Source organism: Leptodactylus fuscus, chromosome 5 (genome assembly GCF_031893055.1).
Source record: "Leptodactylus fuscus isolate aLepFus1 chromosome 5, aLepFus1.hap2, whole genome shotgun sequence".
NCBI lineage: Eukaryota > Metazoa > Chordata > Amphibia > Anura > Leptodactylidae > Leptodactylus > Leptodactylus fuscus.
The window spans coordinates 44091248-44163336 of record NC_134269.1 but is presented as its reverse complement, the minus strand read 5'-3'; the positions used below and the strand labels follow the sequence as shown (position 1 = coordinate 44163336).

At 43.4% G+C, this 72089-nt stretch overlaps 1 pseudogene; it reads right to left on the bottom strand.

Annotated features, from left to right (window-relative positions):
* Positions 1-48065: 48065 nt before the first annotated feature.
* Positions 48066-48164, bottom strand: LOC142205373 (U6 spliceosomal RNA; annotated as a pseudogene).
* Positions 48165-72089: the final 23925 nt, after the last annotated feature.

Sequence of the window (72089 nt, the reverse complement as noted above, 5' to 3'; positions counted from 1 at the left end):
CAAGCTCAGAATGACGCGAACCTGGGCGGCGCTGTTCTTTTAAATTAGAGGTCACATGTTTTCGGCAGCCAATGGGTTTTGCCTACTTTTCTCAACGTCACCGGTGTCGTAGTTCCTGTCCCACCTACCCTGCGCTGTTATTGGAGCAAAAAAGGCGCCAGGGAAGGTGGGAGGGGAATCGAGTAATGGCGCACTTTACCACGCGGTGTTCGATTCGATTCGAACATGCCGAACAGCCTAATATCCGATCGAACATGAGTTCGATAGAACACTGTTCGCTCATCTCTAATCATATGGATATAACAGTATAACTAGTAACACCAACAAATAATGTACAGCAGTCTAAGTCAGTGTAGAAAATATTGAGAAATATAATTCTGTACTAATTGTACTTTGGATGGGTAGGTTAATTTGTCGCTGACTATCGGCAGTCATTTGTAGACTATGTGTCTGTATTCACGTTGCTGTTATTAAAAAGACATTTACTTAGTTAGAACAGATAAGAGCCGGATATTTTATCTCACCATGACGTTGATGTATGGAAATCATTAATTTTAAGTTTAGGAATATGTACTGCTTAAAAAGAAGGAAGAAATAGTTACTTTGTACATCACTACAGAGTTGACAATCACCGTTCACCTTCCACTTCGTAACCACATAGGCCACTGTCCATTTTGGGTAATTCAGTTCACTTGCTATGTCTATTAAGGATCGACCATTTTTGTGGTACCCCACTATTACCCCTCGAAATCAGAAAACTCTGCGCTTCGTGGCATCTTGCATGTGACTAATGCCAATGCTGTTTCCTATTTAATGGCGGAGGGTGTGACGTCCATCACGACCGCAATATCTACATTTGCATGGGTGTCCAAATACTTATTGGTAGACAGTGTTTTGGGTTCTAGTGACATACTCCCTTTAAGATGAAACTGGGCTCACTCACAAATGTAGCATCAGAGTTTCAAGTTATGACTGTATATTAATAGTTTTTCATCAGATAGATCGGACACAATTCTTACTATAACAGGATATTCAGAGTAAATATACATGAGTTCTCCCTTCACAAATCCCCATCCTATCTCCCATCACCCCAGAGGTGCAGGATATGGATAGAGTATCAGGTTTGTAACTCCAATTTTCATAGATTTTGGCCCATTTACACATTTACTTATTAGGTATTGTACGTAGGTTTTTCTGTTACCTGTGGAGAAATGTTTCCGAGGCTTCTTAATCTATTCCATCTGTGAAACGTTCCCATCCATGATGCCCCCTATCAAGACTTATGACCCTGAGGACAAAAAAAACATCTGTTGTAAACTAAGCAGCTACGGTCTAGAATACTAAATTTAATAATATTCCGATCAAGAAAGAATAAATGTGCGTTTCATTAAAATAACATCTCTGCTAGGGCCATGTAATGGGGCAATTATTCCAAATATTTCCCCGTCAGCATACCTTCTAGCGTATATTATATGCAGCACGTAAAGCAGTTAGTTACGGTGAGAGGCGCTTACACCCATCTATCAATATTCAGTCATGCATGTCTGTCCTTGTATAGATCAATAGTGGTGATGGACGAGCCTCATAAGAATGGTTTCAGACCACAAATTTTTGGATTATACTCTGGGATCTCTTCAGACCCCAGAGTATAATAATCCGAGGCCTAGGAGAGATGCGGAAAAATAATTACTCACCTTCCCTCACCTCTACTAAGTTCCATCACTGAATCTGATGATCATTACTGCAAGTATTCTTCCTCCTGGGACATCAGTAGCCTCTGGGGGACTTCTCTGGCTCAATGAGATATTTTGGGGTGTATCATTTATACAAGAGTCATGATTATTGATGAGCCCCATGTGACTGAAGCCCCATCATAGGCATCAGCAATCATGCGGGGCTTCTGATGTCACCCAGAAAACTGGAAGAGGCCAGAAAACGTGCAGAAGATGCTTCGAGGTAGCATATGTCTGGTGTCTTCTGGCCTTCTTTGTTGTGTCTTCTTTTATTAAGCCACCATGGGCACCAATGGCGCCCATGTGACCACTGAGACCCAATCACTTGTCTGACCAGGGTTATTGACATTACAGAAGAGGCCGAAAGATTTTGGGAAACCATGGAAGGAAGACCTAAAACCAAGACAGAGCCCGAGAAAGATGAGGAAGAAATTTTTCCCCCACCTTCCCTGGTCTCTGATTATTATACTCTGGTATCTGAAGATATCCCAAAGTATAAAAGTCATTCATGGGTGGCAAACCCCCAATATATTAGGTTTGGCTATGGGATGCTTCCTTTCAATTCAACCTTTGACAGAACCAAAAAACAGAATGTGAATAGAGTCTAAGAACTCTGCTTTGTGAATTTTCTATGTGGACACATTGACAACGAAACGTTATTGTTTACATAGGGCTCACAATGTACATGTTTCCCTATCAGTATGTCTTTGGAATATGGGAGGAAATTCACACAAACACAGGGAGAACATACAAACTCCTTGCAGATGTTGCTCCTAGCAGGATTTGAACCCAGGACTCAAGCGATGCGAGGCGACAGTGCTAACCACTGAGCCACCATAACCAAACTTTATTGTGACACCCAGTTGTCATACATTCCCGGAAGGAATAGCAGAGGAAGGGCGCAATGGAGAATTCTAAGAAAAGATTATTCATGACTGTTTTACCATAGAAGGCAGAAGCATTTACTAAGGCAGACATGTTAGGAGATATGATAGATCCTCTTAAAGCCTTTCGAGCATTCACCTAATGAAGCGTTGCAGACAATACGCGTCTTTCAACAGTCGGCAATTACTAGTAGCTTACCACAAAAGATCGCCATGAAGTGAACTGAGCTTTACTCCAAGGCTTGTATTTAACCCCCATCATCTTGATTATACTTACTTAAGTCCAACCATTAAGTAAACCACGGCTGTCGCCATATGTATCAATAATAGATCAATATGTGCAATGAAATTACAAGCAATCTCTCCTAGATGATGATAAGTGCAGTAAGGCGGACGAGATGTAAGGGGGCTCAGCTTTTAAGGAAGGCATCTTTCCTTACATAAACACATATGTAAGACAAATATAGTTTATCACATCCATCATAAATCAGTTTCTATCTCCTATTGTTTACTTCCTTTTTCCTGTAATGAGAGGCGGGGGAGGGGGGATACGGACAGCGAATCTACTCTTTATTTTCAGTCGCCTCTTCCTTTTCAATAGATACATTATTCATACGATAGACTACTCAGCAGTTTTTAGTTTTGTCTTGTACATTTGTTTATATGTGACTGTCTATACTCTATACAGTCATTGGAGAAAATATATGCAAATGGTCCGCAATGCTTTGGTCCGGTAAAATTTAACTTTTATTTAAATTTAAAAGTCCATATCCATGTCCATAGTGCAAAAGACAAAACAAACAAAACAAAATACATAAAAAACGCCAACGCGTTTCGAGGTGCCCTCACCCCTTAGTCATGCCATGACTAAGGGGTGAGGGCACCTCGAAACGCGTTGGCGTTTTTTATGTATTTTGTTTTGTTTGTTTTGTCTTTTGCACTATGGACATGGATATGGACTTTTAAATTTAAATAAAAGTTAAATTTTACCGGACCAAAGCATTGCGGACCATTTGCATATATTTTCTCCAGTGGAACCTTTCTCCCTTGAAGTCCGGGGAATCATCAGGTCGTGCACCCTTTGGTAACCGGGTCATGGTGAGTGGCAACGAGCATATGTTTGTAATTTTTGTTGTCTATACAGTCATGGCGGTAAGTTTTGACATCCCAGAAATTTATGGCAGTAACACGTTTTGTTATATATAGGTTTATTTCATTTCTTTGTACTGGAACAACACTACAAAATTTGGTTCAAATTCATAATGTGTACAACTGTCGTGGGGTAGAGATAAGGAGAATTTTGGCACCAATTGGGAAGAGTGAAGGCAATCGATGTGACGTGCTTGTCATGCTAAGTTCACACACAGTTTTTTTAGACCAAGGAATCCGCCTCAGAATCTGGTTCCAAAAAGCGCCTCCCATTGACTTCAGTGTGAGCCGTTCACTTTTTCCCGCTAGTGTTTCTTTCCTGCTCACGGAAAAAAGAAGCCAGCTGCTCTATCTTGCCGTGGATTCAGTGGCTGATTCAGCCGCGGCGTCTGCGGCACGAGCCTCCTTCACGACTAGGTCCATTCATTTGAGTCTAATCTGGAGCGGAATGCTCTGACTGGATGCCGGTGCACTGCAATGGCATCCAGTTGCGGCTAGCCACGGGAGGCGCTTTTTGGAGCCGGATTCTGAAGCGGATCCCACATCAAAATCTGGTCCTCGTTCACATTAGCATTTGGATTCCGTCCGGGGGAGTCCACATGAGGACCCCCTGAACGGAATACCAAATGCAAGTGCAAGCGCTGGTGCATTAAAAGCACACAGACCCCATAGACTATGATGTAGTCTGTGTGCTTTTCGCCAGCTCTCTTCAGGGATCTTGCGCACAGTAAAGTACTTCACCATCTACTTTCCTGTCTGCATGATTCATGCGGGCAGCGTGTGGCAAGTACACGGACCCCATTATAGTCTGTGGGGTCCTTGTGCTTTTACAGCACAGCACTTGCAATTGCGTTTGTATTCCGTTTGAGGGGTTCCCATGCGGTGAATGAGGGCTTAGAGCAGCAGTTGGCCTAAGAAGCAGTAAGCCTAAAGCCTGTTTCACCTGGGTGGATTGTGGCGAGATGGAAGTCCAAGTGCATTCTTGGACATTGTTAGTGGTGGTGGACTGGAGGATGGAATGGCTTGCTCACTGAAGATATTAATGGGATGAAGGCTAGGAGGAGTGACATGGGGTCTGAGGACAGCTGTGCAGAGGGCCATATGGAGATCCAAAGCAAACCTCTAAGGGGGCATTCACACAGAGTATTTTGGCATGGATTCCGACGTGGAATGGCGTCAGAATCTGCAAAGAAAAAAAAAGCCTCCCATTGACTTCAATAGTTTCCATTTTCCGCACGGAACCCATTGAAATCAATGGGAGACTTTTTTCCCCATTAATTTCATTGGGTTCCACGTGGAAAACGGAACCTATTGAAGTCAATGGGAGGCTTTATTCCCACGTGGATGCTGACATGAATTCCATATCAGAATCTGCACCAAAATACTCTGTGTGAATGCCCCCTAAAGGAAAGCTGCTTTGTGAGCGAGGCCTGCTTATCATCGGAGTAGAAGGAGGACTGCTCAGGAAATCTCATCCCACGTACTTATTACACAAGCTTTGTGCCACATATTATACATTAATCTAAATGTATTCAGAAATATACAAGGAGCATAATGCATAGCTAATGTCATCAATCTGTAATCATATCCGTAATCCTGAGAATTAACACTAATCCACATACAGGTGTATCAAGCATATGGATTTATAGAATCTTACCACATAGAAAATGACCAGAATTAGAAACAAGCTGAGAATGAATTTACTGAATTAACTATATGTCTGTCTTGATTGTAAATCTCCTAGGAAATATTCTACAGGACAAAGGCCAATGATTGTGTGATATCTGATCTACTGTATTAGACTATGCATCATCAGTAGAGATGAGCGAACAGTGAAATATTCGAGATTCGATATTTGTTTCGAGTAGAGCCTCAATATTCGACTACTTGATCGAATATCAAATCCCATTTTAGTCTATGGGAAAAAATGCTCGTTTCAAGGGATACCACTATTCAACTAAAGGAGAGTCACTAAGTTCACGAATAGCAGGAGGAGAGTCTTTAGGAGGAGCGCTGTGCAGTTAAAGCGCATGGACCCCATTATAGTTTATAGGGTCCATGCACTTTAACTGCACAACAGTTGCGCTGATAAAAAAGTAAGCTCCCTTGTAACTGCAAGCTGCCAGCTCTCCCGACTAGCAACGATGAGCCTGCGGCAAATCAACGCTGGTTCTGCAGCAGACTCATTCTTGCTAGTCAGGAGAGCTGGCAGCTTGCTGTTACGAGGGAGCTTACTTTTTCTCATAGGAATGAATTGACCAGCGTTGATTGGCCAGTGTACAGCATTCGCTCATCTGTGAAGACGTGGAGTCTTAGTTCGGACCATAATGGAGACTGCTGCGGTCTGATCTGAGACTCCGCCTCCTCACAGACGAGCCTCCGGCAGAACCAGCGTTGATTGGCCGAATGCTGTACACTGGCCAATCAACGCTGGTCAATTCATTCCTATGAGAAAAAGTCAGCTCCCTCGTAACAGCAAGCTGCCAGCTCTCCTGACTAGCAAGGACGAGCCTGCTGCAAAACCAGTGTTGATTTGTCGAACGCTATACAGTGTATAGCATTTGGCCAATCAACACTGGTTCTGAATCGAATATTTACTGCAAATAGCTAGTAGTACTCGATCGAGTGCGAATATTTTGAATACCGTAGTATTCGATCGAATACCTATTGGATCAAATACTCATCTCTAATCATCAGACATTCAACAAACCCAAAATCATAGAACTAGAATTATTTGTACAAGGCGAAGCCACCAACTGTATTATAGCTGCCACGCTACAAGATATTATTACTGTACCTTTCAGTTTTCCACTTAGCTTCTGTTCAGACCAACCAACATTTATAAAATAAAACTACTCACCCTTCCTGTATATAAATTGGTAAGAAAATGTACCCAAAAGTAGCCTCTAAGTGTGTTTTTTTAGGGCAGTGGAGGGGAAGCAGTTTTACAAACTTTTGTAACAAGGCCTAGTATCTTATCCAACTACACCTATAAGCATTTACATATCTCCCAGAGACATAAATGAGACCTGAGTATTAAAGGAATCTAACGTTTCTATCTGTATTATTTTTTTTGGACATGAGTATTGTCTGGTAGCCAATTATTAGGCGCTGACCACACCATAATATTCTATGGTAACTGTAAATTGCTAAGCAGTAATGATATTTTTTATAATCAAGTCACTTGCTGGAAGAGCCTTGAAGAAGATATTGGGTACCGTCAGAAGCCCAGGAGAGGTGAGTATACGTATTTGTTATTTTTAATCACCTCCCCTTGGGCAGGCTACCATTAACAATATGTATAGCAGTTGCGTTACCAGGCTTTCCCCAATCGCTATCATGGAGCTGCAGTGCTCCAGCCATCTCCAGCTGACCACATGCACCATACCACACTGGGCCTGGTCGCAGTCACGTCTTTGATTGCTACACCTCTTTTGAGCACATTATCTATGTACTGAGACATCAGTGAGAACATACTGTAATTCCTATTATATGACATCACTGTGTGTATTATCCCTGTACTGTGACATCACTGTCTGCATTATCCCTGTACTGTGACATCACTGTGCGCATTATCCCTGTACTGTGACATCACTGTGTGTATTATCCCTGTACTGTGACATCACTGTGTATTATCCCTGTACTGTGACATCACTGTGTGTATTATCCCTGTACTGTGACATCACTGTGTATTATCCCTGTACTGTGACATCACTGTGTGTATTATCCCTGTACTGTGACATCACTGTGCGCATTATCCCTGTACTGTGACATCACTGTGTGTATTATCCCTGTACTGTGACATCACTGTGTATTATCCCTGTACTGTGACATCACTGTGTGTATTATCCCTGTACTGTGACATCACTGTGCGCATTATCCCTGTACTGTGACATCACTGTGTGTATTATCCCTGTACTGTGACATCACTGTGTGTATTATCCCTGTACTGTGACATCACTGTGTGTATTATCCCTGTACTGTGACATCACTGTGCGCATTATCCCTGTACTGTGACATCACTGTGTGTATTATCCCTGTACTGTGACATCACTGTGTGTATTATACCTGTACTGTGACATCACTGTCTACATTATCCCTGTACTGTGACATCACTGTGCGCATTATCCCTGTACTGTGACATCACTGTGTGTATTATCTCTGTACTGTGACATCACTGTGTGTATTATCCCTGTACTGTGACATCACTGTCTGCATTATCCCTGTTCTGTGACATCACTGTGCGCATTATCCCTGTACTGTGACATCACTGTGTGTATTATCCCTGTACTGTGACATCACTGTGTGTATTATCCCTGTACTATGACATCACTGTGTGTATTATCCCTGTACTGTGACATCACTGTGTGTATTATCCCTGTACTGTGACATCACTGTGTGTATTATCCCTGTACTATGACATCACTGTGTGTATTATCCCTGTACTATGACATCACTGTGTGTATTATCCCTGTACTGTGACATCACTGTGTGTATTATTCCTGTACTGTGACATCACTGTGTGTATTATCCCTGTACTGTGACATCACTGTGTGCATTATCCCTGTACTGTGACATCACTGTGTGAATTATCTCTGTGTGAAAAGCAGATAAAAATAATTGTATAGTTTTCACGTTCTGAACTTTCTGCGTAAGGTAGTCATTCTAGAGTGTGTCGGAGCCCCATTACATTTTTGGTATGGGGTCCCATGGTTATTTGTTATGTCCCTGCTGCCTGACATCTTTCTTTGCCACTCAATCCATGCCAATATGGTCTTGAGGCTCAGGCCCGGTTCACATCTGCGTTTCAGGAATGGAAACCTATACGCATAAAAAAGCGGTTACCTAAGGAAACCCACGAACCCCATAGACTATAATGGGGTCCGTGTGGTCTCTGCTCGGTCTCCACACCAAAAATGTGGAGAGAAAAGTGCTGCATGCCAGACTTTTCTCTCTTCATATTTAATGCAGCTAGGGGAACGGAATGGCCCAAACGCAGATGTGAACTGGGCGTAAGATGTAAGGAATCTGGAACGGACTATTGACTATCAACCAATATAGTGCCTGACATAGGCTGGCAGCAGTCATCTTGTCTTTAGTGACTCAGCTGTTCAGTGTAAATCTTGGTTGGCATTGCGCCACCACCAGAGGAGAGGAAAAATATCTTGGCAGCAGTCATGCCATGTCACTCCATATCTACATCTGTGCTGTTATCATAGTTTGCTAAAAACAAGTGTAATGTAAGCGGATAATATTTTAATACATTAGTTCAAGTCAGTTCAGGCGGTCATTTAAATGTCAGTGAACATGTTAAAGATTGTACCGAAATGCAGATCTAGGATCCAGGCATTAGCCTTTCAGCATACGGCACTGTAGTCCGGATTTTACCTCTGCTGCATCAAACAATTCATCCACTCATTTGTCTCCATAAATGATTATTGCTCATCGTTTTTTTTTTTCTTAGTGTTTCAGAACCGAATAGACAGACAGTATAGACAGCACTGAATAGACAAATATATTTAGGTTAGGGCTATATGGTGACTCTAGCCGTGATTTCCATGTGCAGCACCCTGGAGTGCTGCTATTTTTTGTGTTTGTCTATTGTGCCTCCAGGTTATGTTGATATGTTCCGTATTCTATGTTCTGTGTTACATGTATTCATTATGCAGCTTTCCCTGTTTTTTTTTTTCCCCTCACAGTTCAAAAACCATGCCTTGGTTCAGCCCTGGCCACTCACAGGCCATTGGTCGGTCGGGGTTGTAGGAAGACCCCAGAGACCATTGAAATTCAGTCTAGTGCTAGCTGTCATCCTGTACAGTTCATGCTGGGCTATGCAGGATGAAAACCAGGACTGGAGCTCAATGGCCACCAGTACAGCCTCTAGGAGGATTATTCATCACCCCAGGCTCATCCAGAGACAGCCCTGAGTCAGGGAATTCATGTATGCGTCTCTACTGAACATTTATCAGTCCTGCCAGGAGGAGCAATGGAGGATCCTGACAGGAGAAACTCATGCAGGCCTAGTCTCCAGGTAACCAGATCCCTGTCAGAACTCCTTGTCCCACTACTCACTTCCTAACTTGGGAGTGGCACTAGAGGAGGAGTTAGCAACAGTGGATTTTATGGTTCTTCACCTCCCCTGAAAAGACCCCGGAGTAAAATAGTAGTTCATGGGTGGGCTACTATTGGGCATAATAGATGTTGGGTGGGCAACTGTGGGACATAATAGAGGTTGAGTGGACCACTGTTGGGCATAATAGAGGTTAGATGGGCACCCAACCTCTATTATGCCCCAAACTTGCCTACCCAACCTCTATTATGCCCCATAGTAGCCCACCCATGAACTATTATTATACTCTGGGGTCTTTTCAGACCCTGGAGTATAATAATAGGAGATTCTGTGGAGGTGGAGAAATATAAAAAACACTGTTACTAACTTATCTCACCTGGATCCGGTGTTACTCCTATCACAAGCTTTGGGCCTTTATGGCAATGTCCCACACATCACGTGAACCGTCCATGTGATGTCTGGGACATTACCATAAAGGCCCAAAGCCTGCTAGGAGTAAAACTAGATCCAGGAGAGGTGAGTAACAGTAGTTTTTATGTTTCTGCACCTCCCATGAGTATCCGATTATTATACTTGGGGGTCTGAAAAGACCTCTGATTATAATAATAGTGTAAGGAAAATGTTCGTTGTTGTACCGTGTTAGCCAGTGGGTTAGAAATATAAAAAAACAAGAAAACTTGTTGATCTTCAGTAGTTGATACCTTTTTAATGGCTAACTCATAATGATGACAAATTACGACGTTTCGGAAAGCTTGGCTCCTTTCTCAAAGTAAATTTAAAAACATTTTTGAAGGATGCATGTATATATACAGAGCAGGCACAAAAGGTGTTAGAGTTCAGGAGGAAGGGGGGGGGGGGTTGCTAGTAATTGGTAGAGACAATGTAAACACTTACAGGTCCTTATCAGTTCACACGTTACTGTAAAAAGACATGAAACCCTGTGATGCATTAAGTCCACACTCTAGTGTCTGAAGCAGTGTCATGAATTTATATTCATTTATGCGTCTTTCCCTCTTTGATCTGAAATTCCCTCTCAAAATCAAAATCTTCATATGATCGGCGATGTTGTGGTCCCCACTGCAAAAATGCTTAGACACGGGAAGGTCAATCCTTTGTTCTTTAATTGTATGGCGATGTGAGTTCATACGCGTTCTAAGTTGCTGTCCGGTCTTTCCAATCGTTCTTGGATGGTAACCCTGCCTCAAGAATGTGTCTCTGAGGCCTCCGAGGTGTTACCATCCAAGAACGATTGATAACCAAATCACCAGAGCCACTAGGATACCAAGATCGGAGTTATTAAGATACAACACCAAAAAGGAGAACAATCGGGTGCCCCTGGTTGTCACATATAACCCCCACCTGGAGACGCTGAGAGGTATCACACGCAAATTACACCCACTACTACAAAAAGACAACCGTCTAACATCCATATTTCCGGACCCTCCTCTCCTATGCTACAGACAGCCACCAAACCTCAGGAATATGGTGGTCAGTAGCTCTCTATCACCCCCAACTAACACAGGAACATTCCCATGTGGAAATAAGAGGTGCAAAACCTGCCCCCACATACTGACCACTGACAGGATAGAGATACCAAACTCGAACAAGGAATGTAAAATTCCAGGTACGTTCACCTGCAGCACATCCAATGTAGTGTATTTAATTATATGTACCAAATGTTCCACTGATAATCTGTATGTTGGAGAGACCGGACAGCAACTTAGAACGCGTATGAACTCACATCGGCATACAATTAAAGAACAAAGGATTGACCTTAACGTGTCTAAGCATTTTTGCAGTGGGGACCACAACATCGCCGATCATATGAAGATTTTGATTTTGAGAGGGAATTTCAGATCAAAGAGGGAAAGACGCATAAATGAGTATAAGTTCATGACACTGCTTCAGACACTAGAGTGTGGACTTAATGCATCACAGGGTTTCATGTCTTTTTACAGTAACGTGTGAACTGATAAGGACCTGTAAGTGTTTACATTGTCTCTACCAATTACTAACAACCCCCCCCCTTCCTCCTGAACTCTAACACCTTTTGTGCCTGCTCTGTATATATACATGCATCCTTCAAAAATGTTTTTAAATTTACTTTGAGAAAGGAGCCAAGCGTTCCGAAACATCGTAATTTGTCATCATTATGAGTTAGCCATTAAAAAGGTATCAACTACTGAAGATCAACAAGTTTTCTTGTTTTTTATATAATAATAGTGGTAGTTGTTGGGGTTCACGGGGCCCGGGCCTGCTCACCGCTGCTTCTGCTCCCCTCTTCTGCGTCTTATTGCAGAAGGGGAAGTGGGGGGCAACCATGAGCAGAACTGGGGATTGGTAGGTAAATAGGACATTACCTTCTAGGGATACTCCAGCAGGTATCAACTTATTAAAAAAAAAAAGAAAAAAAAAAAGGTATCCTCACCTACCTGTGATCCTTGATGGCTGCTGCTGCTGCCTCCTCTTCTTCACCCGGCCACATATAAGATGATACTGTCATTGCTCCATGTCACAAACGTGTCAATAACTCGATAATGAATAAAGCTACATTAAAAATGAGCACACCATTGTTTTTCTTGTGCAATTCCATGCGTTTGATGTGTCACATGAACCCCTTCCCATTGAAAAAAGTAAAGTTGAATTGAAAATGGCCGCCATGGGCTTTATCTGGCCTCAAATGTTTCCCACCTCCAATGTACTAATATGCCACAAAGGGTAAGGTGATAACAGCAACCACTTCCATTTTATCTGGGTGTATCCATAAGTAGCCTGGAATATCATCCATCAGGGGTGCAACCAGATTTCAAGTGTCCACCTTACAGTTTTCAAATAGGTTCCATGCACATACAAAGTTAAGAAAAACGTCATGCACCTGGAAACATTTGTTGGCTGAAACTGCGTTTTCTGTTACAGATTTTTTGCATTTTTTTTTAACCAAACCCAAGACTTCCAATGAATAAATAGTGGGACGTACTGGACATTAGGCTTCTATAGGAGCTGATCTCAGTTATGTTCCTTTAATGATAGAGGTCCTTACTAGGAATTAAAGTGGGTGTCCCATTGTGAACATTTATCCCCTATCCACAGGACACGGGATAAGTGTCTATTCATTGGGGGTGTCCATCGCTAGGTCCAGTTGAGTTAATGTATAGGGAGTATAATAGGATAAAAATCATACAATATTTTATACTTGTAAAGAATATATTTATAGACGTGTAAGATCGTATACAGAGAAGTTGGTACAAGGTAATTGCTGGTCTTTGTATAACAGTAGTGACCCCTGTGACAGCAGCAAGTAGATTAATGTAGACTAAGTGCCATAGGCTGGGCTTTAGCCAAAGGTTAAGAGACGACTAGCTGCCTTGCCCTCGCTCTGTCACCCACCTTCTCAGCTCTGGCACATCTCACCATTAACCATGATATTAAATTGTCTTGTGATAATGGTGTGGATATGAACATTGGTCAGAAGACAGAACACAAGGTTAGCAGGTGGCATAGACAGCGAGCTGCACCAACAGAATGGATTTCATGATGGAACATTGCAAAAAGACAATCCCATGTTTAAAGGGAATATCAATTTCCTTTATGTTTCATTCCAAAAAAAGCACATCAAACGGAATTATCCACATTGTATAATTCAGAAAAGTAATAAATTATTAATACTATCCATCATCGTATTCTATTATGTAGACTTGGCTTGTGGAATATGCACCAGGGAATGGGACGGCACCAAGTGGAATAACTGCAAAGAGTCTAAGGGCCCTAGAATTTATTCATGTCATAAATTTGAAAAAAAAAAAAAAAAACGCACAAAAAATATATTTATTGGAATAGGGATTCAGCAGCAATAAACATGGTAATGAGATGGATACTGTCAGTGGACTCTATGGCGCTTACTGACACTCCATCCACCATGCAAAAGCTACTAGGTTACTGCTGGTGGCACGAGAGTGATCACTCACTGATCATATCCTCAGTCTGTAATCCACATGCCAAAAATTGTGACCCTACATCTCTATATATCTGGGGCTGAAGTAATGTGCAGTTGGTTTAGGTCATTTTAAAGGGAGTCTATCATTAAGAGTTTTTCATTTAAAGGGATTCTACCCTTTAAATCACATTTTTTGCAAATCACACGTAGGAATAGCCTTAAGAAAGACTATTCTTCTCCTACCTTTAGATGTCTTCTCCGTGCCACCATTCGGTAGAAATCCCGGTTTTCGTCTGTATGCAAATAAGTTCTCTCGCAGCACTGGGGGCGTCCCCAATGCTGTGAGAGAAATCTCCAGCGCCGCCTCCATCTTCTTCAAGAACGGCCTCTCTGCGTGTCTTCTTCTGGAGCTGGGTTCAAACTTCTAGGCCTCGGGCAGAGCAGACTGTGCATGTTGCGGGCACAAGAAAAATGGCCACTTACATAGTGAATTACTCAATTTCCAAAAAATGCATAATTACTAGAGATGAGCGAGTACTGTTCGGATCAGCCGATCCGAACAGCACGCACGCATTGAAATGAATGGACGTAGCTGGCACGCGGCGGGTTAAGCGGCCGGCCGGCGTCAAAGTGGAAGTACTGGGTGCTTCCATTCATTTCAATGCGTGCGTGCTGTCCTCTCCCCTCACTACAACCCTCCACATCATACTGACCTTTATTCCTGCCAAATCCCCTTCACGGATCAGCACAGTACAGCGCGGGCTGCCTGGCGAAGTCACGAAGATGTGTACAGGCCCACACATGCGCAATAGACAATGGAAGCTAGCATGTCTTACATATTGGATGCACTTGCGATCCCTCTGCGCATTGCCTAACTTTCTTAACAATGAGTCCAACCCTCTATATAAATGCATTTCATAAATGAGATAAGAAAACAATTACCATTCTAATGCATATTCCATGGGTTGGTGCATTGACACAGTGTTTGCATTGCAAGCAGTCAATGTGCCCTTACCAGGCAAGATATTACACATTACACTGAGGTTGTTTTTACTTAAGAAAACCAGAATCTTACTCCCTTGCAGAGAGAGTTGCGTCTGGCTGGATAAACTGTGAGCCTGTTGAGAAGATATTATGTAATTCTATCATTCTCTGCAAAAGATTTGCTCTGAGTTGGTTGAGCTTCCAGCAGTGTCTCTCGCTGGCAGAATTTCAGAAATAATAACATTCATTTCTTGCGTTTGTAATAGATCATCAGCGAGATTATAACATTCAGATTGGCAAAGTGAAGCGGAGACTTGACTTAGTCATTGCTTCATCTTCTGATAAACCTTGAGTAATCTGTAGAAGGATTGTTTGGGGATAATGTTACATAGAAACAAAGGACGAGAAAAAAATAACTGGTCGGGATCCAGAAAGAATTATGTAAATTTGTGTTAGAATAGAATGAAAAATCCAATATTAACACCACAAGACCTCCAGGGACGAAGTTTGGCAAGAACCACATGATGTAGTGTCCCACAAGGACTCTCCTAGTGGTAAAATGTTATATTTCACGGATATGATTATGTTTTATATGGTTTACATTGTTTTATGACGTTATTTTCTTAGCTTTATTCTGGATCTTAGAGGGTTAAGGATGCTTTGGTTCTATGCTGCTGCGTAAGCAGAAATAGTCATTTTCCTGTGGTTTCTCGAAGTCGAAGAAGTTAGTTAGCAGCCGTTCAGCCATCTTTATTTAGCCAGTTTGGGCCTGTTAGCTACAGCTAGTTATTAGTTAGCTGCAGTACAGTGCAGATGGTTTTCAGAGAGGACCTTCACTTCTCAGGTTGCCCCATGACATTGTGCCCCAAAGCTAGAAGCAAAAGCCATTGGTTACTGAGAGATCTCCACTGCCTAACAGCGAGGAAACTTGACATCCATGGCTGAAAGGAGCTGTACAGTAGTAGTGGCTAAAACAAAGGACCAAATCCATCCTGAGTTGCCCTATATTCACTACAGGGCAAAGGGACAGAGGACAAGAGGGTGGAACAAATAGTAGATACCGCCCATGTGTGAATGACCAGTGTGTGGATACTGTCTGACTAAAAGCATTGTACCTCCATGTTACTTGTGACTGGAAGCTTTGCTTAAAGAGGACCTTTCATCGCCTGGCGCACATGAGGTTTTTTATACCGTTAGAAAGCTGACAATGCACTGAACTCAGTGCACTGTCAGCTTTCACAATCTGTGCCCAGGTGAGGAGCTATCAGTGCCAGTACCGTAGCTCTTCACTGTCAGAAGGGCGTTTCTGACAGTAGCGTCTATGGCGCTGTACTGTGAGAGTGGTGAGGAACACCCCCTCCCCTCCTGATAGTACTTGTCTATGGACAATTACTGTAAGGATAGAGAGGGGGCGTTCCTCACCGCTCTCACAGTACAGTGTAATAGACGCTGTTGTGAGCAAGGGTGTTTCTGACAGCGCAATAGGCATCACATCACACACATCAGAATAGTCTTAAGAAAGGCTATTCTTCTCTTACCTTTATTATTCTGTTCCTGAGAAATATCTTCTGTCTTCCATATGTAAATGAGTTTTCAGACAGCACTGGGGGTGTTCCCCCTGTGCTGTCCGAAAACTCTACAGCGACGCCTTGATCTTCTTCCTCTTCTCTGCCTCTGCTTCTTCTCTAGCGTCATCATCGCATCTTCATCCAAAAGTGCACTTGTCCTTCTGCCATTTTCCTGTGACCAAATGGGAGAGGCCACAGGAAAATAGCCAACAGATATTTGCAGTTGACACTTTTGGATGAAGACGCGATGGTGACGTGAGAGAAGAGGTGGAGGTGGAGAAGAAGATGGAGACGTCGCTGGAGAGTCTTTGTGTTGGTATGTACATATATGTTATTTTATTATTGTTATGTGCTGAATACAGTATAAGGGTGCATTCACACAGAGTAACGTGCCGCGTGACCTGGCACGTATACGCCATGTGAAATTTTGAGCACCGTATAAGCTCCCATTGATTTCAATGGGAGTTAGTCTCATATACACCGCATTATTTTGTTTCCGTGATTTTGCGGCCGCAAAATAACATGGCGTATACGATCCAGGCTCCCATTCAAATCAATGGGATCGTATATGGCACTCAAAATCTCACACGGCGTATACGTGCCAGGTCACGGGGCACGTTACTCCGTGTGAATGCATCCTAATTGTATGCTATGGAGACCTGTCTATATCTCACCATGCTGCATCTATCTCTGGTTAGTTCTTTCCAGTGTGTTCCTTGTGTGTTGCTGTATTGACATGCTGATGATCTTCTGTGAAGTAAACTGAAGATTAACCCATATAATCTATTCTCAAACTTTCTTGTGTGACTACACTGTGCAACACTTTGGACAGTACAGGGGACGCCCCCAATGCTGTTTGAGTGCAGGGGACGCCCCCAGTGCTGTTTGAGTGCAGGGAACGCCTCCAGTGCTGTCTTAAACCTCATTTACATATGAAAGAAAAAAGATATTTCTCAGGAACGGTGGCGCAGATCAGAATAATAAAGGTAAGAGAAGAATAGCCTATCTTAGTTAAAAAAAGGAAATTCTAATGATAGAATCCCTTTAAGTAAACTGTGCCCCAAGCATTGCTGTTCAACTACCTCTATGTCTCCTGTGTCACATTCACATCTAACACCAAGGATATCTTAAAAAGAAAAAAAAAAATTCAAGGGAGACCGCGCTTCCTTTGTATCTTTAGTGAACTGAATCCAATATGTGATATAAGGCAAAACAGAGAGCTATTTGCTCAATATTGTATATTGCGAGCAGTTTTGGCAGCGTAAACACTTATATGACTCATGGTCAACAAAACATACTAGGGTATTGGTAAACCAATATAGGTAAGTGAACGCGCTCACTCGAGTATTAATAAAAAAAAAGGTAAATATTTTATTCATAAAAGGATGACGCGTTTCGGGGTTTTTGAAGTATAACAATACAAACTACCCCTTCATCAGATCTAAAAACAGAGAAAAAAATTCCACAATAACTGCATTTGTTTGACCAAAAAATTAAAAATAAACAATGCATACATATATATATACACACTCTACTATGTCAAATATAATAGTTATTCAAATATTAGCCTATTTAGATATATCCTCCAAAGGCAGTAAGAGATATTATTGTAAAAACATTTTGTTATATAAAAAAGTCCCATATTTAAAAGAATCCATTAGATTCCTCTTTAATACACTTAGATACAATAAACTCATGCAGATGACTTATACAATCCACATTTTTCATCAGGTGGATACTTTAGAATCAATTGATACACATGTCATAGAAGAATGAGACACATTACCTCTATTGTTACGGCTGGAACAGCATGCAGTAGTGTTTACCTGTAGATCGGCGTGCTTTTAAATGAGAAAAAGCCTTCTTTATAAAGAACATTCTTGCACCAAGTAAACTTAGGTCTCCTAAAAAAGAGCTAAAGGTTAACTCTAAGTTAACACAGCATGAGAAAGGTATATATCGATGTGGCAAATCTCGCTGCAAGTGTTGTGCTTCTATTGTACATAACTCTCAGATCTTTATTAGTAACAGCACAGGAGAAAGTTTTTCAGTTAAACAAAACCTCTCTTGTGAGTCTAACTATGTTATTTATCTTATTACTTGTAATTGCGGCCTACAATACGTAGGTCGCACAACCTTACCACTAAGAGTTAGGATTAATGGACATAGACATAATGTACAGAAGGGCTATTTGAAACACAGCCTTTCTAGACATGCCTCTGCTCTTCATAATTGTAATTTCGAACATTTTCGTGTATCTATTATTGAACAAATCCCTAGCTCGGAATTTAATCGTTTTGAGAAACTTAAGAGAAGAGAGATGTTTTGGATATTTAAATTAAACACCCTTACCCCCAGGGGTCTCAATGAAATGAAAGAGTTAGTTACTTAATGGGTTATTTCTAATACTACCAAAAATCTCAGCTAGTATCCCTTTATATTCGTTGTATTAATTTTTTCAGTCTAATTACTTTTCAGTACACCCCTCTTTCCTTCCCAATCTCCCCCTCATATCGTTACCACCAGCCTAGCTAGTTTCACATAAACTAGCTATTCACAAGAACCTCAGTTCACACAATTAGTTCAACAATACAGTCCATTATATTATATATAAGTTTCCTTCCTGTATATAACTACATAGTCTACTAATTAGAGTAGTTTAACATAAATACACAATTAAATACTCACTTATCTATCTCGCTCCGGGACTAGGTCACAGTGTCCCTAAAATTTGTCATTAATCTAATGCTAAACGAAGTGTACTGGCAAAAGCGCTTACAAAATGTTCCATTAACTATGGTATGCGACCGGGTTCTTCTTCCTTTATACCTTTGTAAGACTTCGCAACTGTTCGTAGAAGCCTTTCCGAATAGACATCCCTCTTCTACTCGTATCGCTTCGTTAAAACTCGTAGTACGCGTGCGTGGTTCCAATCCACGAACTGCGCATGCGCCAAGAAATTGGATGAGTCGGGATCCCCTTTTTTATCTATATGGATCGTCAAGGTGCAATTGAGCATGCGCGAGATATTGACCTCGCGATAGCGGTGAACGTCTGTCACGAATCCACTGTGTTTTCGCGGCTTTTTCTCATTTAAAAGCACACCGATCTATAGGTAAACACTACTGCATGCTGTTCCAGCCGTAACAATAGAGGTAATGTGTCTCATTCTTCTATGACATGTGTATCAATTGATTCTAAAGTATCCACCTGATGAAAAATGTGGATTGTATAAGTCATCTGCATGAGTTTATTGTATCTAAGTGTATTAAAGAGGAATCTAATGGATTCTTTTAAATATGGGACTTTTTTATATAACAAAATGTTTTTACAATAATATCTCTTACTGCCTTTGGAGGATATATCTAAATAGGCTAATATTTGAATAACTATTATATTTGACATAGTAGAGTGTGTATATATATATATGTATGCATTGTTTATTTTTAATTTTTTGGTCAAACAAATGCAGTTATTGTGGAATTTTTTTCTCTGTTTTTAGATCTGATGAAGGGGTAGTTTGTATTGTTATACTTCAAAAACCCCGAAACGCGTCATCCTTTTATGAATAAAATATTTACCTTTTTTTTTTATTAATACTCGAGTGAGCGCGTTCACTTACCTATATTGGTTTACCAATACCCTAGTATACCAAGGATATCTTGAAACAGCATCAGCCAGGAGACACACAAAAGGGGATCTAATAGGAATAGCTTCTAACATCCATCACCCATGTACGATCTCCTCATCACTTGCTGCCCTAGGACTTCTAAGAGGATTTGAAGCCAAAGCCACCATTACAGGAGAGGATAAAGAGACCTGCCACTAACTTAGACCTCCCAGGATAAGGAGACCTGCCACTCTTAGGTTTCCCAGATGGCGCCATCTCTACACTGCTAGCCCCTGAACGTTGTCTACATACCGTATATATAAGCAACTGGGACACAAAGTAAGGTAACACCATGGTCTGACCATTTGGAAAAATAACAGTTCTCCTGTGATGTGTAACATTAGAGAGTTAGAAGGAACAGTCTACAACATTAATGTATATTTCTTAGAAAAGCACTTTATTCAATCGAAAGGTATTGGAGAAGAGAAATGGGTAACTAAAGCCACTTAAATACAGTTTAAAGCAGAATGTCAGCTCTACATTAGGATCCAGAATGGCTGATGTGCAGAGAAGACTCTGCAGCTGCTCACCTGTAACATGAAAGGGCATTTGGCTGTGTTAAATGGAGTCTCAAATCTTACAGACATTTATTGGCTGCACTTCGCAATGCAGCAGACATATATTATCCAGATGGCAGAGTTGGCTGCCAATGTTTCCCGTTGGAAAATGTACAGTATTAACAGATAGACGGTAAACATATAACCCCCCCTTCTATGTGTACAGTATAAACGGCTCTAATCCAATCTCTTACAGCTAATGGGAATACGTGGCTCCATTGTCAACTATTATCATCCTCCTCCGGGACCAGAAGTCAGAAAATTCTGACATACAGTACATATTAAATTCAAGACAATATACTGGTTAACAGTAATTAAATAGACCATCCACCCACTGGACCGCTTCATAACAGGTAGTACCCCCCCCCCCCCCAAGAGTATTAGACACAGAGCCTTCAGAGGGGGGAGGGGCACGTGGTAAAAATGCCAAATACAAATCATATTTCACATGAATAGGCTCAGCTACAATTCCAAGCATAGCCACTATACAAATCTATGGTGCGGTGCTAGGTAAGTAGTGATCAGCTGATCAGCTCCGGCCCTCTAATTCTCAGTTGATGACCTATCCTAATTGTTTATTTTTGCCAATCAACAAAGTGAAAAGAGAAATTGAAATCCCATCAATATTTGGTGTGACCGTACTTTTCCTTCCCTGAATTATTCTAGGTACACTTTCAGATTTTGAAGGCGTTCGGCAGGGTTTCCGCCATCTTGGAGAACTAAGCGCAGATCTTCTATGGATGTAGACTTGCGCCAATCCTTCTGTCTCTTCATGTAATCCCAGACAGACTGGATGATGTTGAGATTATGGCTTTGCGGGGGCCGTATCATCACTTCTAGGACACTTCCTCCAAAGGATCCAAAAACTGATACCTTTGCTGATAGTGACTTTCCTTCCTACAACTCATACAAGTGACATAATTTGGAGAACACGGAGCGTTGGATGTCAGTTATGAACAGATGACATAAGAATGACGTCAAGAAAACAGTGGGATGTTATATCATCAGCCATCTTTTGTGTTATTGTGTACTGCATCTATATTTACCAGAGATAACAACATGTTCATGAGTAATATCTATTGTCTGATATACTCTACAATAATTATCCCGCTACGCTTTGTGCTGATACTTCCCGCTATTCATATTGTATCATTTCAATGGTATCAATCATTATAGCTATTATTAGTACACAGCACATTGATATTATCTGCTACAAAGTATCTAGAAATAACACAAACAGATATCACATAGTTATATACATAGTAGATGAGGTTGGATAAAGACATTAGTCCATCAAGTCCAACCTATAACCCTACAATCCCTACAGTGTTGATCCAGGGGAAGGCAAAAAAAACCATGAGGCTCATGCCAATTTACTTATATATTTTAAATTGTCGCATTAGACAACAAATTAATTATTTGTGGTGCATAGAATTGGGCAACTACATAGGTTTGCCTGTTCTCCCAATGTATGTCTGGGTTTTCATCCACGGTCCAAAAATACTGAGTTCCCATGAAATTGGTCTGTGCGTATTTGAGAAAGGGAAAGGGTATAATGAGGGTAGAAGGGTAGAAAGAGAAAGGGTAGATTGTAAACCCCAATAGGAACAGGACTGATGTTACTGATGACAATCTGTACCGCGTAAAATGCCCCATGAAAGTAAAGAAGTTGGAATGGACAAATCATAAGTTTTGTTTTTTTGACCTGGGATAAAGACTGTTGCCATAGTCTGTAACTAACTACAACTGTACACCCACTGGCATATGGCAAAGTATCCAGGGCACATTCATGGCAACTCATCTCTCGACTAGGTACTTAGAGCACATTTTGGTAAAATTATGTAAGCACATGATCACCTGCAATGGAGACCTTAGATGTGTCCCTATACTAACCCTTATATTTGTACCCCATGTAGTGTAAAGTACATTTTAGTAACTAGAAGAAAGCGTCTATCTCAACTATTATTGCAAAGTGACATGCTACGCAATGTTGTACAAAGCCAAAGACAAAGAATTCCCGCATCCACTATTCAGAGTATATTAGATTTATTATTATTAGAATATTGTATAATCCATCATAAACTACAGAATAAGTAACACCGCTCAACCTTCTCAGGGCTTACTTAGCTATGACTGAGGGCCATGTAAGGCTTGAAAGATGTGAGTTGTGTTTCTTATCCTGTACTTTATGATGGATTTTACAAGTAACTAATATATTAAGTGATTGTATTCTCTGAGAACTGCGTGCTGGTATTCTTAGTATTTCACTTCTGCTTTAGGCCTCAGCCTATAACATGTATTGGGTTATATAGGGTTATTGGGTTATATACACTGTCTACCAATAAATATTTGGACACCCATGCAACTGAAGATATCTGCGGTCATGATGTATGTCACGCCGTCCACCGTTAAATAGGAAACAGCATTGGCATTAGTGCATTGGCATTAGTCGCATGCAAGATGCCACAAAGTGCAGAGTTGTCCAACTTCGAGAAAGGGGTAATAGTGGGGTAGCACAGAAATGGTCGATCCTTAAGGGACACAGCAAGTGAATTGAATTACCCAAAACCAACAGTGGCCTATGTGATTATGAAGTGGAAGGTGAACGGTGATTGTCGGAATGTCCCCCAAGTCGGCAAACCCTCGAAACTGGGAGATACTAGAGACCGACGAGTGCTGGCCAGAGAAACCGCACCAACTGATGGCTCACATACACCAGGAGCAGTGGCATAACTACAGTGGTAGCAGTGGTAGCAGCTGCCACAGGGCCTGGGACATTAGGGGCCCGGCGACAGCCGCTACCCCTGCGGATTTTTTTTCCTTAATAGGCTCTTAAATATCCCCACACCCCCAAGGGCCCCATACATTCCCTACCACAAGGAGAAGGTTGGGTAGACAAATCACTGCTAGATGCAGGGCTGCAGATGCTTTTTGTAAAAGCTTCCTGCTACGCCCCTCCCCCTCCTCAGTATCGGAGTGTAAAGGGAGACATCCTGTGCGATGTATCTGTTCTCTTCACTGCTAGACAGAGCTGCACAGCCACATGTAAGTATATTTTTGGATAAAATATGTATAGATGTGTATATGTGTTTACATTATGTGTCTTATATACTGTGTGAGTCCTGTATGTGTGTAGATAGGTGTGTGTGTATGTTGTATATGAATGTATGTGTGTGAGTAGATATGTATATGTGTAAGTATATATAGCATATCAATGTCTATCTATCTATCTATCTATCTATCTATCTATCTATCTATCTCTCTCTCTCTCTCTCTCTCTCTATCTATCTCCTATCTATCTATCTATCTATCTATCTATCTATCTATCTATCTATCTATCTATCTATTTTGTCAAGTCTGATTATGATGTAGAAAAAAACTGTTGTTTACTTGTTCTGAGTAATGAAACGCAAATCCTTATAAATATGACCTAGTGCCTTCCAGCAGGGATTACTCCCATCTCCTCATTGCAGAACAACACCTAGACTAAGGTTACATTCACATCTGAGTCTCTGCTGTAGACCACATCATAGAGTCTGCCATAAATTTTTACATGGGGGACCTCCAGCATTCAATTCAGGCCACTTCTGGTCTTTGGCTTACATCACGTGTCTAAGTGTCATGCCATTGGCGCACCCCGCATATTCCCGTGATTGGGTGTCAGTGGTGACACCAGGCTGTGTGACATCAGCCAGAAGGTCAGAAGAGGCCTGAAGATGACACCAGGGATCCACCAGACACCGCAAGGATGCCCAAAGAGGTGAGGGTAACTAAGTATAACAAATTGTTATTTTAACTCACTCCACCCTGGCCTCCAGTTATTATACTCAGTGGTCTTTGGAAACCTCAGAATATAATAATAGTACCTCTGGTCCATGCTAAACAATTTCGACCGAAAACAAACCAGATGGATGAACCAAATCTCATGATATTCTCCCATCTCTTATGGGGAGTAATACTGTATTTCACCATATTATGTGAGTTATATTCTGATTCTAATTTTGAACAGTTTCTCCCTCCGAATGCTATATCTATAGCTTTGTTATCTATTTCACTTCCTGCTCACTCCTCTCCCTCCCCTCTTCATAGACTTCTATAGATGTCAGTCATCTGAGTCATGTGATCTGATGTCCGTTTTAAGACAGAGTCGTGAGTTTCAGGGTAAAAAGCATAGTGATGGCGAGCAGAGAAATTCTTATAGGAACAGAGAGAGGCTTTTTTCTCTGATAAGATATATTACAGAGTTTCTTATAATCCCCTGTAATATTCATTTATGTAAATTTTATTGAAATGACACTGCCTATTTAAATAAATGCCCCTGCCTTATGTTTGCAGAGAAAGCAATCTCAGTATCAATATATTAATCCAGTGACTTGCAAAACGGTGATTTTTTTCCCCGTAGATGACTTGATGAATAGGAAATGAAAAGCTGGTCCTGTGACATTGTAGTAAGAATGGAATGAAACGCTTTTATAGAAGATACATTTATTGTATAGAATTCATGAATGAAAGACGTTGCCGCATACCAGCTCCATTCAAGGCTTCCCGTGCTTTGGACCTAATGACAGTAATCACACATACATAGAACTTTACCGCTCGCTCGATTGCTGTCATGTAGTAGACTGTCTCATGAGTTTCTTATAGTACAAGCCGTTCCGACAAAGAAGAGACTCTATTAACCAAAGTGATGCAGATCTAGCCATAGGCATACGACCCAAGGAAAAATAAACAACTAAAGCTCCCCGAGGAGACATCACATCTTAGACATATGTCTGAACTGATTAGTAGTATTCAATGCAAAATAGTGTTGTTTCTCCTGACCCTAATGTCCCCTAACTCCACCATTCTCTCTACTAAATAATGGAACACTGAGCATTAAGGAAAGATGCTGCGCTCTATGAAAGATTTGCTGACCACAAGGCCAAAAATGAAAGTGTTCTGAAAATTCTTTGTTGGTATCCTTTTATCGTTTCTCCATGGAGACTGATTCTTCAGATATGCAAATCAAGCTCCAACCAAGTTAGAGAATATTACGTCTAGTGAGTTATGTTTTGATACAGAGTCTGCTAAAGAAATATGTCAAGTGTCCTTCTACAAAACGAGGTTAGTGAGGGTGATACAGCCATCCATAGGAAACAAAAACTAACTTCACATCGTCTATAATAGCAGCACAGGGTGGAATAGGGTCATCCGATCTGTAATAATGTTAGAACACATTATGGGATTAAACAGTTAATAATGAGATTATTTAGATTAATCCAACACAGTCTGAAAATCTATATGTAGTGTCCCATTGGGATAAGATAAGATAAAATAAAATAAGATAATCCTTTAATAGTCCCACCATGGGGAAATTCAGTGTGTTACAGCAGCATGGATAATACACTAATATATTACAGGAAAGAACACATACAAGCTCATAGCAGATAGAAAAGATACCAGCAGTCATAACAACTAAGAAGAAAAGAAAGACGTCAGGATCATTTAGTTCTCTGTGCAGAGTGATCTTTGGTTAGTCTGATGTAGATTATACAGCCTGACCACAGTTGGGAGGAAGGACCTCCGATAGCGCTCCTTCTCACACTTGGGGTAAAGCAGTCGGTCACTGACAATACTGCCCAGTGCTATCAGAGTCTCATACATGGGATGGGAGTTATTCCCCAGCTCACCATGGACAGTATCCTTCTGTCACCCACCACCTGTACTAGGTCCAGGGGGCTCCCCAGGACAGAGCTGGCCCTTCTAACCAGCCTATCAAGTCTGTTTCTGTCCCTGGCTGGTATACTACCCCCCCAGCAGGCCACTCCGAAGAAGGTGGTTGATGCTACCACAGATTTGAAAAAGAATTGCTCGCGGGACTCCAAAGGCCTTCAGCCTACTGAGTAAGTGATCCTCCTAGAGGACTACTACTAGAGGACTTATTGAGTACTTTATCATGTTTTATACTGTTTTTGCCTAATGTAGTTTTAAGTAGACTTAACCAATGTGGTTGAAGATAGCTACATGATAAATTCCTCAACCTTGGGCCATTCTAGTGAGGGGGAGTCCGGAGACTAGTTTGTTAATTGGAGTGTCATGGTTAGACTGACTGAGCAGGTCACCTACAAGTCAGGAGAAATGTCAAGACTGACATGAGACGTTTTTGCTCAGCTTACTGTTTAGATGTAATGTGTGTAACAGAGATTGCAAAGAGAATGTTTAGATTGACCTCTAAACTAAAACTAAAACCTATGAGCCAGGCTTAGCAACTTTTAGGAATCTGCACCCTACAGCTTGGGCAACTACAGGTATATTTGTTTTTGGAGTAGAAAAGGAGTACAATTTTTGAAGAAATTATCAAAACTAGAGTGACATTGACATTGACTGACCCAGGTAGAACTATCTCCAATCCTTAGCTCCAGCTGCTATCAGCTTCTGCCTTAATCTTAAGGAAAATTGTTCACCTTCCTTACTTCAGCAAAAGTAAGTTTCACGAGTTTTTGCACCATTCTTCATTGTCTCATGAGTCCTAAATCAACAGCAAGGGCTCCCCAAAAGCCATAGAGGAAGAGAGTGCCCAGGGAACTCCCATCATCCACACTGCAGATCTCCTTTACCTTGTTGCACCTGCTCCTGTGAAGTAGCAGAGGTTTAGTAAAGCCAACTATAGCCACCATGAGACCAACAATGACCAACTACTACTACATTACACCAGTGGGTGGGCATATATAAGTACTTCTAAAATATAGTCATGGTCAGCTACTAGATTTTGCTATGTTGGCTTGTTCAGTCAGCAGTGCACAGTCAACTATGGTAAAAAAAACTTCACGTGGTAGATTGCGTGCCTCTTATTTTCCTAATATATAAGATGAAAAACCATATACATTTCATCTCCTGCTGGAGCTCACTACTACCCTCTCCAAAAATAAGCATTTAGTTACTGTAGAACATCTCTTCCAGCACAGGAACTGAAAATTCAGGGTGCACTCACATAGACAAGAAAATCAACGAGAAAAAGACAAGCAAGTAATAATGGAGTGGAATGGGATCACAGGCCAAAAGCTTTTGTGGAAGACAGATACAACAAAGGGAGATAAAGGAAATCAATGTTTTCTTCATTGACGTCCGAACTGTCCTTCCTGGAGTAATCTCTGAGCAGGCTGTGAACCAGCCTTCAGCAGTCCTGGATGGACATCTTCTCCCAGTTTATAAGCAGACATTTCCTGGCAAGCCATGATGGGTCTTTATCACAGTTCATAAGGTACCAGCTTTCCTGTATTCCCCCAACATTGTGGACCCCAGGGATAAGTCCAAACCAAAGAGCACTGGGGTGTTCCTCATCAGTGCAGAGCAGGGTACTGGCTGGATAGGTCAGAATCTATTGACGTGGTTCAGGAAGGGTACGTTGTCTCATTAAGGAAGATCTTTCATGTCCTCATCAATATGCAGTATTATATACCACTAGAAAGCCGACAGTGCGAGTCGGTGCTCTGTCTCTGCCTTCTTGCGACATCTGGCACTCTTCTGGTGAGATCATAAGTACGTCTGGGGTCTGTGATTGGGCCTCAGTAGTGATATGGGCCTGCCGAGCATCATGACTTCATGAGTATAAATGAAGTCCCCTCCTCTGGGTCTACACCTATTATATTCTGAGATGTGAAGAGACCTCAGAGTATAATAGTTTACCATAATGCATTTTAGCTTGTCCAAGATGAATCTCAAATTTTTGGTTTTGTTAAAAACCGAACAATTTGGAATATTCGGTTCGAATCGAATCAAATTTGTTACATACCGATTCAGCCATCTCTAGTGTCAACTGTAAGTTGTCATATGTATGGTGCAAGATGGGAAGGGGCTAAAGTTGCTACTGGTGGTCAACATTGGGCTAAGTTAATTGTAACGACTATTAATTGGTGCCAAGTGGACATGTTCTATTTGGTGCCTCCTCGTAAGTGTCCATGACCATAAACCACACAAGAACCTCTTTGACCCTCAAGTTTGAAGAGAAGAAGTTGAGTTTTGCTCAGCATCTCATGGTTGCAGCTGAATATATTGCTGTGACACTTTATAGAACTTTCTACAAAGTCGTAGCAAAGATACTAAAAAAAATGAGATTAAAGTGCTACCATTAAAGTTAAATTATTTTATTAAAGCTTATTTTAGAATTTATCCTTCTAAAGTCTGTAAGTTTTGTACTGTAGCAGCTATTATTTAATACATGATGACTCTTAGAGAATGATTCGCTGCAATAAACAGGATGAGTCAGTAGGAACCATTTCTGACCAGACAGCACATCACTAATTGGCCTTCCGCAGTCTGAGCTCTGCTTAAACATTGATGCATCTCTCATACCTCAAAGATATACAAATGGCTTGTTTACTCCGGCTCTTACCTAACAGATTTGATGCTCTTTTAAAATCCAATTTTGCTGCATGAAGCCTGATGGAAAACATTTTTGCTAATTTTACTTATTCGGCCCATTAAAGGGATTTCCAATGAGATAACATTTGTTTACATGTTTTAAAATGGATATTATGTGAACTTTACCATGACCTTTAATGATCAAATCTACACTGATAAGCTGCCCTAGACACCCCCTCCCCCCCGTGTCTGTAATGTGATGAAGGGGGATGTGTGTTTGGCTCCATTCATTAGATAAGTCAACCCCCTTGTCGTTCTCTATGTTTTAGCCAATAAGACATAGACCCCTTCTCTTTCTCTTGTCTTAGCCATTAGCCAACTCAATAGCCACAATCCACAAGACAAGTGATCAATACACACAAGCTAAAGCATTCTTTGGTCAGTAACATCAGTTACCCAGAGTTTACATACATGGGCATCACTCCCGTTCTTACGGGTGGCGCTCTTTACCAAACTCATTATACAACTGGATGATCTTGCCCAACAGTGTCTTACTCAAAAAGGCATGAAGACTCTATTTATAATGAACCCTCACCCCGGTGTAACCCAATGTCACACCTTAGGTAGCATTGGATTATACCACAGGACTAGGGTTGAGCCGATCTTGAGATTTCAGGATCGTTTTTAAAATCCAATTTCCGATCATTTTCCATCTGAACCCGATCCCAATTCTGATCCTAATGCAATTCAATTGATTGCAGATGATTGATTCAAATGATTGAAGATTGGATTTTAAAAACGATCCTATTCACTACACAGCATGGAGTCCAAAAATTGAACGCTTCAATTTTTGGACTCCTTGCTGTGTAGTGATTGAAAAAAAATCCCCCGGCTACTTAGTCCCCCCCCCACTTACCTGCACAGAATCGCTGCCGCTCCCCATTCTCCTCACTTCTCTTCTCTCTCCTTCTCTTCTCCTTCGCGCCGTGCGCGCCCCCACCTCCCAGGATAGTGTTAGAGATGCTGGGAGTAGGCGGGGCTTGTTGTGGTTTAGGAGAGTGTGGGCGGGTACTGGGAGGAGAGACGTGAGTGATGCACTCACGTCTCCCCACCCACACTCTCCTAAGCCACAAGCCCTGCCTTCTCCCAGCATCTCTAACACTAGCCTGGGAGGTGGGGGCACGCATGGTGCTCTGAAGGCATGTGAAGGAGAAAAAAGAGGAGCAAGAAGAATGGGGAGTGGCAGCGGATCTGTGCAGGTAAGTTGAGCGATCAATATTGGAGTTCCGTTCTCGATCTTTTTTAGGTGGGATCGGAACCCGATCACGATCGTGAAATTTACTCAATCGCCGATCGGCATCCAATCTTTTCCAATCCCGATCGCTCAACCCTACACAGGGCATGACCAATATCTCATTCTATGACTAAACACCTATTCACAACCAACATCCTTCCTCTACTACTTGCATTAGCAAATGAACGATATATCACCAGTACACAGGGCTGCTGACCTGTCTTGGGTAGGGACTGTGTGCACAGACATCTACTGTTTCCCACCTAAGGCTACTTAACTAAGGAGGTTAATCCTTGCATCCTTATATCTACCACCGGATACTTTTTTGTTGTCTTCCTGAAAACCAAAAGCTGTACTGAAACTTAAACCTCACCTTATGTCTAACTACATGTTGCCTCTCTCTGGAGAAACCCACTAAACCGTTCCCTGCATGGGGTATCATGGCTCTGACATGGGTGCCATTCTGAGTCCTAGACCCAGGGACAATTTAACCACAAGGTTAACAGTACACTTGCACAGGGGCCTATGGTAGCGGGGGGCTCCTTTTGAACAGTAGGACAGTCCTGCATTTGCTGTCCCACTGTCTAGGGCAGTTGGGTAATTGCTGCACCAACTCATCATTGTTGCGGGAACATCGATGAGTTGAAGCCAGTGATGAAGTAGGGAGCCATCCACTTCCTGCTTCACCACCTGGCCGTTGTCTTTGCTCCAGGTGTCCTGGGAGCAGGAGGTGTGATGTAGGGATGTCACTTAGACCACATCAGTTACTCCTTAAAGATTCAGGGAAAGGTGAGTATTAAGGTTTGTTTTTCTCTTTGATGTATACAGTTGAGGACATGAAACTGTGGGGACAACCTTTGGGGTTGGGGTGGGACATGATTCTGTGAGGACAACCTGAGGGGTGGAGGGACATGATGCTGTGGGGAAAATCTGGGGGATGTGGGAGACATAATACTGTGGGGAACACATGATAATGTGGGGACATCCAGGGAGTTGAGGGGGAGGGGTGCAGTCTAGGAGGGTAACTTGGAGGGAGACATGGAAATGTGAGGGCAATCTGGGAGGATATGGCACTATGGAGGCAACCTGGAGGGTGGGGGGACTTGATACTTTGGGAGAAACCTGGGGGGGCATGACACTGTGGGGGAAACCTTAGGGGAACATGAATTTGGAGGGGTAACTTGGAGGGGAAATGAAAATGTGGGGCAACCTGGAAGGGGACATCACAAGGGGCATTATATTGTATGGGGCCATTACGGAGGCATTATACTGTGTGAGAGCCACTAAAGGGCATTGTAGTATGTGGGGCCCATTGAGGGGGCATTGTAATTTGTTTAGGTCAAGTATTTTTAAGTGGTGGTGTAGGGGGGGGCAACTTATGAAACCTTTGCACAAGGCCTACCAATGTGTTAAAACAGCCCTACCTAGACCTACACAATCCTGTGACCTTACATGTCTAACAATTCTCCTTCCATTTGGCCTTTGCTTGGCTTGTTTGACTGCTATCTAGCATTGATAAAAGCAACTGTCACCGGCTTCCATCATCACAAAACCATTCACCTTAATGGGTAAAAGCAGACCCAATCCGTAAAAAAAAATAGAGCCCTATACTTTTACAGACCACAGACAGTATGCGGCTGGGGAAGTCTGTTCTGGGAATAAGTATGGAGACTGGTGACACACATGCAGTGATCGCTGCAGACTGTCGACTAGCTATCTTACTTCAGTATACAGTAGCAGCACAGTGGATAAGATTGGTAAATTTAGGCACAACTTCAGACCACTGGAGCATCCTACACGTTAAGGTTTGTGGGACTCCAGAAGCACCAATAGCTTCAAATATCTGTTTGCTGCTTTCTAATGGTATTTTAGCAACTGCTCTCTTAATCCGATGAATTCATCTGGCATAAATCTTTCTCATTATGCCTTTATCTGCATGAACCCATCTGTGCTCTGAATTAGCCATAAATCTCTTCACAGTACTATGATCATGCTTAAGTTTTCATGAAATGTCTAATGTTGAAATATCTTGTCCATGGCATTGCATTATTTTTCGTTTTCTTTCCCATATTGAAAGATGTGTCCTGTACAATAATAAAGAATATTTTTCTTAAGTAGGTTTCCTTTAATTGGTCTCACCTAGCAAACTAATTATCACAGGCGTTTTGGATTGATTTCAATGATCTAAAGAGCCCTGAGACACAATGCCAGCCATGAGTTTAATTGAAAAATAAAAATTTAAATCTTTATGACACTTAAATCGGATTTACATATTAATTTGGAATACGGTGTACATATATACTTTGTTCTTTTATGGCTCACATACAAAGCAGTTCAACGCCATCAATTTTATCAAATTTAGCTTTTTTGGAAAATGGAAAATAGAAACAAAACAAAAGCGTCAACTGAGATTTTATTCTTGAAAACAAAGCCTTTAATCCAGAATTAATGCAAATACCATGATAAAACAAAGGATGCGCATTCACTTTAATCTGTACATTAGCACTTCCCGAGTAATCCCCATTCATTATGTGGGAGGATGTTACCCCCTGCTACAAAAGAACTTTCAATTATTTCTAATCCCTAATCCCAATTCTAATATAAACCACACTATAAAATATTCACACCAACTTTTTTGACCCCTCAGTGATATTGTCACATGACCTGTCATCCGATGCAATAAGTTTTCAGGAATTTTTGCTGCAACCTTCTTGTAGTCAAAAGTACTTGACGTCTGGGTCTATGATCAGCATCCCCAGGACCATGTAAGTAAATGAATAGTCCCTAGACAACCCCTTTAAAGTTGCTGCCATGCACAATTTATATACAATAAATCTCCCTTTACATAATGTGACTAATATGCTGCTCCATTGCTTCTGCTCCAGAGTAGGGTCAATAGGATGGAACACAACAGTTGTGCCGTATCGGGGCATCCTCTTTTGTTAGAAAGCAATGTCTCATGGCTGGTGGGGTTGAAACTTGAGTTTAGCATCAACATGGCATACATTTTCACATTGTACAGAGTACTAAAAGGCCAGTAAGGTACCATTATTACTGGGAGGTGAACGCTAACAGCATTATTATTGTGAAGGGGTAATATTACCAAGGCATTATTTAATACTATATGGGGGCATGATTACTGTCTTGGGGCAGTATTAAGGTATGTTCACAAGGGGTTATTTTGCAGGCGGATTTTGACGTGAAACCCTCCTCAAAATCCACCTACAAAAATGCCTCCCTTTTATTTCAATGGGAGTCATGTGGATTCCACAGTTGAGTTAGCCATGGCGTCCGTGGCTCGAGATACTCTCCTGTTTAGGCCCATTCATCCAGGATGCCGCGACGGGATGCCGATGCATTGCCGATGCGGCTAGACGTGCAAAAAAGCCACCCGGCGGAGTAGGTTTCCGCCATCTGAACATACCCTTACTGTGTGCATGATAAAGTGGGACACTGCTACTGAGCAGAGACACTATTACTTTGTTGGTGGCACTAGGGAGCACTATAACGGTGGTACAAATGTGGAAACTGTTATTGTGTGGGGAACAGTGGCGTAACTACCGCCATAGCAGCAGAGGCAGCTGCCACAGGGCCCGGGACATTAGGGGCCCAGTGACAGCTGCTACCGCTGCTATCATTATACTCGGGGGTCTTTTCGGACCCCGGAGTATAATGATTGGCGGACCGGGAGAGGTAAGAAACATAAAAAACACTGTTACTTACCTCTCCACGATCCTGGCCAGGCCTCCTTCCTAGTTGTCTGACGCCGCTGACATCACATGAACCCGGCCTGCGTCCTGGGTCATGTGACATCCGACGTCATTGAAGAAGGACGGCAGCAGAGAAGACAGCATAGGAGCCGGGGGACAGGTAAGAAACAGTAGTTTTTTATGTTTTTATTCCCCCGGGTCTCCGATTATTATACTCTGGGGTCTGGAAAGACCCCAGAGTATAATAATTATTTATGGGTGTCCACTATGGGCTATAATACTGTGTGCAGAAGCCACTATGGGGTATAATACTGTGTGCAGGGGCCACTATGGGGGATAATACTGTGTGCAGGGGCCACTAAGGGGGATTATACTGTGTGCAGGGGTCACTATGGGGGATAATACTGTGTGCAGGGGCCACTATGGGGGATAATACTGTGTGCAGGGGCCACTATGGGGGGTAATACTGTGTGCAGGGGCCACTATGGGGTATAATACTGTGTGCAGGGGCCACTATGGGGGATAATACTGTGTGCAGGGGCCACTAAGGGGGATAATACTGTGTGCAGGGGCCACTATGGGGGATAATACTGTGTGCAGGGGCCACTAAGGAACATAAAACTGTTTGCAGGGGCCACTATGGGGCATAATACTGTTTGAAGGGGCCACTATGGGGCATAATACTGTGTGCAGGGGCCACTATGGGGGATAATACTGTGTGCAGGGGCCACTATGGGGGGTAATACTGTGTGCAGGGGCCACTATGGGGTATAATACTGTGTGCAGGGGCCACTATGGGGGATAATACTGTGTGCAGGGGCCACTAAGGGGGATAATACTGTGTGCAGGGGCCACTATGGGGGATAATACTGTGTGCAGGGGCCACTAAGGGACATAAAACTGTTTGCAGGGGCCACTATGGGGCATAATACTGTTTGCAGGGGCCACTATGGGGCATAATACTGTGTGCAGGGGCCACTATGGGGGATAATACTGTGTGCAGGGGCCACTATGGGGGGTAATACTGTGTGCAGGGGCCACTATGGGGTATAATACTGTGTGCAGGGGCCACTATGGGGGATAATACTGTGTGCAGGGGCCACTAAGGGGGATAATACTGTGTGCAGGGGCCACTATGGGGGATAATACTGTGTGCAGGGGCCACTAAGGGACATAATACTGTTTGCAGGGGCCACTATGGGGCATAATACTGTTTGCAGGGGCCACTATGGGGCATAATACTGTGTGCAGGGGCCACTATGGGGGATAATACTGTGTGCAGGGGCCACTATGGGGGGTAATACTGTGTGCAGGGGCCACTATGGGGTATAATACTGTGTGCAGGGGCCACTATGGGGTATAATACTGTGTGCAGGGGCCACTATGGGGTATAATACTGTGTGCAGGGGCCACTATGGGGTATAATACTGTGTGCAGGGGCCACTAAGGGGGATAATACTGTGTGCAGGGGCCACTAAGGGACATAATACTGTTTGCAGGGGCCACTATGGGGCATAATACTGTTTGCAGGGGCCACTATGGGGCATAATACTGTGTGCAGGGGCCACTATGGGGGATAATACTGTGTGCAGGGGCCACTATGGGGCATAATACTGTGTGCAGGGGCCACTATGGGGGATAATACTGTGTGCAGGAGCCACTATGGGGGATAATACTGTGTGCAGGGGCCACTATGGGGGATAATACTGTGTGCAGGAGCCACTATGGGGGATAATACTGTGTGTAGGGGCCACTATGGGGCATAATAGAGCACGCAGGAATGCCTAGGAGGAGGTTGGTCGAGGTCTTCGGCGTCAGTGTTGGTCGGGGGGCCTCATGTCAAAAGTTCATGCGGAAAATAGGTGGGGAGGGTGCTATAAAAAATGTCTAAAAATGGCTGTAAACTCTGTGGCTGGGAGAAGTCATCATAGAGGTCTGGGTCATATGGAGGAAAATAATCTCTTCTGGTCACGTGACTATCAGAGGTGAATGGTTCAATACAGTTGTAAAACACAAGCTGTCCACCTGTGTCCTCCACACATGACCGAGACATTAAGAATGAAAATTCCTATTTTTGAGAGCAGGCAGAGATCATTAAAGAATGAATGCAGAACGTACGATATCGTATATTGGAAATGTTCATAAGTTTCTATTATACAATTAATAAGCTTTATTTGTAGAAACAATAACACCTCTTTAACTTCTAACATCTGCTCTTCAAAGGACAGATGAAAAGACCACCAGGGTAATACCTGCTGGCTGGCGCACAGTTTGCACCAGTTATACAATCTACAGAATAATTACTATACTTTGTAATTTATTTTTTACAACTATTACAATCATCCTTTACAATTATTGCTCCTACACCGAAAAAATCCCCGAAATAGTAAAGTGCTTGTTAAATCCCTTCAGTTTGTTAACCAAGAACACAATTAACAGAAAGTTGATGGCAGGCGTCCCCTGTGGTATATCGATTGGGACTCGCTGTGGCAGGATTATATCATCCTTTGATGGCAAACAAAACACCTCTAAACAAGCAGAGAAAATCCATAAATTCTTAAAAGATCATTACATGCAAATAGGCAACGGGCATCGGGGAGATGCTAAGCTTACAATCAAAATTTAATGTTCTCAGCTGCATATGTCACCCAAAAGCCATAAACACGCTAAAACGTTATAACTAAGGACGCTCAGATCTGATTTTTATTTTAACTGTTTCATTTCCCCTACATAAACCATACTCAATATCAAGTAACAGTATATCAGAACCGATAACATATAGATGTATTAGGGCCTAATAGTATAGGGCTATTTCACACGTGGTAGCCTTCAGTGGTACAATATATGGAAACCGTTACTTTGTGTTAGGGGGCGTTCACACTACCGTCGGTGTCCGACAGGTAGTGTGCGCTCCTAGTGTCCGCTCAAAATCTGGCACGGACATTAGGAGCGGACACTAGCTGTGTCTGTGACACCTGTCATTTATTTAAATGGCGATCGGGTGCGTTATTTTGCACTCCGCGCCCTTCCTTCCCTGTCCGCAAGTGAAGATGTCCGACTTCTCAAGCGGACAGAAAAACCCGACATGCAGGGTTCTTCTGTCCACTTGAGAAGTCGGACATCTTCACTTGTGGACAGGGAAGGAAGGGCGCGGAGTGCAAAATAACGCACCCGATGCCCATTTAAATAAATGACAGGTGTCATGGACACAGCTATTGTCCGCTCCTAATGTCCATGCCAGATTCTGAGCGGACACTAGGAGCGCACACTACCTGTCGGACACCGACGGTAGTGTGAACGCCCCCTAAGGCAGACTTATCTCCAAACACCACTCCTTTCATGGCACTCCCAGCTAAGGATACTGGGGAAGGTAGTGCAGGGGATCCTGACAGAGATCTAGTTAATTTTTGCTAAGGCTCAAGTCAACTCCTCCTGTTGATGTCCTCCACTGCTCCTCCTGGCACAGAATCCAAAAGATCTGACAGCTAAACTCCCTTCTCAGAGCTGTCTCTGGTTAAGCCTAGGGCAAGCCACAATCCTCCTAGAGGCTGTATGAATGGCTGTTGGAGCACAGTCTTATTGCTGGTGTTCTTCTCTCTGGACAGTCCAACAAGAACTGCACAGGATGTCTGCTGCAACTAGACTGACACTAGACTAGACTAGACTGATTCCACAACAGTTGCCAAGAAGTTAAATGTCTCCTTCAACCCCGTACAGTGGCCTATGATTGGGCAGGGCTGAACCAAAGGGAAGGTTTGAACACAGAGGGAAAAATAACAAGGGAAAGTTGCATGACAAGGACATAGAACACAGAACATAGAACACAGGACAGGACGTACCAACACATCCCAGAGGCACAAAAGACAAACACTTAAAGCAGTAGCACTCTGGGATGCTGCAACTCTCCATACAAACTATAATGGTGAGTGTAGGTACTGGAGTACTGTCCCATTGAAACCTATGTGCAGCAACCCAGCAGAGGTGAACAGAGAGTGTGGAATGAGACGACACAGGCTGCGCCACCTACTAGGCCTGCAACGGTGCTCACACACTCTGATTCCTCCACAAGGCTGTGCAGAAAAGGGGGGTCCTGCAGAACTACCTGTTGGATGCGGTAGAGTCCTTGTTTTCCCCGGGGCACTGCTTGTTGGAGAGGGGACCTATCAATACTGAGCTGGTGTGGATGGTGTTCAGGAGATGCCTTGATGGTGATGCAGGCAGCGACTCAGGAGTCCAGAGTTGCAGGGTAAATCAAATAACCTTTATTGAACAATGCCAACAGATGCTCCAGCAGCTTTGCAAGATGAATACAGCACACAGTTCAATGTGAAATGTCCACAACTTAAGAGTTTAGCCAAGGCAATATAGACACTGTAGTACTTGACATACTTTTCTCCTCTCCTCCTCCTCTCGTACCACTCCCTAACTCAGCAGATAGGGGACTATAGCGGGGCTATGAGTCCTGATAGGGAATACTTCTGTTGGGTACCTCTGTAACTCCAATTGGCATGGACACAGATGTTTCTCGGAAACCTCCAAAGTTCTCTCACTAACTCCGGGGCAGCTTCCGGACATACCTTGGATTAAAATGGCTTCACCCCTAGAACCTGGGCTGATGACTGAAGGGACTCAGCTGAATTCTATTTACTGTTTCTCACAGCAAGATATATGTAAGATGACTGATGCTGGAACTCTGTTCTCTGCAACTAGATACTGGATTTGATCTGGACTGGACTTGTGCTAATCCTGGACTAACCTTGGCAACAGCTACCAGAGAATATAAACCCTTTGCTAAAACCCTGCCCAGTGGCCTGTGATTGGTCATGAGATAGTACAGCATTCTATAGAACTGTGTATATACAGTAAAATGGCAGACATATTGCATTTACCATACACATATATAAGACAATACAAACAGGACAACCCCAGGGTACATGTAACAAACATAAAACACGTAGCAGCTCACTCTGGGATGCTGCACATGGAACCCCCAAACGATAGGCCATCAATTTTAGAAACCTGATAATCCCTTTAACTTGCTGAAAATTGAAAGTTGGTTGAATCTGATATGAAGGGTTAACTCTAACATTATGCACAATAAATGTTTAATTTAATATAAAGATAGGAGCTTGTTAGCCATATCTTGAGAACACAAACTTGGGAGTATGCCCAGAACTATAGAGAAACCCTTTTAGAACGGCCTTGATAACAATGTAGAAAAGAGTTGTAGATTCTTCTTTGTTTTCAGGTATCCATCTAAACATTACACATGGTATGCTGTTATGAGAACACGGCCTTGTATCTATGGCGTGAATCCCAATTCATTATCAAGTACACGTGTGTAGTAGAGAATGATATAAAAAAAAAAACAACAACTTTGAAACTTTATATAACCATATATGTATTTCCGGTCACAAAGTATTTTTCTTATGAATGAATGTTTTAGTGTGTTTTGTTAGTTATTTTAACTTATGATGATTATTGCTCAGTCAAATGAAGTTTTAACATGACCACCTATTTTTACTAAGCTAAATATAAAAGGCAGATACTGGAACTTTCCAGAATTTGCATAACACGACTACCAGTCTTTGTATTATTCTTTGGACTTACTGCCCAGGCCCCACATTTTCAGAAGACCCATTGTGCGATGTCTCCCTGCCATGAGGATCATGGTCCGTTCGCCTTGACTCAATACTGCAATGCAAAAATCTGGTCTCACATAAAACAAAAAGCAGAAATCTCATAATTCTCAACAACTGGGTGTGTCTTCTGGTCTTCCAAGGCAAAGCTACCCCTCTTTATATGTGCTGCTCCTTATAATTCCTCAATGACCCCCTTACCTATTCTGCCCAATTTATCTCCTCTCTTTTTTTCTGCATTCCGCCTCCATCTCCCATCTCCCTACTGCTATCATGCTAAACATTGTGGCAACAATAACCATGTGGTCCATGCCAATTTAAATCCCTCACTTCTTTGTCTCCTTCATCTAGTTACTTCTAATGTGCCTCGCCCTTAATGGAAGTCTGTCATTAAAATCACATTTTTTCTCCCTAATACGTAGGAATAATCTTAAGAAAGGCTATTCTTCTCCTACCTTTCATTGTCTTCTTCGCGCCACCGTTCAGTAGAAATCCCGGTTTTCTTCTGTATGCAAATGAGTTCTCTCGCAGTACTGGGGGTGTCCCCAATGCTGCGAGAGAAATCTTCAGTGCCGTCTCTATCTTCACCTGGAACGACCTATCTCCGCATCTTCTTCCAGCTCTTGCTTCAAACTTCTAGGCATGCGCAGTCAGCTCCGCCGTCAGGCCTCGGGCAGAGCTGACTGCGCATGCCTGTGGCCATTTTCTTGTGGCCGCTTACACCAGCTTACTGTGTAAGCAGCCACAAGAAAATGGCCGCCTACACAGGAAAATTGACACAGGCATGCACAGTCGGTCCTGCCCAAAAGACCAAAAGAGAAGATGCAGGAAGAGGCCGTTCCAGGCGAAGATAGAAGTAGTGCTGGAGATTTTTCTGTTCTTGCTGTTTGAGTGCTGGAGACCACCCCCAGTGCTGCGAGATAACTCATTTACATACCGAAGAAAACCAGGATTTCTACCGAACGGCGGTGTGGAGAAGACATCTAAAGGTAGGAGAATAAGGCTATTCCTACGTGTTATTGAGAAAAAAATGTCCTTTTAATGATAGAATCCCTTTAACTCCATATGGTGATTCTCTGCCCCCCCCCCCCTTGGGTTTTTTCCCCCTTGTCACAAATTTTCCCTTTTTTGTTTTCTCATCTCCTTCAGGATAGGATAATGCACACTGATAGCTTCTTCTCAACTATGTGATTTTTTATGTATGTAATACATTAAACAGGAAAAAATAATAAAGAATCAAATAAAAAAAAAAACGGGAGCCTAAGGGGATGTTAGACTCGGAGAGTCAATGCATCTAGCAGAGAATAGCTCTGTAATACTGCATCTTATGGAGCATCCGATTATTCTTTTTCTGTCACATTCATACAGAATTCATCAGAACAGCCCATGAACCTTTTTATGCCTCCATGTGAAATAATTGACATATGGAGATAGGCCGCCATATCAGGCATTGGAGCTGTTATACATCTGTGTGCATTAGGAAATAGTATGATGTTTTCATAAACATAACTTTAGCTCTGGTGATTGAGATCCCAATGTCCTCCAGTCATGAGATGGTTAAAAATAGTACCTATTTGCTCTCTTTAAAGTAAGATATTTTTTTTGCTTTATGCTCTGGCCAATGGAAGAGAACAAGAACTCAACACCGATCATAGGGATTTGCCCATGAATGAAGCTTATCCTCTATACACAGTTGTGGATAAATTGCACATTGGTCGGGATTGGATTGTTGTACATCACTATGGAGCTGTACTAGAGCCATCTCAGGCAGTCCCATAGAAATGAATGCAGTGGGTGACAGCTCCCTCAGCACCACCTCCATCTTCTTCAGCAATGGCCTCTTCTTTCATCTTCTTCCAGAGCCGACTTCACGTGTGAGCGGCCATTTTTTTATGGCTGCTTACATGAGCAGGCGCAGTACACTCTGTACTCCATAAAACTACAGGACCAGTTCTAGCATCGGGGACGCTCCCAGTGCTGTTTGAGCGCTGGGGCCCGCCTCTAGTGCTGCGAGAGAACTAATTTGCATACCGACATAACCGGGATTTCAAGCAAACGGCGGTGCAGAGAAGACATTGAAAGGTAGGTGAAGATTTGCCTTTCTTAAGGTTATTCTGATGTGTTAGTGAGGAAAAAAAAATTGTTTGAATGATAGGATCCCTTTAAACAATTTGCTAGTGATGCAATCGCTGTTTAAGCAATTTCCAAATCTGCTGATGAAAACTTGCAGATCAAAGATGGCAAGCAAAACAAGCTACTGTACCTATCATCCAAAACCATCCTGGTTAGTAAAGACTAAGGCATCCCATTTTTTTTCATAAGAGCACAATGCAAGACAGGATGGACTTGAAAGATAGGACAATTGTACTGTAGGGAGCCAAGTGGTTGGCAGAGGGAACACCTTTGGTTGTTATTGACTATGGCATGTAAAGGGTTAAACTGCCAGGGATCTTAGTTATCCATCCCCATTAATGGTGGCAGGGACCCAACTGCGTGAGTCAGCCAGGCTCCTAACATGCAGGTACACTGACACTGTTGACAAGATCAAAGTGAAGATTATATTCACCCTTGAGCATCAACTTTTTGAAGGCCCTTCCCTATTATATCCACTGAGCGAATGTAGGCTGCAAGCATAATCCTCTGATTGTTTGGCAATCTAATATCGACAAATTGAAGATCCCATGCAGCTTTTTCTTCATTTGGTTCATTAGAATATAATTCAGATGTATCCTTTTTCAACAGAGAAAGTAAGATGACAGATGCATTTTTGCTGCTTAAAATATTAATGATAATGCATATTTGTTGGAATCCTCCCCATAGATGAGTTATTCCAAACCATAAGTAATGTGACTGAGCATTCAATAATTCAGCTCGGAGATATTAGATGGCTGAGTGTTAACGATCGGACGCTTATCAAAGTAATACGTTACAGAAATATATGCATGAGAAAAACAGGAGCAGCTTCAGTTTATACCTGCCATGGGAAAAGCACCTAATACGTACGCTATGGGGGAAATTAATACGTTTATTAAAAAAATAATAATAATAGATTGACGGTTACTTGGCTATTTCTGTAAGGGAAATATATTATAAATATATTACAGGCAAATTTTTGTGCTCAGATTTTTTCACAAATACTAGTCGAATGATGGAAAGTAACAATGTTGTAAATCTGTAACATCTCTGCCTGTTCGGGTCTCTGCGCCACCCTCTGCTCGCATGCGGCGGTGCAGGAGGTGTGTGCAGTTTGGTTCTTAGTTTAAAGTTTTTGGTCGCGCCGTGTAAACACGGCTCTAGTTCTGTGATTGTATTTGCACCACAGCCGTCTTCTGCCCTTGTTTGCCTCTGTTCATGAAGTTTTAATTCATGTGATTGACAGCCTGCTTTCCTGTCCACTCCATGGGTGGGTTCTTCCTCCCTATTTAGTCTTGACTCTCATTCACACCAATGCTTGCTATTGCCGTGTGCATACTTGCTCCTTACTGTCCCTATTTTTGCTTGCTTCCTTATTCTTGACCTCTGGCTTTCCCTACTGACAATTCTTTGGACTCCGATTTGGCACTGCATCGCTCAACTGTTACTGACCCTTGGCTAGCTGACCTCCCTTTGTTGTTGTCCGTCTTGTCTGCGTTTTGTGTATCACATATCCAGGAAGGGACTGTCTTCGTGGTTGCCGCTTATTACGTAGGATAGGGCCTGGCAATAGGAAGGGTCAGTTGGGGGCTTCAGCTTAGGGCTCACTGTCTCTTGTGTCCTGTCCCAGGGTTCAAACAGTTACTGGGGAATTGCTGTCCTAGCAATTCCCTAACAAAATCATTGGATAGACTTGTGGCTGTAAAACAAGGGAAGGTACTTATGTATCTATTTAGACACGTATCCGATGAATGCTCAGAAGGTGAATGTTTTGTCGGAAAGTAGCCTATTCTTTATGGTTATGCTAAGTATTTTCTTTTAATTTTTACATTGACCACAAAGTGTCACTCTGACTTTGTCACTGACTGCCTGTTCTGATGAGATCACTTCGCAGCATCACAGACTGTATTGCAATGACAGGTAATACTATGCAAAAATATGAAGACAGATGTGGGAAAATATGCTTCCAAAAATGAAAGTGTTCGTTCATTTTTGTGAATTTACAAAATGTAAAATGAAATCTAAATCCTATCAATATTTGGTGTGACTGCCCAGAACAGGATCAATTCTTCTCGGGACTTGCAGACAGAATTTGAAGGAACTTGGCAGGGAGGTTGTTCTCGCCATCTTGGAGAACTAAGCTCAGATCTTCTGTGCTCCAATCCATCTGTTTCTTCATGTAATCCTATACAGACTGGATGATGTTGAGATCAGGGCTCTGTGGGGGCCGTATCATCTCCTCCAAATTTTGATTTGACATAGATTCCCTCAATCACTTAATTTTAATTGACTATGACTATAAACTATTATCAAACCTATTTTTTTTTCCATACCTGCCTAAAACTTTTGTAAAACAGTACTGTATATTTATAGATAACACTGGCCCCTTCAATGACAATAAATGATTGTGGCATGTATCATCCTCCCCTTCCCTGCAACTCTGCAGAACTATTGTCTGGGGAGTGATATGGACACTTGACAAAGGGGTACTCCATAAATCCCCAAAACGTGTTGTGTGTAAGGGCCCCTTCACATGGAGTAAACGCGCTTGTATTTTGGCAAAATACACATTTAAAAATAAGACTCCCATTGACTTCAATGACATTTTACACGTGTATTTTGATGTGTATTTTGACGTGTTTTTTTACACGTGTAAAAGAAAATGCCATTGAAGTCAATGGGAGTCTGATTTTTACACGTGTATTTTTACACAAGTATTTTGCCAAAATGCACGCGCGTTTACTCCGTGTGAAGGGGCCCTTAAACTTGTCCTCATTTTCAATAAAAGCTCTTTGGTTCATTAACATCTGGATCTGCACAGTCCCTACCTATTGGTCCGATTTTGCTACTTCCCTGAACAATGACCAGTGTACAGGTCAGAGACTTCTCAAGTTTACAGGTTCCTATGGGTCATGTGACTGCTGTAAAGCATATCTTATACCGCTGGTAACAAGAGCTCAGGCAATATTATCGCCCACAATAGTTTTATACAGGAACTAAAATAAATTAAAAACAGATTAGAAGAAAAATTTGTAAAAAATATGTCTTAATATTGTATTTAAATTTCTAAGAAGAAGTAATGTATTCCTGCTAAGATAGAGATAGTCTATTTGTAACATAAGTGATTTTATATATTAATAGTTTACAATAGTTGTCAATTTAAGAAAATCTGTGCTAACAAATCTACAATCCTCATCCCAAGATGCTGCAATGTGTACAAACCAGAGAAAGTGAGTATTATGCCGATCCTGATCCATTACATATCAAGCCCTACAAATCTGTCATGATATTCTTCTGCTGTTCCCTCCAGCGCTGACTGTGATATGCATTCATATTTTTTCCCTATATTGTTAAATCAACCATATACAATTCTTTTCAGAAATAGTTGGCAACTCCGTGCTGGAATATTTCGCTGGTGTAACAATAATGAGATATTATTAGAGGGCGAACGTTGTATTTGACAAGAATAAGGTCTGAGTGATGTGCTCTACAGGTAATGCCAAAAAATCCCCTCGGGGCAATAGAAGCCGGGTACACACGTAGCGAAATGTACATTCCTTCTGTGCTTTTGTTATCTCTTTTCCTCTCAAAATTTCCTTTTCCTTTTTGATATACCGCAAAAAAATAGTCGGAAGTAAAATAAATAAATAAATAGTTTTTTCTCTGCCTTTAATAATTGGACGGTCTTGCTAGAGAATTTGGTTAACACAGGACAATTTCACTTGGTCAGGGTGTAATGCACAAAGCCCCTAACTTTGGGGCTACTAATAGGGTCTTCTATAGTAGGTTTGCAATTATTTGTTAATGGGGTTGTCACACTGCCTCCCCCGCTGCCCTCTCCTATGGGGGTCTGCATTTCTCGCACACTCCCTGCCCCAACAATAAACCTGGTGGAGGTGTAGGCATCCTCCTGTCAGAAAACTGCTCATTCGCCCCAATCCAACCGCCACCTGCCCTCACCCCCCTCTCCTTTGAAGTGCACTCTGTTCATATCTACTCACCCTCCAACCTCCAACTGGCCGTCATATACTGACTGCCAGGACCCACCTTCATCGACCATTTCACCACTTGGCTCACACTCTTCCTATTCACAGACACCCCCACCATCTTCATGGGCGATTTCAACATCCCCATAAACACAGACCACCCTCCCGCGTCCAGTATCCTGTCTCTCACCACCTCCTTTGGTATCTCCCAATGGTCCTCCTCTGCCACCCACATAAAGGGGCACACACTAGACCTCATATTCACCCGCCTCTGCTCCATATGCAGCCTCTCTAACTCTCCATCCACATTCTCTGCCCTCTCCTCTCTAATAGACCCCCACAACCTCTAAACCAACACAGTCCCGCAAGAACCTCAACTGCCTTGACATCCGCATGCTCTCAGACTCTCTCCTACCACTCGCTGACATATCCTCACTCCAGGACGCAGATGTCGCTGCTGCCTTCTATAATACCACCATCACCTTAGCCTTTGACTCTGTTGACCCCTTCATAACCATTAGAGCCCGACCAATCAATAGACAAAAATATAAAAAATGTGTACTTCTGCTCACCTCCTAGTTGATAATTGTCAGCTATTGGATATCTTCGGGGCGCACGGCGTACACTTCACTCCACAAGTGTGATGAATACTTCTATACAAAAAACAGGTCGTCCGGCAGCTCTCTGATTCGATAAAATATAACTTTTAATGATACATCATAAAATGAGAAAAAAATGTTGTGTAACTTGGAAAAATAGGTGAAAAAAGAAAAAAAGAAATAAACCCCCTAAAAAACGCAGACGCATTTCGGAATCATTGTTCCAGGAACAATGGACTGTTAAAAGATGGACTGTTAGATGAGGCAGCTCCTCTCCATCTTCCGGCAGCCCCCGGCACTGCAGTAAATAGGGCTCCAAGTCGAATGGAATAAAATACCACTAGCCACTAGCCGTCATACAAGGACTTGTGGAAAGCATGCCCCGGAGGGTTGAGGCTGTAATTACTGCTCGTGCTACTCGGACCACAGGTGTCCAAACACTTATTGGTAGACAGTGTAGATAGATAGATAGATAGATAGATAGATAGATAGATAGATAGATAGGTAGATAGATGATAGATAGATAGATAGATAGATAGATAGATAGATAGATAGATAGGTAGATAGATGATAGATAGATAGATAGATAGATAGATAGATAGATAGATAGATAGATGATAGATAGATAATGTATAGCTTATTTGGACATCATTGGTGGGGATGAGTAGACCACCCCCATTACAACCTAGAATGCCTGGCAGACACATCCTGTCCTTGTATTACTTGGACAACCATTTATTTGAGAAATGACTGACAAGCATGACCTTCTGCTAAGGCTACTCAAGTGTAATATTACTAACTATATATAGCGTTGATGCACATTTATAAAATATTCAGAATCTGTCCATACCATTCCATTATGAAGGTAATATTGTACTTAAAGGGAGTCTACCTCTAAACCACTTACATGCTGTTGTAGGGGACATTTTGAGTACATTTATTGAAAACACATTTTTGGTATTTTTCTCTATGTCCACTTGTGTTATTAATAAAATGTACCATTTCTGTTTTAACATTTCAGTCAATTATTGCAGAAAGTCTTCTGTTCTTATCTGTAAATCAGCCAAACGTTAATGTCCGTTGTTCTGATTCTTTGACAGATTAGAACAATGTAGCCTCAATGGCCATGCAAACCTACACTAATATATCTCGGCATATTCCAATACAATATATGACCACAAACATTTAGAAAAAGGTCAAATACATTCAATCTCTAGTACAGACTTATATTTAATCAATGAATCTGAAATGACATTAGATAGGATACATTCCCTTTAAAGTAAAAGGGTTTGGATCGATTTATGGATTACTAGGATTAAGTAATAGTGACTCTGGCACATGAAGCTGTTGCCGTATACAAGGGCAGCATATTATACTTCAGAAAAGCATTTGACATTGGGATCATTTCACCTTAGTCTTCATGTACAGGATCGCACTCTTTGTCTGTGTGTGCCATGCTTCTCTGATAGATCAGAACAATGTGCCCTCATTAACCTACATTAACACATTGACCCATTCTTTTCTTCTACCACCATATACATGACTGTATACTATCACAGGTCAGAATAAGGAGCCCATGAGCTGAAAGGCAAAACTCAGGGCAGGTCCTATTTCTTTTTTTTTGGGGAAGTGATCTGGGGTCTCCATTTCCATAAGTGGTTTGGGTTGTTTAGTTGTTTTACGGGGTCAGGACTAGGGTCCATATTTATTGAAGGGATCTGATCTGGGTCAGTACATGTGTCAGAGGTAGACTCATTTGTCGGACTGCAACTATTACTATTCCTCCCGACTGCTGAGTGAATGAAAGAATTGTGGCAAACTACGGGACGTTTCACGAATTTACGTGTCATCCTTGTACAGTGGCCATACTAATTTTCTTTGTATCATTCCAATTTTAGTATATGTAGCAAGCACGGCAGATCTTATTTCTGTCTGTATTTTGGTCTGGGCTCACTATTCACATGTATGAGCCGGTAGAGGTCATGGTCATAGGTATCATCCATGTGCCATCTGTACAGTTTTCTTATGGATCTGTAATGCACGCATTTCTGTCCATGTCACCTTATGGATATCTTTCAAGGAATGAGTTAATCTCCTGCTGATCCGTTACATCTTCTGTCAGAAACTGGCTAAGGGCCCCTTCACACGGAGGATACTCTGGCTGATTCGGAACGTGTAAGCGTTCCAAATCAGCAGTGTATAAAGCAGATCTCATTGCTTTCTATGGGAGCCGGCACACGCACGCTCCCCATAGAAATGAATGGGAAAAAGCAGCCCATTCATTTCTATGGGGAGCACACATATGCTAGCTCCCATAGAAAGCAATTGGACCTGCTTTAAACGCTGCTGATTCGGAACGTTTACACGTTCCGAATCAGCCAGAGTATCCTCCGTGTGAAGGGGCCCTAAGGGGGTCGGACTTCAAGGGATTGTCCAGGATTAATTAACAATTCCTGGCTAAGTCCCCCATGCCCACCCCCCTCCAACTTTCTAATATATCTTTTTTACTGTCTTCTATAGTTTTTCAGTAATATATGTAGGTCATGTGACCAACATATATTACATTTTTTACCAAACAGCTGATGTAATGGGTCATCAGTGTAATCCATATCCTGATCCGTTACATCAGTGTAAAGGCCTCAGCCACAATTACCATTTCCTCTGGACCCTGGCCGACGCATCATCCAGTGAAGGCCACCTCCTCTTCTTTGCCTGCCAGCTTCCCATGCATTCACAATAGTGCTAATACTTCCCCAGCTTTTCTTGCTTCTGGTCTGGAGATGAGATGTGTCGTCACTTCAGGAAGTGACGTTGGACCCGGCTCCTGGCAACATGGAAGGCAGGTAGACATCAAGAAGAGGAGGAGACATGAAATCAGGTAAGTATGATGGGGTTGGGGGAAGGAGAGGGGTTGGAGGGTGGCCTAAGTTAGTTAGTTGGGAAGGGCTAGTAGTGGGAAGACTAGCTATGGAGACAGGTAGAAGGTTTGAGGGAAGGACTTAGAGAGGAAACGAACCCAAAGCATTATGGTAGTTGTAGGCTAGAAGCACAGGAGGCTACACCTTGTAAACAACTGCAGAAGATGCCAGGAGCTCCCAGAGAAACACCTAAATCACTCAAAACACTGCTCAAGGAATTTGCTACACTTATTAACCCATTACACTAACAGACCTTTTTCAAAAATTATTTTTGCCCTTTAACCACGAGTTGTTTCATTGTACTACATATCTGGAAAGAGCTGAGGCTCCTGCTCCAGCCAGTTGTCCTACAGCCAGACTGTTAGAATGAAGGGAACACATACAAAAAATGTATATATTTATTAATTTCTCAGGATTAAAATAATGGAGGAAAATAAGAGAATTCCTAGGATATTTTAATATTCTGGTGGATTTTCTACATTTAGTGTTACATTACAAATAGACATTCATTTTAGACTGACTGTTACAGAGATTAAAAGCTTCAAGTAAAGTCTGTATCATGGCGGCAGCTGACAGCAGAAGATAACTAGTAAGTCACACATATGTCAGTAATCTTTAGATGATAGCACAAGTAAGTAATAAACCAGCGATCGGCCAGGTCTTCTTAGACACTGTGATGTCATGTCATGAGTAACTTACTGGAACATTACATTGCATTAATAAAGTATATAAAATATATGAGTGAGTCACAAATATTTGTTGTGTTTGTCCATGCGATGAATTACAAATTACATTGGAGGAGGAAAAACTTCAGGACGGAAGTAAATTTCAGCCTGATGTAGTAGGAAAAGATAAGATTGTATTGATAGCTGTTCTATATTTCATTCCCAATAGAAGCCCGTAATGTAAAATATTACTTCCCCTCATGTACCATTTATATTATTGGTACATTTCTATATGGTAGAGGGGCTTTAGGGCCCTATCAGACCCCAGAGCCTGTTACAACAGCTAATTCTATACTCTTTTTAGTAACACCCCTGGCTTTTTACATGTTTTTTGCCAATTTAATCATACCTCTCAATTGAAAGACAAACAGAATGTAAAAGGAAAGTTTACCTATATTAAGACCCACCTTCGCTTTGGATCTCTCCATTCCCATTAATGTCTTTTTGTGTCCCCCACACAGTATAACCACCCTATAACTGTATGCTCCCACATTATAATGTCCCCCTCCATTTGCCCCCACAATTTAATGTCCTTCTTCTTGTTCCCACCACAGTAGATATGGCTTCCTCCTGTAACCCCTACAATCAGGCGTGAACCTAGCTTTTTTGCCGCCCGAGGTGAATGACAGAAAGCCCCCCACCCGGGAGGAGGGGGCGGAGCGGAGGGGCAGGGTGGAGTGAAGGAGGCGGGTCATAGCGAAGGGGCGGGGCATAGCGAAGGGGGTGTGGCGGAGCAGCGTTAGCAGGAGAGGACCTGCTCTCTTCCTGAGCGTGAGGGGAGGCCACTGGAGCAGCGCTACGTCCACAGGGCTTCCCCAATCCACCGCTCGGCTTGTCCTGGACTGGCTTAGGTAAGCAAAAATGCCGCCCTACGCGGGGCCCTGGCATAGCGCCGCCTGGAGCGGACGCTTCAGGTCGCCTCATGGGAGGTGCGGCGCTGCCTACAATTATATAGTCCATTCCTTGTACCCATACAGTATATATGCTCCTGTCTTGTAGCCTCCATAGTAAATATAGCCCACAGTATAATGCATTAAACAAAACAAAAAATAGTGGGGCTGAATAGTGAAGAAGAGATCAGGCATCTCCCGACTTCAACATTGCTCCATACTTTAGGACTTATTCCCTATAACCAAGACAGCGGGACAGCACCTGGAATCCGGGACTGTCCCGTTGATTTCAGGACAGTTGAAATGTATCATTTTAAGCAGCACTTTAATCCATCATTCTGAAATGCAATTACTAAGATTAAAATACTGAAAATGGTAGAAAATAAAAACAGCTTTAGTACGACAAGAGCACATAGAAACTACAAAGGATCAAGAAAACATACAAGGTGCATACTTAATAAGTTAGACTTGGATAAAGCACAAGTAGTCCTCAATGGAACATATTGCTAACTCCGATTCCTTCTTTACTTGGCTAAATGCCAGGATCTGGATTTCTCATTGTGTAGTTCACAGTTCATGTGGGACCTAGGGGCATTTCATTGTGTTGTCTGCACTTCCCAACAAAGAAAAGGTATGAAGTCATGTCTATAATTATTATTGTGACAAGTCGCCTTGAGTTCAAGCAGGAGTCAGAGGTTTTTCCTTAGATGTATACTTTTGATTGTTATCAATAGGTTGTTGCTTATCCCATCTCATAGGAAAGAGTAGTTTTATCCCTGGAGGCTAGCAATTTACTGTATATTGTGTCAATGTGTTTGTTATAATGTCAAAAAGAATAAGGGTGAGTTATAAGTTCAGGGACCACCCAAATATTGGTAGCATGGCTTGTATTGTTCTTGTATAGGACCCATGGGTCTCATCATCCTAAAATATGCAAAAGTGGTTGTGTGTATATAATGTGTAAATAAAGTTTTAGCGAGCTGAAGGATATCATGGGATGTCAACTACTTGTGAGTTGACACAATACCTTTTATTATCTGATTTCCAGGAGTTTTTTTATGGTCTTTCCTTAGGATAGACTATATATATAAATGATTGATGGGGACAGCAGATAATCCTTGCACGGATCAGCTGTTCGGGGCTATATCCAACCCATACCGTGTACAGAGCTGGAAGCAGATGGCTTGGTATACTGTGTAGTGACAAGGTAAGGTTACGGCAACTCAACCCCCATTGACATCATTGGGGCTCATTCAACCTATATAGTTTGTTGCGGATTCTAAGTATTCTTAGGTTTCATCTAGTAGTGTTCATCTTTACTCCCAAACCTAGACATATTAAGGATTCTAAATACATTATTATAATATATGTTTTTAAAGATTTTGTGCCTTTAGGACTTTTTACTATGTGAGTATAACATTTTAAGTAACATCTCTTGATCTCTTAAGCTACGTTGACATGTGCGTTGGAGTTCGGTCAGAGCAGAAATCGGAACAAAAAAGTCTTTAAAGTCTGATTTTTGTGTCCGTTGATATCAGTCGGAAAATAAGGGCTACCCGATGGAACCCATTACAGTCAATGAGGTTCCTCGGAATCCGTTGTTGTCCATCAGACTTATCATCTATATTGTTACATTTTTTCTTCTGGTCCTGCAATGGTCTAGAAGAATGGAAGAAACAATGCAAATATGAAGACTCCTTTAAGGTTTCTGAGATGCCAACTTTAAGGAAAGATTTGTTTAATTCTTACAGTATATCACAGAATCCAGATCTCCTGAGATTTGCAGCTAGTATGGGTCACTGCTTACATTACTATTGAGAAATTGTGCTGACTAGTCTCCTGTCCTGCTGCTCAAGACATACAGTATTTCTCAAAGGTTTGTGCACCGGAGATGAAATCTTGCCCTGTCAAGAAGTGCATGAAAACATGGTTTTACCAATAGGTCAAGACATTGTCCTTCAGAACTACAATTTGAAATAACAGTATGTGACTTGGTACGACAGACGGTAATATTTCTCCTTCATGTTTTACACAAATGTCTCCCAGTTTCAGCAGTCGCTGCTAAATAAAGAAAACATTACTAAATATACAGATTGAGTCATTTCGATAGAGTAGACAAAAATATGCAGAAGCAATATTACATATCGATCTATAGTGGGACAACTATTCATCCACTCCGCTTGTTGCGAGATAATGGAGGAAACCTTCCAAGACCTCATCCTGCTCTAAGATTTACAAGTAGCTTAGGTTGGCTCTTAATGTATGAAAATACGCAACTGAGTTAAATGGGAGAGCCAAAGGGTCATAAATAAGAGAAAAACAATATTCTTTTTTTGAATAATGCATATTCCCTGGCTCCGGTTTCACTGCCCTGATAAATAACATAGGAGACTGTGCCAATGTTATTATTAGGCCGAGCACCATACCAACAACAAGACCATTAGATATGCAATAACAGTGCAAAGTCATCGATGTGTCCTTATGCAGAGCAATCTGGAAACGGTCAGTAAAAGGGAACCTGTCACCAGGACAAGGCTATTTCATCTATCATGTTACAGGTCAGGAGGGGCAAAGCAAAGGGTACGTTCACCATTGTTTTGGTCAAATCATTTCTTCCATCATAGGAACAGAAGAAGAGGCTAAACACTAAAACTGAAAAATCTAATGATGGACAACAACAGATCCCATGGCACCTCCTTGACTATTCGGTGTCTATTGTTCTCTGCATGGAAAAGTAGTGCTTGGAGGACTATTTCATCCATGATTTTAGATGGAATCTACACTGGAGACCCCAGAGGAGCCTCAGAGGGCAGATATGAACATGCCTAAATTGATATATAGTTTATACATATAGACCACCCACTGGACTCTGCTTACCTTCCTATCTGCATGGAGCCCTCCAATTACTTTATGTGCTATTATAAGATAACACAAAAAACGCTCTTTATAGAGTGTGGGGAAGGTAGCTCGGTAGCAGAAATGGTGCCGACCCAACCAGTTAGAGACAGGGACACAAAATCTGTAGCAAATAGGGTTGAGCTGATCTTTCAGGATCGATGTAAAAATCTGATTTCTAATCATTTTATAGCCAATCCTGATCGTGATCGTGAAATTTGCTCAATCGCCGATCAGAATCCCATCTTTTCCGATACCAATCGCTCAACCCTAGTTAACGCTTCTGTATGGGAAAAGTCAATTTTAGGGTTGAGCCAATCTTGAGATTTCAGAATCCGATTTCTGATCATTTTCCAGCTGATTTTCTAGTTCAACCCTAGTAGCAAACGGGTTTATTTAGAAAAAACTGCAAAATAAATAAATCTTGACTTCAGGCACAAAAGGAGCAAAATAAAATACAGCCTTAATAGAGATGAGCGAACACTAAAATGTTCGAGGTTCGAAATTCGATTCGAACAGCCGCTCACTGTTCGAGTGTTCGAATGGGTTTCGAACCCCATTATAGTCTATGGGGAACATAAACTCGTTAAGGGGGAAACCCAAATTCGTGTCTGGAGGGTCACCAAGTCCACTATGACACCCCAGGAAATGATACCAACACCCTGGAATGACACTGGGACAGCAGGGGAAGCATGTCTGGGGGCATAAAAGTCACTTTATTTCATGGAAATCCCTGTCAGTTTGCGATTTTCGCAAGCTAACTTTTCCCCATAGAAATGCATTGGCCAGTGCTGATTGGCCAGAGTACGGAACTCGACCAATCAGCGCTGGCTCTGCTGGAGGAGGCGGAGTCTAAGATAGCTCCACACCAGTCTCCATTCAGGTCCGACCTTAGACTCCGCCTCCTCCGGCAGAGCCAGCGCTGATTGGCCGAAGGCTGGCCAATGCATTCCTATGCGAATGCAGACTTAGCAGTGCTGAGTCAGTTTTGCTCAACTACACATCTGATGCACACTCGGCACTGCTACATCAGATGTAGCAATCTGATGTAGCAGAGCCGAGGGTGCACTAGAACCCCTGTGCAAACTCAGTTCACGCTAATAGAATGCATTGGCCAGCGCTGATTGGCCAATGCATTCTATTAGCCCGATGAAGTAGAGCTGAATGTGTGTGCTAAGCACACTCATTCAGCACTGCTTCATCACGCCAATACAATGCATTAGCCAGTGCTGATTGGCCAGAGTACGGAATTTGGCCAATCAGCGCTGGCTCTGCTGGAGGAGGCGGAGTCTAAGGTCGGACCTGAATGGAGACTGGTGTGGAGCGATCTTAGACTCCGCCTCCTCCAGCAGAGCCAGCGCTGATTGGCCGAATTCCGTACTCTGGCCAATCAGCGCTGGCCAATGCATTCTATTAGCCCGATGAAGTAGAGCTGAATGTGTGTGCTAAGCACACACATTCAGCACTGCTTCATCACGCCAATACAATGCATTAGCCAGTGCTGATTGGCCAGAGTACGGAATTCGGCCAATCAGCGCTGGCTCTGCTGGAGGAGGCGGAGTCTAAGATCGCTCCACACCAGTCTCCATTCAGGTCCGACCTTAGACTCCGCCTCCTCCGGCAGAGCCAGCGCTGATTGGCCGAAGGCTGGCCAATGCATTCCTATGCGAATGCAGACTTAGCAGTGCTGAGTCAGTTTTGCTCAACTACACATCTGATGCACACTCGGCACTGCTACATCAGATGTAGCAATCTGATGTAGCAGAGCCGAGGGTGCACTAGAACCCCTGTGCAAACTCAGTTCACGCTAATAGAATGCATTGGCCAGCGCTGATTGGCCAATGCATTCTATTAGCCCGATGAAGTAGAGCTGAATGTGTGTGCTAAGCACACACATTCAGCACTGCTTCATCACGCCAATACAATGCATTAGCCAGTGCTGATTGGCCAGAGTACGGAATTCGGCCAATCAGCGCTGGCTCTGCTGGAGGAGGCGGAGTCTAAGGTCGGACCTGAATGGAGACTGGTGTGGAGCGATCTTAGACTCCGCCTCCTCCAGCAGAGCCAGCGCTGATTGGCCGAATTCCGTACTCTGGCCAATCAGCGCTGGCCAATGCATTCTATTAGCCCGATGAAGTAGAGCTGAATGTGTGTGCTAAGCACACACATTCAGCACTGCTTCATCACGCCAATACAATGCATTAGCCAGTGCTGATTGGCCAGAGTACGGAATTCGGCCAATCAGCGCTGGCTCTGCTGGAGGAGGCGGAGTCTAAGGTCGGACCTGAATGGAAACTGGTGTGGAGCGATCTTAGACTCCGCCTCCTCCAGCAGAGCCAGCGCTGATTGGCCGAATTCCGTACTCTGGCCAATCAGCGCTGGCCAATGCATTCTATTAGCTTGATGAAGCAGAGTGTGCACAAGGGTTCAAGCGCACCCTCGGCTCTGATGTAGCAGAGCTGAGGCTGCACAAGGGTTCAAGCGCACCCTCGGCTCTGATGTAGGAGAGCCGAGGGTGCACTTGAACCCTTGTGCACCCTCAGCTCTGCTACATCAGAGCCGAGGGTGCGCTTGAACCCTTGTGCACACTCTGCTTCATCAAGCTAATAGAATGCATTGGCCAGCGCTGATTGGCCAATGTATTCTATTAGCCTGATGAAGTAGAGCTGAATGTGTGTGCTAAGCACACACATTCAGCTCTACTTCATCGGGCTAATAGAATGCATTGGCCAGCGCTGATTGGCCAGAGTACGGAACTCGACCAATCAGCGCTGGCTCTGCTGGAGGAGGCGGAGTCTAAGATCGCTCCACACCAGTCTCCATTCAGGTCCGACCTTAGACTCCGCCTCCTCCAGCAGAGCCAGCGCTGATTGGCCGAATTCCGTACTCTGGCCAATCAGCACTGGCTAATGCATTGTATTGGCGTGATGAAGCAGTGCTGAATGTGTGTGCTTAGCACACACATTCAGCTCTACTTCATCGGGCTAATAGAATGCATTGGCCAATCAGCGCTGGCCAATGCATTCTATTAGCGTGAACTGAGTTTGCACAGGGGTTCTAGTGCACCCTCGGCTCTGCTACATCAGATTGCTACATCTGATGTAGCAGTGCCGAGTGTGCATCAGATGTGTAGTTGAGCAAAACTGACTCAGCACTGCTAAGTCTGCATTCGCATAGGAATGCATTGGCCAGCCTTCGGCCAATCAGCGCTGGCTCTGCCGGAGGAGGCGGAGTCTAAGGTCGGACCTGAATGGAGACTGGTGTGGAGCGATCTTAGACTCCGCCTCCTCCAGCAGAGCCAGCGCTGATTGGTCGAGTTCCGTACTCTGGCCAATCAGCGCTGGCCAATGCATTCTATTAGCTTGATGAAGCAGAGTGTGCACAAGGGTTCAAGCGCACCCTCGGCTCTGATGTAGCAGAGCTGAGGGTGCACAAGGGTTCAAGTGCACCCTCGGCTCTCCTACATCAGAGCCGAGGGTGCGCTTGAACCCTTGTGCAGCCTCGGCTCTGCTACATCAGAGCCGAGGGTGCGCTTGAACCCTTGTGCACACTCTGCTTCATCAAGCTAATAGAATGCATTGGCCAGCACTGATTGGCCAGAGTACGGAATTCGGCCAATCAGCGCTGGCCAATGCATCCCTATGGGAAAAAGTTTATCTCACAAAAATCACAATTACACACCCGATAGAGCCCCAAAAAGTTATTTTTAATAACATTCCCCCCTAAATAAAGGTTATCCCTAGCTATCCCTGCCTGTACAGCTATCCCTGTCTCATAGTCACAAAGTTCACATTCTCATATGACCCGGATTTGAAATCCACTATTCGTCTAAAATGGAGGTCACCTGATTTCGGCAGCCAATGACTTTTTCCAATTTTTTTCAATGCCCCCGGTGTCGTAGTTCCTGTCCCACCTCCCCTGCGCTGTTATTGGTGCAAAAAAGGCGCCAGGGAAGGTGGGAGGGGAATCGAATTTTGGCGCACTTTACCACGTGGTGTTCGATTCGATTCGAACATGGCGAACACCCTGATATCCGATCGAACATGTGTTCGATAGAACACTGTTCGCTCATCTCTAAGCCTTAACTTCAGGCAAAAGAACCTAAAACAAAACCCTGCTCGTCCGAGCTCTAACTAAACTATATATATATATATATATATATATATATATATATATATATATATATACAGTCCTATGAAAAAGTTTGGGCACCCCTATTAATCTTAATCATTTTTAGTTCTAAATATTTTGGTGTTTGCAGCAGCCATTTCAGTTTGATATATCTAATAACTGATGGACACAGTAATATTTCAGGATTGAAATGAGGTTTATTGTACTAACAGAAAATGTGCAATATGCATTAAACCAAAATTTGACCGGTGCAAAAGTATGGGCACCTCAACAGAAAAGTGACATTAATATTTAGTAGATCCTCCTTTTGCAAAGATAACAGCCTCTAGTCGCTTCCTGTAGCTTTTAATCAGTTCCTGGATCCTGGATAAAGGTATTTTGGACAAACAATTCAAGTTCAGTTAAGTTTGATGGTCGCCGAGCATGGACAGCCCGCTTCAAATCATCCCACAGATGTTCAATGATATTCAGGTCTGGGGACTGGGATGGCCATTCCAGAACATTGTAATTGTTCCTCTGCATGAATGCCTGAGTTGATTTGGAGCAGTGTTTTGGATCATTGTCTTGCTGAAATATCCATCCCCGGCGTAACTTCAACTTCGTCACTGATTCTTGAACATTATTCTCAAGAATCTGCTGATACTGAGTGGAATCCATGCGACCCTCAACTTTAACAAGATTCCCGGTGCCGGCATTGGCCACACAGCCCCAAAGCATGATGGAACCTCCACCAAATTTTACAGTGGGTAGCATGTGTTTTTCTTGGAATGCTGTTTCTTTTTGGACGCCATGCATAACGCCTTTTTTTATAACCAAACAACTCAATCTTTGTTTCCAAAATGAAGTTGGCTTCTCCAAATGTGCTTTTGCATACCTCAGGCAACTCTATTTGTGGCGTACGTGCAGAAACGGCTTCTTTCTCATCACTCTCCCATACAGCTTCTCCTTGTGCAAAGTGCGCTGTATTGTTGACCGATGCACAGTGACACCATCTGCAGCAAGATGATGCTGCAGCTCTTTGGAGGTGGTCTGTGGATTGTCCTTGACTGTTCTCACCATTCTTCTTCTCTGCCTTTCTGATATTTTTCTTGGCCTGCCACTTCTGGGCTTAACAAGAACTGTCCCTGTGGTCTTCCATTTCCTTACTATGTTCCTCACAGTGGAAACTGACAGGTTAAATCTCTGAGACAACGTTTTGTATCCTTCCCCTGAACAACTATGTTGAACAATCTTTGTTTTCAGATCATTTGAGAGCGGGCTGTCCATGTTCGGCGACCATCTAACTTAACTGAACTTGAATTGTTTTGTAGAAAGAAATGGTCCAAAATACCTTTATCCAGGATCCAGGAACTGATTAAAAGCTACAGGAAGCAACTAGAGGCTGTTATCTTTGCAAAAGGAGGATGTACTAAATATTAATGTCACTTTTCTTTTGAGGTGCCCATATTTTTGCACCGGTCAAATTTTGGTTTAATGCATATTGCGCATTTTCTGTTAGTACAATAAACCTCATTTCAATCCTGAAATATTACTGTGTCCATCAGTTATTAGATATATCAAACTGAAATGGCTGTTGCAAACACCAAAATATTTAGAACTAAAAATGATTAAGATTAATAGGGGTGCCCAAACTTTTTCATAGGACTGTATATATATATATATATAATTAATTAATTAATTATAAATTCATCAAATACAAAAAAATGGAAAATGTCATTAAGATCAGGAACAACAGTGTCAATAGTAATATAATGGACTATAATGTAGACCAACTATACGTGGTGGGGCATACTTCACAACCATAGTTGGTAAGGCACCTGAAGAAGCAGCAGTAGCTGAAGGTATCATAAGTTGCACAGTCTTTTCTCTGACTGCATCAATGTCTGATTTAGTAATATTTAGAGATGAGCGAACAGTGTTCTATCGAACTCATGTTCGATCGGATATTAGGCTGTTCGGCATGTTCGAATCGAATCGAACACCGCGTGGTAAAGTGCGCCATTACTCGATTCCCCTCCCACCTTCCCTGGCGCCTTTTTTGCTCCAATAACAGCGCAGGGTAGGTGGGACAGGAACTACGACACCGGTGACGTTGAATAAAGTAGGCAAAACCCATTGGCTGCCGAAAACATGTGACCTCTAATTTAAAAGAACAGCGCCGCCCAGGTTCGCGTCATTCTGAGCTTGCAATTCACCGGGGACGGAGGTTTCCGTCCAGTTAGCTAGGGCTTAGATTCTGGGTAGGCAGGGACAGGCTAGGATAGGAAGGAGAAGACAACCAACAGCTCTTATAAGAGCTAAATTCCAGGGAGAAGCTTGTCAGTGTAACGTGGCACTGACGGGCTCAATCGCCGCAACCCAGCTTTCCCAGGATCCTGAATGGAATACACTGTCAGTGTATTCCCGTATACCCTATATATACCCCCGATACCCGTTCCAACGGTGTGCCCCCCCACCTTCACCCCAGAAATACCCTGCAAGTCCCCTAGCAATAGGATTGGGGCTATATACACCCACTATTTTTGCTACTGCCATATGGTGCCATTGTCTCACTGGGAATTCAAAGAATATATTGGGCTTACATATAACTTCAATTCCAGGGAGAAGCTTGTCAGTGTAACGTGGCACTGACGGGCTCAATCGCCGCAACCCAGCTTTCCCAGGATCCTGAATGGAACACACTGACAGTGTATTCCCGTATACCCCATATATACACCCCAAATCCCCGTTCCAACGGTGTGCCCCCCCACCTTCACCTCAGAAATACCCTGCAAGTCCCCTAGCAATAGAATTGGGGCTATATACACCCACAATTTTTGCTACTGGTATACAGTGCCATTGTCTGACTGGGAATTCAAAGAATATATTGGGGTGACGTGCACCCACAATTTTTGCTACTGCTATACAGTGCCATTGTCTCACTGGGAATTCAAAGAATATATTGGGGTTATGTGCACCCACAATTTTTACTACTGGTATATAGTGCCATTGTCTGACTGGGAATTCAAAGAATATATGGGGGTTACGTGCACCCACAATTTTTGCTACTGCTATACAGTTCCATTGTCTCACTGGGAATTCAAAGAATATATGGGGGTTATGTGCACCCACAATTTTTAATACTGGTATACAGTGCCATTGTCTGACTGGGAATTCAAAGAATATATGGGGGTTATGTGCACCCACAATTTTTACTACTGGTATATAGTGCCATTGTCTGACTGGGAATTCAAAGAATATATGGGGGTTATGTGCACCCACAATTTTTACTACTGGTATATAGTGCCATTGTCTGACTGGGAATTCAAAGAATATATGGGGGTTATGTGCACCCACAATTTTTAATACTGGTATACAGTGCCATTGTCTGACTGGGAATTCAAAGAATATATGGGGGTTATGTGCACCCACAATTTTTAATACTGGTATACAGTGCCATTGTCTCACTGGGAATTCAAAGAATATATTGGGGTTATGTGCACCCACAATTTTTACTACTGGTATACAGTGCCATTGTCTGACTGGGAATTCAAAGAATATATGGGGGTTATGTGCACCCACAATTTTTAATACTGGTATACAGTGCCATTGTCTCACTGGGAATTCAAAGAATATATTGGGGTTATGTGCACCCACAATTTTTACTACTGGTATACAGTGCCATTGTCTGACTGGGAATTCAAAGAATATATGGGGGTTATGTGCACCCACAATTTTTAATACTGGTATACAGTGCCATTGTCTCACTGGGAATTCAAAGAATATATTGGGGTTATGTGCACCCACAATTTTTACTACTGGTATACAGTGCCATTGTCTGACTGGGAATTCAAAGAATATATGGGGGTTATGTGCACCCACAATTTTTAATACTGGTATACAGTGCCATTGTCTGACTGGGAATTCAAAGAATATATGGGGGTTACGTGCACCCACAATTTTTGCTACTGCTATACAGTTCCATTGTCTCACTGGGAATTCAAAGAATATATGGGGGTTATGTGCACCCACAATTTTTACTACTGGTATACAGTGCCATTGTCTGACTGGGAATTCAAAGAATATATGGGGGTTATGTGCACCCACAATTTTTACTACTGGTATATAGTGCCATTGTCTGACTGGGAATTCAAAGAATATATGGGGGTTATGTGCACCCACAATTTTTAATACTGGTATACAGTGCCATTGTCTGACTGGGAATTCAAAGAATATATGGGGGTTATGTGCACCCACAATTTTTACTACTGGTATATAGTGCCATTGTCTGACTGGGAATTCAAAGAATATATGGGGGTTATGTGCACCCACAATTTTTAATACTGGTATACAGTGCCATTGTCTCACTGGGAATTCCACAAATAATTTGGGGATTCATTCACCCTACATCTCAGGCTCTTGCCATATTCACCCAGGTTGTCAGTGCTGCACCAGCTCGTTCCCAGACAGCTCGTCCCGAAAAACACGTTACCTATATAGAGGATTTGGACAATGAAGACAACATGTTCTAAATCTAATGTCTGCACCTTCTCCAGAATTAAAATAAAGGCAGCGTTTAACTTTCAAATAGCACTGCACAAAGGAAGAGCTTATCAGCTTGTCTCATGACATGCTACTGAAAAGTTTCATTTGTGTATCTTAATGTAAATATAGTTGTATAAGCTTTTTGGGTTTTAGGCACTGCCAAGTTATTTATTACCACCCGCTCCCTTATAATGATGATGACGCCAAAGTCACTGTGGGTGTTCAGAGCTCACAGCTTTGGGTGACATTTGTTTTGCTCTCTGTCGGTACCAGCTGTCTTTTTGGATACCGTAAAGTTATGTTGACTTTATTAACAGCTATAGAAGCTTTAGCCAGGTTGTGACGGTGTGTAACCCTAACAACACTAAGTGGGATACACATTAATAGTCAGTCTATGTACGCTAAACGTATCACTGAAGTAATTTTTTTTCCCTCTCCCCTAATATAAGAAAGGAACAGACATTAGACCTAGACCGGGGTTCGAGGCTTGAAAAAATCCAGTATTATTTGTTCTTCATGATGTGAAATATGTGTTGAAAAGCAACCCAAGATGAAGTCAGCCATGTGTGCCAGTGTGTTACTTGGCATGCCTTTGCTGGCCCCAACTGTAAGGGTCACTCTCCATTTCCTCCATTTTCCACTCCCCTTCACACCATTTGTGGTGAAGCAATGGGATGCACTGAAGTGCACCCTCTAGCCTCGTGTGGGATAGGGACATCAGATGCCACTCCAACCCCCTCGTCTTCCTCCGCCAGCCAACGGTGCGAAGATGAGAGGAGTGTGCTCTGAATGTTTTCTGCCTAGCAGAGGCTAGTTCTCACTTACGAAAATGGCCCCACTTTGACCTGTATATCAGGCACAATGGTGTAGGTTTCAAAGAAACATGGCACCAACAAGTTGGAAAACATGGGCCATGCGTGGACCGTGTTTGAGTCTGGCAAGCTCCAGATCTGCTACCAGGTTCCAGCCATTATCACAGGCGCAAAAATGCCAGGCCCCAGGTGTAGCAGGGAAAAAAAATGCCATCTCAGCCAGGATGGCATCCCTGACCTCGGAGGCACTGTGCTGTCTGTCCCCCAAGCTGATCAGTTTCAGCACGGCCTGCTGACATCTCCCCATGCCAGTGTTACAGTGTTTTCCGCTAGTAGCTGGGGTGGAGGTTGCAGCTTCGTAGGGTTTTAGTCTACTCCTGCCATGAATTTTGGCCTGGGAGAGGAGATAGGCCACCCCAGTTTGCACCCGGGGAACAGTCTCCACCACATTCACCCTGCCTGTCATTAAAGATAAGCACTGCAGCATCCCTGACCACAGGCGCTTGTCCATGTGTCGGTGGTCAAGTGGACCTTGCAGCAAAGCGCAGAGCTCTGGGCCCGACTGATGTTATGGGACACATGCAGGCGCAAGGCAGAGACAGCACACCAAGAGAAGTAGTAACGGCTAGGCCCAGCATAGGGAGGTGCCCCAGCTGCCATCTGCTGACGGAAGGCCTGGGTCTCCAGAAGCATAAACAAACACCAACATCTCCAGGGCCAGCAGTTTATCGATGAGGCTGTTACAGGCTTGGGCATGGGGGTGGGTTGTATTGTACTTCTGCCTGCAATGAAAAGCTTGGGAAATGTGGAGTGGCTGGGAAGAGGCGCATGATGGTGCAGGCCAAAAGGGTGCATGAGGGTGAACTCCCCAATGTGTCAGAGATAGGTGTGTAGGTGTCCTTGCATCATATACTTGCACCATATTTGGCTTTGGAAGTTAATTTTGTGCCAAAAAGTGGTTAAGACAGCGATCCCTCAGCTACTCCCGTTACACTGTCTATTGAAGTTACCATCTGTGGAAGTGGACCACCATTTCTAAGATCCCAAAGGAAGCAGGCAAGAGATGTGCAGTTCAGAAAAAAAGATGAGAAAATAAGTTTAGGCTGTAGAGCACAGAGGGATCGGAGAGGACAGAGCTGGTGTCGGCCAGGTATTCCCACAACATGCGCCTATACTTGTCCCTCCTGGTGACACTAGGCCCCTGAGTGGCAGTAATTTGTCCAGGGGGGCCATTAACGTGTTCCAGACCTAGGAATAAGTCTTCCAACAGGGTAGAGTTTTGCATGCCTTTGCTTCTACCCACTGTTTTTGCTGCTTAGCTTCCCTCCACATCTACTCTGCTTTCACCCCTAAACATCACCCCAGTTTATGCCTTTGCTTCTACCCAGGTTTTTTGTTGATTTAGCTTCCCTCTACATCTACACTGCTTTAGCCCCTAGACATCACCCCTGTCCATGTGGGGTCGGTGGCCTCGTCATCCACCAACTCCTCTTCCAATTGCACACTGCCCCCTTACTGCAAACCGCACATGACCACAGCTTGCCTTGATGGCAACTGTGTCTCATGATCCCCACTTAGGTCCAGACAAGTCGGTGGCGGGTCCAAAACCCCAAAATTGGAAGGAAATGGCAGATGCTGCAGTATTTCTAACACCTGTTCCTGGTGCTCGGGCCTGGTCTGTGTTGTACCCTGCACCCTGCTTAACGCATCTGCCATATCCGAAGTTGTGCTGAGCGCATGCTAATGTTTCGTGTCCAGTGCAATGGATGGGATGGGATTTCACATAAGTCTGCCACCCATGGCCACTCATGGTTGAGCAACTGAGGGAGTTGACTTTGACGAACCCGAGGGTTTTGGAGTTGGAACTACATCAAAGGTCTGTGCTGCTCACACACTCTTCTCAACACATGATATGTTTAGTGCCAGCAGTGTGGAGACGTCGCACAACAGCCGTTGTTCCAGCAGGTACAGGCGTTGTAGGAGTGCATAGAGGCTAGCAGCGGCAACTATACACTTTAAAAACTATCCGCACAAGCGCCACACTTTCACCAGTAGCTCAGGAACATTGGGGTACCTTTTTCAAAAGATTAGCAGCAATGAGTTAAAAACGTGGCCCAGGCATGGAATATGTTGCAGGCTGCCAAGCTACAGAGCCAATCCCAGGTTACGGCCATTATCACACATGACAACATGCCTGGGCCCAGGTGCAGTGGCAAAAACCACATTGCCGTCTCATCGAGGATGGCATGACTCACTTTGTAGGCAGTGTGCTGTCTGGCCCCCAAGCTGATGAGCTTCAGCACGGCCCGCTGACGTCTCCCCACACCAGTGTTGCAGCGTTTCCAGCTCGTAGCTGGGGTCAATTTAACAGCGGAGGAGGGTGGTGTTTCAGCCCTCCTCCCAGGAATGTTGTGTGGGGAGACAAGTCAGGCCACCACATTTTGCGACCCGGTCCACGCCTCAACTACATTCAACCACTGTGCCCAAATTGAAAGGTAGCGTCCCTGTCCGCATGCACTTGTCCATTCGTAACTGGTCACATGGAACTTTAGGGCTAAGCGCTGAATTTAGGGACCGCCTCATGTTTGGGGGAAAGTGCTGGTGTGGACGGCACAGTGCGGTGGCGCAGTAGACACTCTGCCCAAAAAGGGCAGAGTGTCCCCCAGCCGGGATTCCAACATCTCCTGGGCCAGATTTCTTGAGATGAGGCCGTTGAAGCCTTGGGCATGTGGGTGGGTTGCGCTGTACTTTAGCATGAAATGAAAGGCTTGGGAGATGGGGAGTTGCTGGGAAGAGGCGCATGATGGCGCGGGCAAAAGGAGAAATGGCAGGAAAAGGTGAGGATAAGGGTGAACTCCCCAAAGTGTCAGAGGCAGATGTGGAGGTGTCCTGGCTCCTGGTCTGGACTGCAGCGCCAGCCCTGTCAACAGTGGAAGAGGCAGTGGCCGCCAGGCCAAACGACGATTATCCTGCGCTTGCTCTCACCCACTGAGCCCAGGGCTTGCCTTCCAAATGATGGCACCCGCAAGAGGTGGTGAGATTCCTCTCCGCAGATCTCCAAACCATCTTGGACTTGCAAATTGCACTAAATTTGTCATGTAACTGACATGTATATGATGAGTCTATCCATTGTCTGTTCATTTTGGTGAAAGTCAGCCTGTCAGCTGACAGACAGCTGTGCTTGTCAGTGATGATGTCACCGGCTGCTTGTACCCCCAGTTTTTGCTGCTTAGCTTGCCTCCACATCCACACTGCTTTTGCCCCTACACATCACCCCTATCCATGCCTGTGCCTCTAGCCATAAGTCTGCCACCCATGGAAACTCATGGTGCAGAAAGTGAGGGAGCTGACTCTGAGGAACCCTTGGGTTTTGTAGCTGGTACTCCATCAAAGGTCTCTGCTGCTCACACACCCTGCTGAACATACGGTATCTAGGGTTAGAGCGTGTGGTGACCTCGCACAACAGTAGGTGCTTCAGGCAGATGTAGGCCTTGCTGGAGTGTATTGCGGCTAGCTCCAGGTACTGTAGACTTGGGAAAGTGGGTGTCCAAGTGCCGCACTTTCACCCTTAGCTCAGCTAATTTGGGGTATGTTTTTAAAAATCATTGCACCACTACATTGAACATGTGGGCCAGGCATGGAACATGTTGGAGGCTGGCAAGCTCCAGAGCCCTCCAACAAGCTAAAAAACCTGGCCCCAGGGGCAGCGGGGATAAACAAATTGCCATCTCATCCAGGATGGCATCCCTGACCTCAGAGGCAGTGTGCTGTCCGTCTCCCAAGCTGATGAGCTTCAGCCCAGCCTGCTGACGTCTCCCCACACCAGTGTTGCAGCGTTTTCAGCTCGTAGCTGGGGTCAATCTAACAGCGGAGGAGGAGGAGGGTGGTGTTTCAGCCCTCCTCCCAGGAATGTTTTGTGGGGAAACAAGTCAGGAAAATTCTTGAAACGGGAGAGTTTTGCATCTTTGCCCTTGCTGCCTATGGACATCCCTTTGCCTCTAGCCACCATTTTCCCTGCTTTGCTTGCCTCCACATCCACACTGCTTTTGCCCCTAGACATCACCCCAGTCCATGCCTTAGCTTGTACCCCCAGTTTTTCCTGCTTAGCTTGCCTCCACATCCACACTGCTTTTGCCCCTAGACATCACCCCAGTCCATGCCTTAGCTTGTACCCCCAGTTTTTCCTGCTTAGCTTGCCTCCACATCCACACTGCTTTTGCCCCTAGACATCATCCCTATCCATGCCTCTTCCCCTAGCCATAACTCTGCCACCCCTGGAAACTCATGGTGCAGAAACTTTGGTTGCTGACTTTGAGGAACCCTTGGGTTTTGTAGATGGAACTCCATCAAAGGTCTGTGCAGCTCACACACCCTGCTCAAGATATGGTATTGTAGGGTTTCAGCGTGTGTGAATGACGGACAACAGCCTGTGTTTGGACAGATGTAGGCCTTGCTAGAGTGTTTTTAGGCTAGCAGCGACTCCTGTGCACTTGCAAAAGTGGGCGCACAAGCGCCGCATTTTCAACAGTAGCTTCGGTACATTTGGGTATGTTTTTAAAAAACTTTGCACCACTAGGTTAGACGTGGGCCAAACATGGAACGTGTTGGAGGCTGGCAAGCTCCAGAGCCGCTACCAGGTTCCAGCCATTATCACAGGCGTAAAAATGCCAGGCCCCAGGTGTAGCAGGGAAAAAAAAATGCCATCTCAGCCAGGATGGCATCCCTGACCTCGGAGGCACTGTGCTGTCTGTCCCCCAAGCTGATGAGCTTCAGCACCGCCTGCTGACGTCTCCCCACACCAGTGTTTTAGCGTTTGCCGCTAGTAGCTGTGGTGGAGGTTGCAGCGTCGTAGGGTTTCAGTCTACTCCTGCCATGAATTTTGGCCTGGGAGAGGAGATAGGCCACCCCAGTTTGCACCCGGGGAACAGACTCCACCACATTCACCCTGCCTGTCATTAAAGATAAGCACTGCAGCATCCCTGACCACAGGCGCTTGTCCAAGTGTCGGTGGTCAAGTGGACCTTGCAGCAAAGCGCGGAACTAAGGGCCCACCTGATGTTGAGTGACACGTGCTGGTGCAAGGCGGGGACGCCACACCGGGAGAAGTTGAGACGGCTAGGGACGGCATAGTGAGGTGCCACAGTTGCCATCAGGTCCGGGAAGGCGGGAGTTTCAACAAGCCCGAACGCCAACCTCTCCTGGGCCAGCAGTTTAGCGATGTTGGCGTTCTAGGCTTGCGTGGGTGGGTGGTTAGCGGTGTATTTCTGCCGGCGCTCCAATGTCTGAGAGATGGTGGGTTGTTGTAAAGAAGCGCCTGATGGTGCCTTTGATGGTGCAGGAGAAGGAGATAAGACAGAAACAGGGGAGGATGAGGGAGAAGTCAACAAAGTGGCGGAGGCAGATGAAGTGATGTCCTGGCTCGTCCTCTGGAGTGCATCGCCAGCACTGTGAGCAGAGGCAGTGGCATGAACGGCGGGCGACGTTTGTCCTGCCGTTGCTGCCTGCCACTGATTCCATTGCTTGGATTCCAAATGACGGTGCATTGAAGTGGTGGACAGGTTGCTCTTCTCAGGGCCCCTACTCGATTTCGAGAGGCAAATTGTGTAGACGACACTATATCTGTCCTCGGCGCATTCCTTGAAAAAACTCTACACCTTCAAGAAACGTGCCCTCGATGGGGGAGTTTTTCTGGGCTGGGTACAAAAGGGAACATCTTCGGACATTCCGGGTCTGGCCTGGCTTCGGCAAAGCAGCTGACCTCTGCCTCTGGACATGTCTCTGCCTCTAGCTACCCTTTTTGGTGCTGCACCTGCCTCAACATCCACACTACTTTCCCAGCTTGACATCTGCCTTGTCCAGGTGGGGTCGGTGTCCTCGTCGTCCACCACCTCCTCTTCCAACTCCTGTCTCGCCTCCTCCTCCTGCACAATGCGCATGTCAACTGGCTGCCCTGACAGCAACTGCGTCTCATCGTCGTCGATGAGGGTGGGTTGCTGGTCATCCGCCACCAAATCGACCGGAGATGGAATGGAGGAGACTCTAGTGTTTGAGCATCTGGACACAGATACTCGTCTGTTAGGTCTGTGGAATCGCGAAATGGAGGGGCAGGTTGCGGTACAGTCAAAGGAAGGGAGAACAGCTCTGGGGAGCAGGGACAGTTGGGGTTATTGTTCTGGGAAGATTGGGAATTTTGGGTGGAAGGAGGACAAGACTGTTGGGTAAGAGGAGGTAGAGGCTGCCTGGCTGGTGGACAATGTGCTTTAAGCGTTATCCGACAGCCATTGCAAGACCTGTTCCTGGTTCTCGGGCCTACTAATCTTTGTACCATTCAGCCTAGTTAATGTGGAACTTTTGTGCAAAGCGCAGAACTTAGGGCCCGCCTGATGTTAAGGGACACACGCTGGTACAAGGCTCAACTCACCCTAAGTGCCAAAAACACTGCTGGTGCAAGGCTCTACTCATGCCAAGGGCCTCAATCTCTGCTGGTAGCTCAGCTTAAGGTCATGTAACTTTGTTTGGAAGGGCTCATGTTAAGGGCTAGAAAAGTGAATTTTGGAAGGTCTTACCACATCACACACACACACACACACACACACACACACACACACACTCAAAATGACAGTTAAGGGTGAGGGCTTTTGGAATTCCCATTGCCTATTCCATTTGTGGTTGTCATGGGGAACGTGATTTAAAGGGGTGGTTGTTACTGTTTGTTGAGCTTAAATTGGGGTTTGTGTCCATCCATTTGGGGAGTAAAGAAGGTTTCCAGGTATTTTCCCACTTTGATAGAGGTTTTTTTGAATGTGGAAAGTGTGTAGTTGTTAGGCAGTGATGTTGGGGTAATAGAGGGTCTTTGGTGTGTTAGATGCCCCCAGACATGCTTCCCCTGCTGTCCCAGTGTCATTCCAGAGGTGTTGGCATCATTTCCTGGGGTGTCATAGTGGACTTGGTGACCCTCCAGACACGGATTTGGGTTTCCCCCTTAACGAGTATCTGTTCCCCATAGACTATAATGGGGTTCGAAACCCGTTCGAACACACGAACATTGAGCGGCTGTTCGAATCGAATTTCGAACCTCGAACATTTTAGTGTTCGCTCATCTCTAGTAATATTGGCTTGTGTGGTGTTTATTTTAATGTTTTTTTACTGGCTTCGAAAGATAAAACAAGATAGCAATATCTCACATTTTAACAAGGATTCTGATCAGGGTTATGAAGCCCAGTCACCACCATGCTTTTCCTGATATGCTCCCAGTAGTAAAAGATGGAACTAATTGATAGAAGACATCTTTGAGTATCCTAGCCATAAAGAGCTATGACCTAGAGAAAGCCAATAGGTCATTAGCTCTAGAAGGTCATTCACCATTTGCACGTTCCTTACAAGTGAAGACCGGACTTTAGACAAATATCATCCAGTTTTTAAAGCTAAAATAGTTCCAATGTGTTTTTCTATTAAGTCTCATTTACTTCCCGTATCTCTGTGGGAATGGTGATTTAAAGACTCTTATTGTATTTTAGAGGAGCGAGGAACAGCTAAGCACATCGATAATTCTTCATGCCATGGACTATGTCCCTGGGCAGCCACGTCAACATTGGTGCTAAATTACATCTAGTGTATGAGAATTTTAACAATGTGTCTTTAACAGAAAACAAATCTGGAGCACAACATTGGAGACTTCATCTTCCATTAATATTTCAGGAGGGAAGAGGACGAACAGATGTTACTTTTTGTTCAGGTACTTCGCTCCGCTAAAATCATTCAGAAAAAGGCATAATCTTGCCATACTATGCTGAGAGCTTAATAAAATACGTGGCCTACTTTTAATTATGATCAAGGCTTTTGCATATAAAAGACTGAAAAGTGATTTCTGGAAGCATGAAGAATCTGGCAATTCAGTAGTGTTAGTTCCAAGTAATATGAAAATGTCAGTGCAGAGTGTATATACAGTAGTTATTATGTATTGCTGCCGCTACCAGGCAGAGAAAGCAGCTGGCCTAGAAGCCTGGAGACTTGGAAGCCCTCAGTGTTTTTTTCTATTACTCTGGACGGCTATAGAAAAATGAATCTCAAACTTTGTAAAATAGTATACTGAAAAACAGGGGCGAGGCATTGGTTCCATTCATCACCAACTGGGCTCATAAGCCAGGGGAACCCATATGTCCCTTTTATCACGATTAGGCTAACTGCACTTCTTTGATGTCTGGAAGCCTATGTATCCTAAATCCTTCTCTCTCTGCACTGAGATTTATGATACACAGGTTGCCACCTTCTTGACTCATCCACTGGCCTGTTGCATCCTGATCATTATCCTTAGCGCCATTCCTAAATATGATGATGCTCCATCATTAATCTGTGACTATTTTGAAGGTCCCCTCGCAGCAAAGTCCATGTCACTTTGGTGAGTGTGAAGGATCAAAACCAGAGGATTTTTTTAGATCATATGTCCCCAACCTTCTATTCACCGTGAGCCACATTCAACTATGTCAAGTTGCCGAAAGTCACTTTCAATTAAAATATATTTTTCTATGGCTATACTAGTGATATTATATTCTACCATGTAAGAGGTTCAGATACATATTCAGTATTGCTGGTAGAGATGGGTAAACAAGTCACGCTCAATCCAAATACTCCAAATTGTTCGGGATTTAACAAAACCAAACAAATGGCAATTCATCTTGGATGAACAAAAATGGCTGTGCAGGACTAATACAGAAGAGATACATGCTTGTGAGTCACTGTGACATTCTAGTACCCCGTGACATCATCTGACAGCCTCTCAGTCAATAGTCAGTGGTAGGCATTTGTTTTGTATCTTAAGCAGTGTTTATGGCCATAACTGAAGGTTTCTGTACCGAGCCACACAGATGGGGATTGCAATATCATAAAGATAATGTACTAGTAAATACAAGACAAAAATCTAGAGATATAAAAATAGGAAAAAATG